This window comes from Macrobrachium nipponense, chromosome 19 (assembly GCF_015104395.2).
Source record: "Macrobrachium nipponense isolate FS-2020 chromosome 19, ASM1510439v2, whole genome shotgun sequence".
NCBI classification, from domain to species: Eukaryota; Metazoa; Arthropoda; class Malacostraca; order Decapoda; family Palaemonidae; genus Macrobrachium; species Macrobrachium nipponense.
Window position 1 is genome coordinate 65,545,470 of NC_061088.1, and position 72,089 is coordinate 65,617,558.

The window sequence follows — 72,089 nt, forward strand, 5'->3', positions numbered from 1 at the left end:
TGCTGACAAGGAGGGAATTGTTTTCAGTTTGTAGTACATTAGTGGGTCATTATCCCATAATTGGATGGTTAAGAGTTGCATGCAACTCAGGAGCACCTTGGGAGGATCCTGTCAGTGAGCAGTCCATGTTGATGATTAAAGAGGTAATTGAGAGAGTAAAGTTAGACAATCCAGTGAGATGAAATTGGTGTGTGCCGGGTGTTAAGTATGCTGTTGTGTGGTGTGATGCCAGCAAAATTGCTATGGGTGTAGTTTTGGAGATAAATGGCAAGGTTGCTGAGGATGCTGCTTGGCTTAGAAAAAAAGGGATGACTTCAACTACATCCATCTTGCTGAACTAGAGGCTGTTTTGAAAGGGGTAAATGTGGCCATTAAAGTGTTGAAAGAAACTGGCAGCTCCTAGCTATTGATGTTACTCATTACAGATATTATTTATCAGTGGTTGACTGTGATCCAGATTGTTTCGCATTATGGAGGAAATATCTGCTGAGTTGAATAATATCTTTTTGGAAAGAGGGCCAGTTGATGAACTATTACTGGATAATAGTACAGCATTTAGGTCACAGTGTTTACGAGATATGTCGTCTCGTTGGAAGATTGTTAGGGTGTTTCGGGCTGCTTATTGACTGGGAGGAAATGGAATAGTTGGAAGGCACCATAAGACCATCAAGGCTATTGTAGAGAGGGGAAAAATTAGTCCTATTGCAGCAGTATTCTGGTATAATAGCACACCAAGGTCCGGACAGGAATAATCATCTGTTCCACAGCATGTGGTGTACAGATATGAGTGGAGATACCCTTCAGTAGTCCCCAAAGGAGCAGATACCAGCCAAGACACGCCCCTTTCAATTAAGATGGGAGAGGTGGTGTGGGTGAAGCCCCAGATGCCTGTTGTACTACTCAGTAGCGTAAAAGGATGGTTACTCATATGAATTCCTTGAACAACATTTCCATTGATGGAACGCCAAGGCATGTGTTGGATGTGCGACCAGTTGTAGTTTCAGCTTCCCCATCTGATGGCTCAAGCGAAGTGTCAAGTGATGATCCAGTCTCAGAAGAATCAGTGGAACATAAGTGAGTGGTCAAAGAGAAACGGGAGAATCAGCATCCACGGAGGAATAGACGACCTCCTGTATGGATGGCTGATTATGTCTCTGATTAAGTTAAGTGTGTGTGTGTATGTGGGCATGTTGTGTGATTAATGTAATTTAGGACTTTTTTGGAAACACTGCCGCAGTTACTTGTGAGTTGGATCGTCTGCACCTAGAGTCGGGACTCGTCAGTCATTTGTTGTGGAGGTAGGGTGTTGTGTCCCAGGGCTCCGTGGTTGAGAGTTTGTGGGGAGGGACCTTTCCCTTTACTTTCCTTGTTTGTTGGTGAGTCGGATCTTGAAGGTCATCCATTGCACGGTCTGAGGGATCTTGCAAGGCGAGTTTAACTACAGGTGCAAGAGTCAAAATGCCAGACACTGAACTTGAAAGTCAATCCCAGGACTCACAGATCCTCTGCATCCCCCTCTCACCTTGAAAAACCGCAATATTTCAGGCGATAAAACTGACATCATTTTCGTGGCAAAATACCGTGTCATGGTTCCTGCGGGCCAACATACACTTCCGTGTAGCCAAGGTCACAGCCTGAGGAAGTGTTCAATAAAATCACCCTGTGACTAGACATATCTTATCTCCCGCTTGTCCACTTAGTATAATGGTGTTAGGCAGCGAAAGATTGTATGTCTTTTCTTACGACTGTTATTCGTAAGCATTGTGGGTTCTACTTCTCTTCTCGTCTACAGGTATCTAGTTGGTTCTTCTTTAGAATAAGGGAGATGACTCAAACGGATGATGTTTAAACTTAACAGCTTTATTTCTTAGCTCCATCACTGGAGTAGAGAGATAGTTTGGTCGGACAACCGATCCGTTGAGTAACTAGAAGAGAACTAACAATACATGAGCATCGTGTCGATAGCGGAACACTAGCTATCTCAGCGATTTACATATAAAATGAATACGTAGTCCGATGGCTCGGAAGTCATGAGTTTCCGCTGCGGGTTAACTGGTCAACCGCTTCCCATGGAAGGTGTTGTGAGCTGTTTATAAACTACATAAATGATGATATGTCCAAATGCAAACCAGGCTACTGCAAGCATTCCACAGCGTGGTCTAGTTTCACATGGTCACGTAGGACACTCCTAATTCACCAATGACCCCTTAGGTCGTGGGTTCTATTTACAGATATGTAATTTATCTGTATTCTTTAATGTAATTTTTACACATATAGATGGAAAAAACAAATACGAAGACCTCCTCAAAAAGTTCATCTTGACACTCCATGCCCGTCCCAGAGAGAGCCCAAAGCGCCCTGGACCTGATGAACCAGCCGCTGGGGGAGGAGTCGCCCAAGGATGCCTGGGACAAACTACAAGGTCTCTTGATGCTACCAGACTGTGGCAAAAACAGAAAAAGAAGGGAGATCAGCCTAGTGTGAGGTGGTGAATGCTGGTAGACACGAGAGCCATACAGTTGGTCTTTCTGCTGCTATGGAACCCAGACCTGCAGAATATCCATCCTGGGTCATAAATACAAGTGGCCCTTCATCATCATGGACGTCAGGTTCCCCCTGCTGGACACCAATTTTCTCGCACAACATGGTCTGCTGGTGGACATCAACCAAAAACGCCTTCTAGACACTGGAACCTGCCACTCCCGCCTGCTCGCTGCCAGCCCAAGAATGCCCGCTGTATGTGTTGCTGCGTCGTCCAAATACAGAGGCCTCCTGCACAAATTCCCAGGCATCTTCAAGCCTGAATTATGACAGGTGCTGGGAACACAGGCCAAGCACAGCATCCACCACCATGGGCCCGCCAACACATGCCAAATTGTGCCGCCCAAGAAGCTCCAGGATGCTAAAAAGCATTTGCAGAAAGGGAAAGGATGGGTATTTGTAAAAAGGCATCGAGCCCTTGGGCCTCCCCCCTCCACATAGTGAAGAAGCCAGACGATGGTTCTTGGAGGCTCTGTGGGGACTACCATCGACTAAACCTGGTAACAACACCTGACCATTACCCCCTGTTAAACATGCAGGACCTGACAAGAGCCCTACAGTGGTCTAAAATCTTTACTAAAATTATCTACTTAAATCTTATTCTCAGGTGCCAGTACATCCTGATGACATCCCGAAGATGGCCATCATCATGCCGTTCGGAGGATACACCTTCTCCTATCCAATCTTCAGCCTCAGGAACGCCAGGCCCCACATTCCAACACCTGATGGAAGGCATCTTGGGGGACCTACCTTTCTGTGTCTGCTACGTGGACAGTATCCTCATCTTCTCTAGATCCCCGGAAGAGCACTTGGGACACTTCCAGGCCGTGCTGAAATGCCTTAAGGAGAATGGATGGATTGTCAGATTCAAGTGTTCCTTCAGTGTAGAGAACATGGACTTCCTGGGACACAAAGTCTCCCCTATGGGCGTCCGCACTATGGCCTCCAAGGTAGATGCAGTAAAAATCTTCCTTGCTCCGAAGACGATCATATCCCTGCAGGAGTTTCTTGGCATGGTCAACTACTACTGACAATTCATGCTGGACATCGCCCGTGTCATGTATCCCCTGACCAAGGTGCTGAAGGGAAAGCCAAAAACACCGGTGTGAGAAAAGCCGCAGCACAGGGCGTTCGAGCAGACGAAGGCAGCCCTCGTCAAAGCCACCACTTTAGCATACCAGGACCCCACCGCCCCCCTGAGACTTGCCACTGATGCCAGTACTGTTGCCTGCAGAGCCATGCTGGAGCAGATAGTATACAGTAGACCTGCTTGCGCTCTTTAGCCACAAATTGAAGCCGTCAAGAGACCCGCTACAGTGCATTCGACAGGGAACTGCTGATAATCTACCAAGACATGTGACACTTCAATTACCTCCTAGATGGTAGCCCTTTCACCATCCTGATAGACCACAAGCCTTTGGTACATGCATTCACGAAGGTGGGAGACGCGTGGTTGGCAAGACAGCAGCAGCACTTGGCCACTATCTCCGAATTCGGGTGCACCATCAGCTATGTCTCCAGAAAGAAGAACCCAGTAGCCGACGCCCTGTTAAGAATTGAAATAAATTCAGTCTCCCTGGGTATTGACAACGAGGACCTGGCAAAGGAACAAGCCACAGACCCTGAAATGCCAGCTTACCACATGGCACTCACTGCACTGAAGTGGGAAGATGTGCCAGTAGGAGAACAGGGATCAACACTTATCTGTGACCCCAGCTCAGGCTGCCCCTGCCCCTGATACACACAGCGCGAAGGAAGCAGGTATTCAACATTATCATGGCCTCTCCCTTCCATCAGGACGCACAACAGAGCACCTGATGACCGAGAAGTTTGTGTGGTACAGGATAAAAAAGGATGTACAGAGATGGTCATAAACTGCATACTGTGCCAAACAAGCAAGATCACCCCGCACATGGAGTCAGGTATCGGAGACTTCCCTCAAGCACAAAGACAGTTCGGGCACATTCAATTGGACGTCGTAGGACCTCTGCCACAATCGGGGGTTGCCAGATACCTCCTAACAGTCATAGACCATTCTACAAATGACTGAAAGCAACGCTGATTGCAGAAGCATCAACAAGCACCTGCGCAGAAGCCATACTATCAACTTGGATAAGCCGTTTTGGTATGCAGGACAACATAACTACAGACAGGGACTCGGCATTCCTGTCAGAACTCTGGGTCTCTCTGGCACACCTGATGGAAACAACACTCCACAGTATGATGGCATACAACCCTGCAGCCAACAGAATGGTGGAAAGGGCCCTCTGTTCATTAAAAGCAGCACTGATGGCATGGTGTAGCTACCAACGAAAATTGGAAGGCGCAGCTGCCTTGAGTCCTGCTAGGATTCCAAACAGCACCAAAAGGGGACGGCAAAAAATCTCCTGCTGAAAAAATCTATGGGGAAGCACTGACAGTACCAGGAGAATTCTTCTCTACAGAAACAGATGACTGAGATACGCCACTAGAAGGCTAAGGGAAATAGCTAAGTAGTTCGCGCCCTGCCGGAAGACTTCCACGGACAGGCCACATAACTACAGCCAAGAAGGCCTGGGAACCTGCACACATGTCTTCCTGAAGAACGACGCCTGCTGCCCATCCATGACCTGACCATACAAAGGCCCATATCATGTTATCGCAAGAAATTCCAAGGCCTACCTGTCAACATCCACGGCCGAGTAAACTGGGTATCCATCGACAGGTTAAAGCCAGCCTTCTTGATGGGTAACGAAACCCAGGAGGAGACCGCCATAGACGTCCGAGAATTCCTCCACAAAACAGGACCTGAAGCGAAGAAATTGACTTCCGAGACAAGGTCGAGGTCATCCCAGGGGCCGGAAGAAGGACAATGCCCAACCGGCAAGCCTGTCTGATGACTCAACAGTCGAGACCAACCCCACAAGCACAAATATCAAAAACTTGGGACGGGTCCTGATACCAACAAAATATCGTGATTAACACTGTACAAATCTTCAAATTAGTCATTATTAATTGTTAATTATTAATAATTGTCTTGGGGGAAGTACTTGTAAAGTCCTTACTTACCCATTAATCACGATTGTGTATCTCATCTAGCAAAGCAGCGAGAACCACATGTATATATTTGTATGTAGAATGTCCTGGCCTTTTTGGCAATATATAATTCATCAATGTATGTCCATTATGTCTTTTGCCATTGTTATTTTGTGGTGGGATCACAAGCAAAGCAAAGCAAGCAACAAGATCTCCCCACATTTACTTTATCAAACACGGCTGATGTTGTGTTTGTATTGTTATGATGTCTTTTTCTTTTTGTAGTTTTGGTTTGTATTTGCTTCTCTTTAGTTTTGTTATATGGGGATACCCTTTATCTATACTGCTCTGTGGTTTCTATTTCTCTTAGGAACTTATGGCTATATGTGTAGAATACTTAACTGTTCTTCTGGACGTCTCGCTGATTTCACATTTAATCTCGTTAAATTCTTTTTCATTTGATTTCTCTTTATCTCAGGAGGCTGTTGACATTATGCGAGTTCGTTTTCCTTTAGAATTCTGGGCAAGTTAAACACCACGTTTCTTTTCTTAATTATTATTGTAACACACACAAATTCACTGTCCTATCACACACAAATGACACAGGGTAAACAGAGTATAAACCGACACAAGTTATGCATCCAGAAGTGAGTTCCTAACCGAACTTTTCTCTTGTTCCAACTGAACTCTAGACCCAGTTCTGATTTCTGGCTCCACCTTTTTTTCTACTGGAGACCACCCTAATTCTTCATAATTGGATAATTTTGTAGGCCTACTACTTCCGGCGACATCTAATGAATCAGGGCATATGCTGTGAGCAGTCGTTACCACCCCCTTGTTATCCTTCTAACAGCTTGCATCATCGATTTTTGTTTTGTCTCTGCGTTTTAATGGTGTCGCATTGCAAACATCCTGGTTTGCATTTCTCTTCTACTTCACTCTCGCCTTCATCTACCAAAACTCTCCTAGTATATTTTCCTAGCTAAAATATTCCCTACATAACTAATCTTACATACTTCTGCCTTTACATGCTTTACACTGACAAATAGTTCCCCCAGCCACACTTTCCCCTTTACGTTACTAATTACGCAGGACAATTGGCTTCATGAGACACATGTACCTACTCACCTTAGCCTCGAGACGCTCAGGGAGAGACGCTGTGCCATCCGCTGGATACAGTTGTCAAAATACAACAACTGCTAAATTCAATACACAAAGACAGACAAGCACCAAAACCATACAAGAACTTGAAAAAAAACTAACTATCAGTACACAAACAAATCCCAACAACTCTAAAACAACACAACAAATCATACAACAACTCAGAAACACAACAACTCACTGCACAAACAACATAAAAGACCAAAAACACACAAACAACCGCCAACACTGTTTCCAACAAACAACTCGCAAATACCAAAGCAAAATCAAATACAAGAGATACTCTTTAACTCAACAACAACCAGACAGACACACCCACAACAACTATACAATACTAAAATCAATCAAATCACACAACAACAACTGACCATCAACAGACTCTGCCTTATCTCTGTCCTCTTCGATTGCTCATCACAGACTCAGTGAGTGACCCCAACGCATCAGCAGACAAATCAGAACGATCACCCAACAAGCAAACCATCGCTAACTATCCACCCACCACTTACGCACTTTTTCCTTCTCTCGATAGCTCGCTTACTCACACTCTTCAGAAAAACACATGCGCACTTACACACTATTATACAGCAACACCAAACACATGAAAACACTTAAATTATCAATTATTCCCGACAACTACGAACAACCCAATGACGCTCTCACTCACTCTCTCGCGCCAATCTCGAAGACGTCAAATGTAAAGCCGGCCATACACGTGCAGTTTTAACTGACAGTTATGACTGTGCAGTTATGACTGACACAGTTTAAACTGACGTCAGTTAAAAATGAAATGCACACATACACACACAGTTCAATCCCTCAGTTTTTACCATGGATTCCGAGAAGTACGATATTGCGCTCTCGATGTATTCTTTGTAATGCTACAAATAAATAGAAAAAATAAAACTAAAAAGCGTAAACAGTGGTGCAAAAAGTGGTTACTGAGGCAAAATCAATGTTCTGATGTTAAATTATTAAAGTAATTAAGTGAAGAACAAATTGATTTTCTCAATTATGCACATGACTGGAACTGTACCAAAAGTTGCTTTCACTTTGTTTACGTGCTATCTCAACAAACTGCACTCACCGCTACCACCTGTAGGAATGAGAAATTGAGAACTGTACAGTTATGAATCCCCCCACACACGCTCAGTTCAGTTACTCCTTTCATTTAAAAATATGGAACATTGCATTTGTCTCAGTTTAACTGTACAGTTTTGTTGAACTGACGAAATGAGCAACTGAGATACCCACACAAGTGCAGTTTTAACTGTCAGTTATAACTGTCAGTTAAAACTGCACGTGTGTGGCGGGCCTAACTACCATATTACTCCTCCATAATTTTATTAACGGCCAAGAAACAAATTCTCCTCTGTCTGTGTGCGGGTAGCAAGGCTCGGGGTTGGGCACTCCGTTTCCGTCCGCACACTGCTATGTATACCATGTGCCCAGGTAATATTGTTACGGGCTGCTCTGTGAGCAAGAGCCCGTGCTGACACAAGGTCAGCTAAATCAAAAACAACAACAACAACATAATACGGGCTGCTCTACGAGCAAGAGCCCGTGCTGGCACAACGCCAGCTTAATCTCAAGCAACAACGTAATAAATCTTTTTGCTACGAGCTGCTCTAGGAGCAAAAGCCCGTGCTGGCACAAGGCCAGTTTAATCTCAAACAACAATAATAAATAATCCTTTACGGGCTGCTCTAGGAGCAAGAGCCAGTGCTGGCATTAGGCCAGCTGAATCTAAAACAACATAATAAATCAGTTAGTAGTACTTAGTTCTGTCTCATTCCGACCTCACACGGCTCGAATTTATGTCTTTCCAGGATAAACTAATTCAGGATAAACTCAAATCAATCTGAAGTGCCGATAGGTTGATTCAGGCCTGCCCCGAGGTGATGGGGATGGGGTCGAACGACACACCCCCAAAATTCTGAAAGTCCATATTTTCTGCAACTATCCTTTTCATTGAACTGTATTTACAAAGTAATAACATCTTTTTTTGAATTTTTTTTATATAATTTTGTTATTAAACATTAAAACCATTATTTAGTGGTAGCAAATACAAGAGTGATAATAGAAATATGATATTGGCAACCATACTTGTAAATGATTTTAAGTAAAATTCTGTTAACCAAGGTCAGTACTTTGAATAACATCTAATCGGGTGGAAGGACATAGACCGCATACCCAATTTTTCTTCTAAATACAACTAAAATAACATTTTCTAGTATTTCATCATGCAATGACATTTATAGAAGAAAAGGTCCAGTTTTGGGAAAACGACCCTACCCCCACGGCCCCCCCACAAAATCCTCTGGGTACGGGCCCATGATTATTTTACCATGAACTGTAAATGTAATCTTTGAAGTATTGGAAATGACCAGCTTATGAAGCCTTCATTCTGATAATATAAACCTTTATGCAAATAGTTAATGTTGGATAAAAAAAGGTACGACAGTTTTATCAAGAGTACGATAACTGTTAACATTGACGACGATATCGATACTACTATTTACAAAACACAAAACAAAACCCGCCCGAGGTGGAAACGACGCGTTATATGCTGTTGTCGTGCAACGTTCTAAGACGAATTCTACGTAGCTGAACTTTGGGAATTTATTTCGTAAGTCGATAACCAAGTTAGTTGTGACAACTAGTATTTCCTTATGAAAATTTGCCAGTGGCTTACTCCGTTACATCGTTCATTTGATAATATGCTTTAATTAAACTTTGTGACTTCGCCTGGCCGATTCCCCATTGTAGCCAAGTGATTCGGATTTCACATGGTGGTAAACTGCCATTGCCTATAGGCTATAGGTTACAGTAAATGTAGTTATTCTTGGCCAGGCTTGTTTAAGGTAGAAGATGGGCTACGACTTCCTAATTTATGACTTTGCACCGGAACATCATCATTTCAGAGCTACTAGTATACTAGGTACCAGGGCAAACTACACTACCTTACCTACTAGGCTAGGTAGCCTAGTAGCCTACCTAGCCTAATGACTGGTTGGTAATTCTAAGCCCTCATTCCGCGGTAAAGTAGACTATGGCAGTTGACGTTTTCCTATGTTATTTTATTCTACTGAACAAGAATTTAAAGTAGGGTAGATCACCACGGCAGGCCAACCAGGCCACCTACAATCAACGCTTGCCACCCTCCAAAAAAGTACATTATAACGCGTCCTGACACCCGAGATGGGCATCAGTCACGACTTCTTGTTGGTGAGAAACGGAGCTAAAGACCTCTACTCTCCTTTCGAAGTAAGTATTTTCTCCAAAGTTAGAAATTAAGGCCAAATTTTAAGATTTAAACAGAGGGTACTGAAAATGGCGTCCACGGCAGTGGAAATCTCACCAAAACGCTTTAGAAATTTTTACTTACAACTAAAAATGTTTCGAAGATTGACGCCATCTCGATGTTTACGGAGTTGCTTGTGTCAACAAACTTTCCATTTCCTGTGATAAATCCGTACACCACTTGTACCCACAGACGCTGGAGCACTTCATACAACAATCGAAACACGATTTCTCACCAACAAACAAGCCAGAGATAAACAGCTGTTTTGGTAGAAGATGACGAAGCGTGCTCTTAGCTAATTTTTAAATAAGTAGTAAAACATCAATATTTTACATATTTATGGTGATTAATTTGAAAATATTCGTTATTGAAAAAGTAACTCGACTCTGACTCAAATTTAAGTAATTATTTTTCTGAATTAGAACGTTCTTTTAAGTTTGTATTATGACGTCACAACATCTTGACTTTCGTACCTATTGTAAATAATTGCTATGCTCAACTGTCTTGCAGAACAGTTTACCAGTTATTCATGCAGATTGTTATCAGCTATTTATGTAATTGTTATAATCGTAATGCGCATATATATCTTTTATTATTTACTTTTTGGATATATGAAGATGTTTTACTGCTGGATTACTGCGAAGTGTGACGCAATCGTTTTCGGTCCCTGGGCCTCTGTCTGTTTTCGCACCATAAGAAATTATGGGGCCGAATTTGCAATGACCAGAAAGTCGTTAAAAGAGGAAAGTTAGCATTGAGGGGCATATGTTTTGACTGAGAAAAATACAAATTTATTCAATAGCTAGCTTGTAAAAAATACTTGGTTATAAAAACTTGATTGACAACTAAGCAGCATGTCTACTATGGGTTTCAGAGACAGTGCAAGCACGTTTTTGGGCAATACCTATTTCTGTAACGAACACTCGTAACAGAACGAGATTTTGCTATAGTGCATTACACCCAGTGCCGTAATTTATAAGGGTATCGTGAATCACTAATCGTAAAGAATAACGACACTTGTCCTTGTACCAAGAGACAAAAACTCCATTATGCAGAAATGGATACGAACACGCGTATAAAACTCCACCTACCCTCTTCCCCCCCCCCCCCCCCCGACCCCCCCCCCCCCCTCCACCTTTTCTTCTTCGTTCCTCCCCTTTCCTTTTCTCTCTCTCTCTCGTCTCCTCTCTTCTCTCTCGCCTTTCCTTTCTCTCTCTCTCTCTCTCTCTCTCATCTCTCTCGCATCTCCTATGTTGCCATTTGGTAGTGTTGACCCTCCAAACTGGGTAGTAAGACTACACACAAAACGTTGAAATTGGTGAAATTAGGCTATGTATTGGAAGTATATATACATAAATATTAAAGCAATTTTATCATTATTGCATTACTATGACAACTAGAATTCATGGAAACAGTTTATAATAATGGAACGGCGTATGTGTGAAGCCTCCACTAACTGTGGCAACGACGTTATTTTGCATTCATTCTTAGCATGCAAACATTAAAGGTTACATTTATTTCTGGCATACGATTATTAATGAAATTCAAAATACTAATATAGACTGAAATCAATGAAAAGTGCTAGCAAAAACAAAAAAGCAAAAAAAAAAAAACTTATATAATTCACTTTTCCGTAGTCGTTCCTCTATGCACTTTTCCGTATTCGTTCCTCCATGGTTTTCGGCAGCCAGATGTACGAAAACGTTAGAAATATTTGATTGTATCTACTTTAGAAATATCTGTAATTTTTCGGGGTAATTTGGTTGCAAAAAAGGGATAATATACATGAATTAAATCAAAATTTTTAAATAACAAAGTAAATTTAAACTAAATAACGAGTAAAGTAAACAGTTTAGGGAATAAAACTTTGCATTGTTCCGATACGTAATACAAACCATCGGTCCTTTAACAATAGGAAGTAGCTAGCGGCAGCTGGAACGGTCGTAAGCTTCGAACAAGGGGAGAACGGTAGTTAACTGCTTGTCCGACAGTCGCGCGGCAACAAATCACTTTTGCTTTCGGCCGCGGGTGTGAAGGACGTGTTCGTCATCGCTCTCTGCCCGCTTCATCGTCGTATGCTTTGTTTATATTGTATTTTCTACTAATGGTTTGTTTGACTTGAAAATGAAACTGTAAGTACACTGTTTTCATTTTCATTACTTAATTATGAACCAACATGGAGCTATCGCCGTAGATGCGATTTCCTCTCTTTTAATGAATTGAACCCTTGAATTATGTCTCGGTGCCGAGGGCGGGCGCGCTCGCGCCGAGTCATGTATTTTGGGCGAAAGTGTGTAATTGAAAAATGTAAGTATACTTTTTTCATTATATTTTTGCCCTGTGCGTTCGTTACCGAGAGCGTGATTGCGCTCGGCACGAGCCTTTTATTTTGTATGATAAAATGCAATGAAGTGGATTCGCAATACAGTATTCTTTTCATTTTCATTTATTTATTTGCATAATTTAATTTGGATCAATTTTCGCTCTTACCCGGGAATTGATCCTTACGATTATTTTCTGTGAAAGTGAAATCGCAAGTGCAGTATTCTGTTTCATTTTCATATATATTTTATGATAGCATCATATTATTTGGATCAAGTTTCCGTTCTTACCCGGGAATTGATCTTTTTCCCCTTTAAGTTCTATGAAGTGAATCGCAAGGGCAGTATTCTGTTTCATTTTCATATTACTTTTCACTGCTGTGCGGGGGTAGGGGAAGCGAAGGTCTGCCAGGAAGTCGTCGGAAAGCTCTCCCGCGACTCCCTTGGTATCCGATTCTTCGTCTTCCTTCCTGCCCCCCGCTCAGCTTCTTCGTTGTATTTTGTATTTGGGGTCTTCCTTGCGTTCGGGGTGGGCATGTCTTCCCCCCGTGCGTGAGGGAACCCCTCTTACTAGTCTATCTTGCTACCGCAGGTGCTACATCCGTGGGAGACGACCTTGGACAGGTATGGACCACCGCGGTGGCAGGGCGTGCCCTAGCATCCCACGGGCTGCTGCAGCGTCTGCGAGGTCTGGGGCGGTCTCCACACTACTACCACGGCCGCTTATGCTGCTCCCCCCCCTCCTGGTCTACACTCCCCATGCTGTGTCGGTGCCGCCGTCTGCCGCTACTAGGGCCGCCGCCGTACCGAGGGGGGTTGCCGCCGCCGCCTGTTTTCTTCGTGTTTGCCTGCCCCAGACTTCCGCTGTTCCAGCAGCACTCGCCCCTGGACCGCCGGCCAGTACCCAGGTTCCGCTGGCTGCCGATGATTCTACGAGGCGATCGCTGGGCCTGCCGTACCTGCTGCTGATGTGATTCCCGCTGTTGCTTGGCTGTCCTTCTGGGTCTACCGCTGCCGCTGTTCCTGCCGCTCCTGAGCTGGTTGCTGTTCCTGTCGCTCCGGGTTCCTGAGCCTGTCCATGCTGGTCCTGCCCACGGTGTGTCTTCCCCAGTCCCAGGTCCTTCCGGACAGGTGCAGTCGGGCCGTGTTGCTTCGGCAATAGCCCCGGCTCCGGCCTGGATGGAGGACCTGACGACTGTCCTGCGTGAGCTGACGAGGAAGAGGAAGAAGAGGAAGCTGTCATCTTCGTCTTCATCGTTTGCTGCTGCCTCTTCCCCTTCGACTTCTAAGGCCCATAAGCCGAAGAAGAAGAAGGCTGCCTTCCCCCCTAAGAAGTCTCCTTCGGGAACTTCTAAGGGCCCGTCCCACCGGGGGGTCCTTCTGCTGGTCCTCCTGCTCCTTCGGGAGCGGAGCCCGTCTCCCCTTCCGTAAGGAAGAGATAGACGGGGACCAGAGGAGTATCGGTTAGCTCTGGTACTTCCTCGCCTGGTGCTAGCGGCGATGCCGCTACGCCAGGTTGGCCGGCTCGGTCTCTCGTTCGCAGAGAGATCCCGAGTGTACGTTCTCCCTCGGGAGACCGTGCAGCCAAGTTTCGGCGCCAGAGTTCGCTCGGCGCCAAGACGCGGCACGGAGCAGAAGGCTAGTGAGAGCTGCTCAGGTGACTCGCCAGGCCAGCGGCCCGCTCTTGCAGCGACCAGGCTGGGTAACCCGGGTTTGGGTTTTTCCCCCCTAAGAAGGCTCCTTCGGGGACCCTTTCTAAAGGGCCCAGTCTCGCTCCGGCGATTCGGGGAGCTCGGCTGCTGGTCCTCCTGCTCCCTCGGGAACAGGGGCCCAAGTCTCTTCTTCTACCAACGGAAAGAAGACAGGGGACCAGAGTGAGGGTACCAGGCTTCGGCTGGCATCTTCCTCGTATGGTTCTAGCGGTTTCTGCCGCTAAACCAGGATCCAGCCTCGGCTTTTCTCGTTAGAGAGAAAGTACCGAGTGGACCGAGGTCTCCCGCGGGAGACCGTCCCAGCCAAAAGTCTTGTACATCCGAGCTCGCTCGCCGTCAAGACCCGAAGCGCGGAGCAGAAGACTGGCGAGAGTAGGTTGCCAGACGACTTCCTCGCCAGGCCAGTGGACGCTCATACTGCAGCGACCAGGCTGGCTGCTCGTGTTGACGTGGACGGTTCGCGACCAGCCAACGGGTTGAGGAGGAGGAAGGGGTCCCCTGGCGGCCAGTTCGCTGGTACCAGCCACGGCTGGTACCAAGCGGCTCGACGCGCCGAGAGGGACAACGCGCCGGTCTTCACCGCGACACCGAGCCTAAGCAGGTCACCTGACGTCCGACTGCCCATCGGGACCGAGGGCGGTAGACGGTAACCAGCAACAGTCTCGCCCTGACGCTAGAGAATCAGCGTCGAACGTTCTCAGCCGAGCCTCTTACGCCCCAGGCGGAGCGTTCAAGGCTAGGCCCATGCTGCCTCGATCGCCACGCCCGGGTTGGACGATCAGCAGCAGCCCTCAAGCCAAGCCGCTTTGGTCCTAGCCATCCCGCGAGCGAATGGGGGGTGGGAGCGTCAGGTCTGCCTCACCTGTTACCTTCAACCTCCTCGGGCTACACCGGGGGTAAGGAGCGAGCGGTACCTATGAGGTGATCAGCGAGAGGTGCGCCGCTCGCGGATCCCGCTATTGAACGCCGTATGGGACCAGCGCACTGGGTTCGAGGACCCGACCAGGACATACGAGCGGGGTTCTTGCCGCTGTTCCTCCTTCTGAAGGAAGGAGGTATTCTCGGGAATCTGTTCTTGCTGAGGGACTAGGACGGTCCCTACCTCCGCAAGACGCGGTTACTCCACCCGAGGATAACCAGAGGAATTTGCAGAAGTACATTTAAAGCTGACTTCCATCAGCATAATGGACCTTGCGGGGAAGGATTGCCGGCCTCCCACCAAGCAGAGTATCCCACGTATTCGCTTGAGTCGTTTTGGGGCCTCCCGAGAGGGAACCCCAAACCGACGGTGGGGGTCTGCGCTGATCGGAGCTTTGCCGATTCTGTCTCGAACCAGAAGTCTAATCGTCTCCGGACAAGGAAGGCTCTATTCAGTTTCTGGCCGGTCCGATCCAGCGACTTCCACCTCCTCTACCTGCGACGCGGCGTTTTCTACGCGGGTCGTTCGGACACCGTATTAATTATCTTCCGGTTCCGGTCCTCCTGAGAGGTTTTCGACCCTCGACGAGGGACTGGAATGAGTCGGAGGAACGGTTTATCGGCTCTCTCCTGTCCAGGTGTCGATCAGCCCCACCCCAGCCGGAAGTTTCACAGTGGCGGCAGGACCCGTTTACCTACAGTGAAGAGTTTACTAATCCTCCGCCGGCGGGAAACGTTTTCTCCAGACGATTCACGTTTTCCCCCCAGACTATGAGAGGCCATCGCCCGCAAGGCGAGTGGCTGCTCCTACTCTTCTCCAACGCTAGTTACCACTGGTAGGGAGGCGAGGCGAAGTATCCCAATTCCTTCCCCATTCCCCCTTCCCTTCTCCCTTACGGCTACGAGGGAAAGGGGAGGGGATCCTACAGAGATTTCTGCTGTAGGAATCCCATGTTTGGGGGAACTGGGCGCTACCGGGGGGACCTTCGGGTCCTACCTTGACGTAAAGCCCCGGTCGTTGAGGAGGGATCCTGCCCCATTCTCTTTAGTATTTTCTACGGGGAATCGAAGGACACCAAAGCCGAATATCGTTTGACGAAGGGGTTCGGGAGGGGGGTTTCGCAGACTGCTTAGAATTCTACGGAATTTCTAGCGCATTCAGAGTGTTCGAAGTTTTTTGAACGATCTTCCAAAACACGTTAGGCGAGACCACGGTACCAAATGTGAGGCGAGACGAGGAATCCCCAACTAATGGTTACTCGATAATCGGGAAGCTCCGCCTTATTTGCTCGAATTCCTGAATTTCTAGCATTGGGAAGAAGACTGCTGCTGAACAGAAAGAAACTATCTATCTCACAGTAAGGCGACCAACCTGGAAATAGAGAAGATCGACGGGCACTATCCAGTTTGGCTTGAAAACTATCGTCTTAGTATTATGTTCACCATTGAAGCTTTTCCTTCGAGGAAGACTTCTCCTTCACTCTCTTTGATAGAGCAATAAGAGAATCGAAGGTGGTCGATCTCCAATCCTTAATTTTGTTTTTTCTGAAGGAAAGAATTTAGGTATGGAGATGGCGTTTTTGTTCAGAATCCTACAAATTACTATATTATTGACCGTATTAACCCGCGCCATGATTCTACGAAGCAGTTGGAATTGTCCAGGGGGTAGGTTGCATATTCCTAGGTTTAATTACGGATTTGCGGACTAGAAGAGTAAAGTATTCTAATTGAACTGGGGGGGGGGCAAAACTCGTGGGGTTGCCTGCAATCTCCCAGGGATTTTCCAGTTTCTAATTTAATATACTTATTGGTTTTGTCACGACAACACCATTTTAACTTGACTTTTATATTTACCGGAAATTCGTTTCGCCTAAATATATTGCTCGAGGCAGATCTTGTTTTATGCTCGGTAGTTCTTCTACCGACCGAACCCATTCCTTTCGTGGAATAATGGATTACCTGGCAACTCAGGAGGTGACGATGTCAGCGAGAGCTCAGGCTCAACTACTGCGTATTGAACTGCCTGATAGCAGCTCAGATCAGCTGGGCCTCCGAGAATGACTACGGTGGCAGTTATTTGTCTCTCTCTTCACCCCTGCTTTGATTGACTACCGTAACCAGTATCTCTGCCAACCCAAAATCATGGACTTAGGTCTCTGGATTAACGGGGATTCTCGCAATAATGAGGACCGGACAATACTGATGCTGGACGCTAGAATTCAATCGGCCCTTCGACATTGCAGAGAATTTTTGCAACAGAGAGATCTCTTGGACTCTTTCATCTTCTTTTGGTTTACCGCACCGGGTAACAGAAGTCTTGTTACAAGTCTCCCCGCTGCATCGCACCTGCTGATAAATGCGAATGATTTTGCATGACATACTGTTCTTTCAAAATATATCTTATTCGTAGGTGTTAACAATTTGTTCATTGTTCAACCCCGAATTAACAAGAATTGTGTCAGAAGACATCGCCTACTCGCCGACCTGACAGCCTCTTACTTCCCAAATTGTTCAGCCCATTAAGAAAGCAGTTCTTCAGGCGGCTTTCCCCTAGTGTTTTCAATTACTGAAGAACGCCCCAGTCTTTCACATTGCAAACTACCGACTTATACACCGGACAGCCAATGAAAATAGCGGTTAGCCAGTTTTCAGTATCCATTTGTAAGCACAGGTTATCGAATCTTGAAGAATCCTTTCTCGTCGATTCGTCTGGTGAAGACGTTAGGTTTGCATTCAATATCTACCTTGCGTCTTCAACGGGTACATAGTGTTGTTTCTCCTTAGCTGAGATTCAACAACCATGAGATGTGGTTTGCCCTATCAGGGACCCATCGGTCTCTAGAAGGCAATTGACCTGTTTCGCCTGTTGGGCACCCATTGCCTTAAGAGAATCATTCACCCTCCTGCCGGCCTATCCGGCATTGGGACAAACCAAATACCATTATTTTGTTTTGGTCTCTCGGCATAACCCTTTAAAGGTGAAGGTCACGTGACTTAACTCGGATTCGTTGTAGGACAACTTGCCTCCCCTACCGAACGCCAGTTAGTCGGCAGCTGTCAGAGCGCCCGAGTCAGTTTACGCAACTTACGCTGTTTGACTTAGTTCCGAGTTGTTACAGAGCAATCATTACTTCGTTTTAATAGCTTGTCACCCAGTACCCATACCATCGACACCCCCCCATGGAGGTGCGGATGTCCTATCCACTACCGGAGAACTTCGCTGGATGGCCATGGGGTGGATAGGAGGATGCGAGGAGCTTAGTGGCAAACGGACAGTAACCAGTAAGGGTACCTGGGGAACATCACCTGAAGTAGAGAAGAGGGATTAGGTCTATGCGACTATTTCCTTTCTTTTCCTCTGAGGGAAAACTGCATGACTCTTCTCCTGCGAAGTCAAGCATCCAGGGCGGATGGGGATCCGTGACGCTCGATATTCGTACCGAACTTCGTTAAGCGAAGACCAGAAACCTCCCTTTCGGTCCCTGACGATTGGTTAGAGTCGTTCACAATACCCTCCGTAATGAGGACTTCAACCGCCTTCGATGCGAAGGAGATGCTGCCTTGTCCTGCAACGAACTTCTCCGTGGCGCAGGTAACTGAAGGCAGGGGTCTTGGTCCAACCAGGACCACATTGCCCTTCCTTCTACCCTTCGGGATATTGCCCCACATGGTCCTTGGATCTTTTTTGCCTTGGGTACCCGTCGGGTGGCTGACTCAACACGGTTGTGTTAGTCGCTAACCCCAGCACCCTAGCAGGCTGGAAAACAGCATTGAGTTCATGGTTGTGACCGGTAAGAATGGATGAGAGTGTGGACTGGTCTCCATCTTCCCATCTTTTTATTCCACCCCTAACCTGTGGGTTAGAGGACCCACGGGGTCCGATTCAACCCTGCTGGAATAAGGACAAGATGGCAGGTGAGCTACTCAAACAGAGCCCCACCATATCCCTTTCACTAGGGATAGGAGCGTATATCCACCACTTGCCTCCAACAAGTGGGGGATGAAGTGGATGCCAGCTTGTTGGACACCCACCCTACTTTATGTTGCATCTTGCAAACAGGAACAAGTTCTTGCTTTGCTGGTACGAAGGAGATACGCTTGGCCTCTCTTTAGTATACTCGGCCCAGAGGTCTGACCATTGGATCCTGCGGTGCACACCCCTGATCAAAGTCGGACAGAGGCTTGGATCCCTCCCTCGCTCTTACGACCATGGGAGGCATTCCAGGGAATGGACGAACAACCCAGTCTGTTCCATCAAAGAACTCAGATTTCCTTCCTCCCACCAAGAAGTTGAGTCTGTTCCTAGTTGTTTGAAAAGGACCGAGGTTGGTTTTATTACGTTATCGGAACAAATGGGAAAACAATCTTTGTCGAAAATTGCATTTTGGTTCCATGGCCACTTACCTGACCAGATATATATATAGCTGTACTTTTCTGAAGTCCGGACAGAATTTCAAAAACTCGCGGGCACAAACGCACGAGTGGGCGGCCAGGTGGTAGTACCCATTCCCGCCGCTGTGGGAAGGCGGTATCAGGTAACCATTCCATTTTTCTATTGCTATTTTTTTTCTGTCGCCGGTCGGTAAACAACTCTTTACAAGACCTACCGCTCAGGATTTTTTTGGATTTTGGCTCGGCTTTAGTAAACATCTGATTGGTTTTTTGGTATTGAATTGGATTGTTGGATTGGCAATGCGCGTGATAGTGGACTCCCATTTTTTGACTTTGGATTGGATTTTCTGTCAAGCGTGATGTCAGGATCAAGGCTTGCTGGAAGGTTTCAGAGTTGTGTTGTGAGACGACGAATTGTAAGGTGAGGCTACGAAAGCATCGGTAGACCCCCACCCCCCAACAGTATGTATGAGTTGTAGGGGCATAATTGTTTGGTGGATAATCGGTTGCAATGAATGTGAAGATTGATCTGACTGAATGAGATTGGGAGAGTATCATGAGTCCCTATCGGCGTAAATTGGAACAACGCGATAGGATCAGGGAGGTCTTCCTCCAGGAGTAGAGGGTTCTACCAAAGGTAAAGGGCTAATAATTCTCCTGTATTAAAACACCTGGTAGAGTTTGCATCTCCTAAACCTGTGTTGCCTTCGGCCGGGCCTGAATCTGTGTCGGGAGAATGCTAATGCTCTCTCTCTTATTTTGGAGTCTCTACGCACTCTGGAGACCAAAGTCAAAGGCCTTGGAAACTGGGCTCTGTTTCAAGTGTGGGTGATCGTTGCCCCCTATGTGGTTTTGTGGAGGGGGGCGTCAGATCGGCCCCAATAATGCCCTATAGGCCTAGACCTCTATCGACTCCCAAGACTAAGGAGACAGGGTATGTCGAAAAGGACCGCAAAGAGGGTTAACGGGGGCTCCCCACCGATCTGGCGGTCCCTTCGGCAGGCCTTGTTGCAAAGTCTCCAGGCTGTTTCAAGGAAGGGGCGCTTACAGGCGAGCATCCTTAAGGGGGACCTGTTTTTTTCGTCCTCCCGAAGCGTCCTCCCCTGCGCAAGGGGTGGAGCGCTCGGAGAGAAGAAGAACTCTAGTCCGCTGAAAAGGACGTTTCGTGTTTGAGGACGCTTCACGTCCTGTATCGCCGCTTTCGTCTGGAGGATGCGTATGAGCTTTTCCTCCTCACGAAAAAGGGGTAAGATCCTCCTCCGATGAGGACGCTGGGTTGTCGTGCCAACAGGCGCATATCCCTGAAGAAGCAGGTAGCTGTACCTGTGAGAAGGAAAGGAGGGCGTCCCCTCGCCCCTCGTCTTCTCGCAGGATTCAGTCCTGCTCCCTACTGATTCGTTCCTTCTCCAAAACGAAGAACATTCCTTTTGTCCCTTCAGGACCCAGCTATCGACGATTATGGCTCAGGAGGAACTCGCCCAGCAGCAGTCGAGCCTAAGCGGTAGGAAGGAAAAATAAAAAAAACAGAAAAAAAAAAAAACAAAAAAGAAAAAGGAAAAAGAACCAAAAAGAAAAAGAACAAGGAGGACGGTGTTGTTTAGGACTTGCCCGTCAAGGACGAAGCATTCTCCTTCCTCCCTCTCCCTCGTTCGTCGCTTTTCGCCGATCGCGTCTCCTTCGGCGATTCCGCCGATTCTAGTTCGTCCATCTAGGAAGACGTTGGCCGTCAGGACCGATTTTGAATGAACAGACGCTCGGCACGAACCGTTTCGACAGGACCGCTCGACAGGTATGCGCCCGACAGGACGCATCGGCAGGACGATTCAGCAGGGACGCTCTTCAGGACCGCTTTTGGGGGACTCCGGCCAAGAAGAAGTCTGTACTTCAAGACGCCTGGTTTTGCAGCGCCACAGGCACGTTATCCGGATAAACATGTCCGTCCCTTTCGTTTAAGAAAACTCTTTAAGGGACGCTCTTCTGGCAAGTGAGGCTGGCCCTCGGGGCTGTCGCTAAGGACGCTTTCGCCGTCAGGGTACGCTTCCCTGCCTACTTCGACGAGTGTGGTAAACGTCACAAAAAGACAGTCCTAGATAAAGGCTTCAATCCAGTAAGAAAATAAGGGGTCTTTGATTAAGGTCAAAACCCGCAAATAACGTAACGGCCCTTCCACCGGAGAGGCGGGTCTCCTCCTTCCGAATTAGAGAAGAAGGAGAGCTGAGTAGTCCGGCTTGGGACTCTGTTGAAGAGGAAACCTTCTGCTGCCTCTTTCAATGCTCAGGTATTATAAAGTTCTCGTGCGGCTGGTTGGCGTTCCCGTCCTTCGAGGAACCAAGTTTCAGCCTGCCATGGCTCCCAAGTCTCCCTCCTTCGCAGGTTTTCAATCCTCTAAGGACTGGTAAGACCTCCGGAGTTTGTTGAGATGAAAACTTCACTCGCCACCTAAACACGGGCGGTTTCAAGAAACTCCAAAGATTGGATGGCAACGAAGGAGAGATCAAGGCAAGACAACTTTCGCATTGCCTCCAGCTACGACCTCAGCGGAAAAGGGGGTATTTGGTAGAAAGAATCAAAGAAGAAGTGGGGGTTAGAAATCCCTTTCTTCAGCACAAGGGAGATTTCTCCAGCTTGGTGGATTATCAGAAGGAGGTCCCCTTTTTATCCACTGCTAAAGTGACCTGGACCCCATACGGAGACGGACCATCATTTGAAGGGTTCTGCTACCGGACTCTTGAAGTTTTCAACTTCCTTGACTGCGGTGCTTGGGAGTTCTGGATCTGCATAATCGAGAAAGCCCAGAATCTCTCAGTATGGGGGAGCTGTTCCCAGCGTGTTAGCATGCTATGGACAAAGAAAGCCAGTCAGGGATGGTTTCTGAGGAGCTTCGTCTCTCATTGTTGGGACGGCCGTTCTTGAAGAAGAGAGCTTTTGCTGTGCACTTTCACCCGGCCTCTTTCAGTTACTCCGAAAGCTCACGAAAGCGGATTTGCTTTTTTCTCCATCTTTCGAACCATCTCTTCCCACCCCCAGGAACTTTTGGTGAAGGACCTTGACAAGCATGTTTGCAAGAGAAGGCAAACGCAGGACCCATCTTAGCCCAGTCCCTCGAGACGTTCGGTCAGTCCCTTCAACTTCTTTCAGCTTTGTTCGACCGCTATGAAGAAGGTTAAGCCCTTTCGGGGTGGGGCTCCCCCCTCGAGAGCAACTCCTCGAGGGAGAGGTTTTCATCGAGGAAGGAGCTTCCTTTAATCAAAAGCCTTCAAGGAGAAGCAAGCATGTCCTTCAGACACCCAGTCTCGGAGCCAGACTGAAGGTTTTAGCGGTAGGAGGCGTGGAGAGAGAGAAGACAACGGACTCTTGGTCCCTCAAGATAGTGGGAGCAGGGGTACAACGATCCCTCCCCTTTTTTAGATCCGTTCCTCCTCTTTCTACGAACTCCCAGAGGAACCTTTCCTCCATCCTATCGGGATGGAGAAGAAAGAAAACAAGTGTTATTTCGATCTTCTTCAACAAATGATCCGAGAAAAGAGCGGTGGAAACAAAGTCGCGGACCTTGGGGTCTCCAGGTTTTATTTTTACATAACAGGATTTTTCCTAGTAACCAAATAAAGCAGTTTCGTCCAGGTTTTGGCGTTTTCCCAGTTCCTAGATTGTAAGCAGGCTCAATATTTTCGTGGGAAAAGACCAAATTCCACGATGAAGGAGGACGGCCCTGCATTCTGTTCTGGGAGTGGGCCTTGAGAACCGGGCGACTGGATGGTGTCCTTAGACTTGCAGGACGCGTACTTTTCAACATCCCCGATCCACCCTCTTTCAAGAAAGTTAAACCTAATGGTTTTGTCTTAGACAAAAAAGTGTGGCAGGTTTCAGAAGCTATGTGTTTCGGCCTGACCACGGCTTCCAATGCGGTGTTCACCGTAGTCATGAAGAAATGTTTGGCGAAGGTGGTCTACGCACCTTCGGGGATAAGAGTTTCCCTGTACCTAGACGAACTGGCCTTATCAGAGCGATCGTCGAGAGAGAAAGTGTATGAAGGACTTTGCAGTTCACTTTAGCCCTAGCAAAAGTCCCTGGGACTTCTTGTCAACCTCGAAAGGTCGCATCTGACCCTCCCCCCGACACAGTCCATCGTGTATCTGGGGATTTCAGATGGATTCAGTGGCTTTTCGAGCGTTTCCGTCCCAGAAACGTCAAGCGGTCTTAGGATTAGAAAAGATACTCGGCCTTCCTTTTAGGGAAAACGAGGACTTGCTCGGCGATGGGGGAATTGGATGGAGTCTGATGCGGAACCATTTCCTCGCTAGAAAGGTTTGGTTTTCCTTGGAAGGAACTGCACCCTCAGGCCCCCATCCAGTGTTTTTTTCCTTGCGGACGAGTGGAAGGCCAAGGACGATCTGTTCCAATGCGATATTGAGGATATCTCTTCAAAATAAAGAGCCCAGCTAAGATGGTGGTTCGAACCCACAGAAGCTACAGGGATGGGCATGTCCCTAAGTCTTGCTGACGCCCCGAACCTAGGGATTTTGTTCTCCGACGCTTCACCATCACGGGCTGGGGGAGCAAACACTAGGAGGGAAGGAAGTGTCCGGATGGGCCCTGGGGATGGGGAACTAGGCTAGCCTGGCACACTACAAATGTCAAAGAGCTTCGCAGCAATCTGTTTTCTGTCTCTGCAGTTCTTCGAAAGGAGCTTGAAGAACAGGATTGGTTTTTCATGGTAAACTCCGACAATACCACAGCCACTCGCTTATTTGAAAACAATCAGGGAGGAACACAACTCCAGAAAAACTTTTGTTTTTTTTCCTGGCGAGGGAGTATTCTCGCTGTGGGCGAAGAAGAAGAAAAAAGGTTACAATCCTGACGAGGTTCATTGCAGGAGTGCAAAAACCGTTTTTTCCCCCCCCCCCCCCCCCCAGGGTCCGGATCTTCTCCAGGTTGTTTTCGTCGGGACCAAATCCTACCGGACTGAGGAAATGAACCTTAAACACAAAGACTGGGTGTCGAGACCTTTGGAGGTTTGTGGAGGGGACGTCCCTCTGGTACGACTTATTCGCGACGTCAAGGTACCAAGAGACTTCCTCTTTATTGCGTCCCCCGGTCCCTGGATCCGGAAAAGGAATCGATTGCTTGTTGGACATATCTGCGGTTGCTTTGGAATTGGGAACTGGGGCTAAGATCTGTACGGCCTTCCCACCATTCAAGATTTTGGGGGGAAGGGGTCAATGAGGAAGTTTGCTGGCCTCAGAAAGGGACGAGGTTGAACCCTGATCGCCTCCGATGTTGGGCCGCGACGGAGAATGGTTCACCAGAGGTCAATAATCTTTCCTTGTAGACTTTCCAAGGACATTGCCCCTGGTAGGAAAGAGCTACTCAAACCAGCCTCACTGGAAGCTTCGAAAGGTTTCCACCAAGAAAACCTCTCCGCTCTGAGTCTGACTGCAGTTCAGACTATCATACGAAAAGTTGGCCAGAAGGAGAGAGGTTTTCGAAATGCAGCTGAGAGAGCCAATCGCAAATGCAAGACGTGCTTCTACAAGAGCCTGTTACCAATCGAAGGTGGGCTGTTCCGTTCATGGCATGGTGGTAAAAATAAAAGGAGGGGAGTTTCCATCTTCCTCGACCTCTGTGAACCAGATAGCTGATTTTCTGCTCTTTCTCAGGAATGTGCAGAAATTAGCAGTCCCTACCATCAAGGGATATAAGTAGCATGTTGTCAGCGGTTTTTAGGCACAGAGGCCTTGACCTTTCTGACAACAAAGACATTCATGATCTTTTAAAATCTTTTGAAACTTCGAAGATTCCTCAAACGAGACCTCCTTCATGGAACCTTGACGTGGTTCTTAAGTTCTTAATGTCAAGTCCTTTCGAACCTCTTCAAGCAGCGTCTCTTCGAAACTTGACAAGGAAGGCTCTTTCCTAACTTCTCTGGCGACGGCTAAGAGGGTTAGTGAAATACAAGCTTTTAGTAATTTAGTGGGATTCAAAGGAGACAATGCTGTCTGCTCTTTGAGCCCAACTTTCTTGGCGAAGAATGAAAATCCTTCTAATCCTTGGCCGAAAACTTTCGAGATCAAGGGTATGTCAAGTCTGGTGGGCCAGAACCAGAGAGAGCCCTGTGCCCTGTCCAGGGCTCTCAAGTTCTATGTACATAGAACCAAAAGAGGTAAGAGGTCCCTCAGGTAATCTCTGGTGCTCTGTGAAGAGACCAGAGTTACCTTTATCTAAGAATGCTGTTGCTTTCTTTCTGAGGGACGTCATTAAAGAGGCTCATTCATCTTTCCAGAAGACTGATTTGAGCCTCTTACGAGTGAAAGCTCACGAAGTTAGAGCTGTCGCTACCTCTCTTGCCTTCCAAAAGAATATGTCAATCAAGGTACATTCTTGATTGCACCTTTTGGAGGAGTAACTCCGTCTTTCGCCTCACATTACCTAAGGGATGTGAGAACGATTTATGATGACTGTAATTCACTGGGCCATACGTTTTCTGCGGACACAGTCTTGGGGTCCGGAAGTAGCTCTTTCCCTATCCCTTAGTTAGGTTTAGGTTAGTTTTATTGTTTGTGTTTTTAGGTTGTGGTGAGTCTTAGTGAAGAATCTCCCATCCTTAGTTAGTTTTAAGGGGTTTGTGGATAGTTGGTCAGGTGGTGGTCAGTTGCTTCGTTGCCCTCATATGTATGGCTCGATGGTCTTGTCACGTTGAGTCACGTACCCGTGACAGATCATCCAGAGCGCACCAGCACTACAGGTCTCCACCTGGCTGGCAACTCTGATTTAAGCAAAAGCAGCCTTAAGTGACAGTAATCACAGAGTCTACTTTGCTAACAGGTGAGGAACCAAGATGTATATCATCTACTTAATTTAAGTTTCCTAAAAAATCCTATTCTGTCTCTTCCCACCATCCGAAGGTGGGATTCAGCTATATATATATCTGTCAGGTAAGTGGCATGAACAAAATGTTATTGTTATTATACAATTAAGTTTGTTCATACTTACCTGGCAGATATATATAATTAAAGTGCCCGCCCTCCTCCCCTCAGGAGACAGGGGCATTAATAAAATATGAATAGAAATTGGGAATGGTTCCTGATATCCGCCTCCCAGCGGCGGGAGGGAATGGGTACTACACCTGGCCGCCCACTGCGTGTGCCGCGAGTTTTGAAATTCTGTCGGACTTCAGAAAATACAGCTATATATATATCTGCCAGGTAAGTATGAACAAACTTAATTGTATAATAACAATAACATTTTTCCTAACTATACAAACCTGAGGTCCTTTACATATAGTCCCTCCTCATGCCACCCCTCACTCTGCGTATTTTGCATGGGCCAAAAGCAAAAGTGATTTGTTTACCTCCCTGTCGGACAAGCAGTTAACTACCGTTCTCCCCTTGTTCGAAGCTTACGACCGTTCCAGCTGCCGCTAGCTACTTCCTATTGTTAAAGGACCTCAGGTTTGTATAGTTAGGAAAAATGCAATTTTCGACAAATTGTCATGTTTCGTCGTCTGTCGTCGTCTGCTGTTCATAACTGTGTTTATGGCGCGAGCACTTAGAAACCAGGAACAGCAACGGGTTTAAAGTGCAATATGGAGTGAACTGAGACCAAAATGTGTATAATAACAATCAAATAAGCACTGTGGAGTTTCAGTTGTGATGGCAGTAAGGATAAAAACCACCGATTACAAGGTAAGAATGAATTCAGTTCAAACCATAACCCCGGGAATAACAAGTTTCATACTTTCACTAATATAGGCAACAAAATGTTGTTTTATTGTGCTGATTACAACTGCAATCTTGAGTAAGATCAATAAACGTTACATATATACGCTAACATTGTTCAAATGAGTGCTGGGAAGGCTGGGGAAAGATGGTGGCCATCACTGATCAGAACCTTCCATGAAAAACGTAGCCGCCATATTGGATTTCAAAACTGCCTTGAAAACATATTTTACGAAGAGCTCCCATGCTTATTTTAGTTCGTCTGGGGCTTTCATATATCACATTATGTTGACGAAACTTCAGTCTTTTAAATGGTATGCTTAGAGTTGCAATTGTATTCTTGTTTCACCAATTAAATATCGAGTGAATAAGACCCGTCCACCGTGATGAAGGTTGGCCTGCCGTGGTGATTTACCCTAATATTTATTCGGACGACTGTAATTAACCCCAGGGGGCCAGTGCTAAACACGGCGAAATACATTGGACGCCCCAATCCCTAGTGGATGTCGTATCCGCGGTTACGTTTCATGCAGGGTAATTCTAAAGAATCTATTTCCGCACGGACTGCAAGGAACGTAACTGCGGATACGGCATCCACTAGGGATTGGGGCGTCCAGAGAATTTCACCGTGTTTAGTACTGGCCCCTGGGTGGTTAATTACAGTCTTCCGAATAATTATTACTTTAAATTCTTGTTCAGTAAGTAAAATAACGTAGGAAAACGTCAACTGCCCTAGTCTACTTTACTGCGGAATGAGGGCTTAAAATTACCGACTGGTTACCTAGCGTAGATTAAGGAAGGCCATATCCTGCCTATTTTGCTATGTAAACCTATCAGTTTATGTGGAAATTAATCTCCCTCATGGTAACTTCATTAGGTACTAGGTGGTAGCTACCTTAGTACCTGTGTGGTAGTAGGCTAGGGGATGAATGTAAAACCAAAAACCTAAGATTAGGGTAAACAACAGTAGTCGATCCATCGTCATCGCGTGGCTTGGCCTTATTCATTCCGTGGTAAAGTAGACTTTGGCAGTTGACGTTTTCCTGTTATTTTACTTACTGAACAAGAATTTAAAGTATAATATTTATTTGGCCGACGGTAGTAATTAAACCGTAATTTACCTTTGAAGACTACATGACGGTACAGGGGTGCGATATACCGACGTACTACAGACTTCAAAGGTAAATAACAGATTACTAGGTAGTAACAGGCGACTGGCAAAATATTACCTTAAACTCTTGTAAAGTAAGTAAAATAACATAGGAAAACGTCAACTGCCACATTTTACTTTGAACACGGAGCGCCTACAGTTTAATTGGCCACAGGTTTCGTCTGCTAGGTACTAATTGGCGGATGATTACAAACAAGATGGTGTCAGTTTGTTTTGGCGCTAGTTTCGAAAACCTGTGTAGTAATTTAAAACCCAAAAATCTATAAAAACGGTAATGGGGGACCCTGTTGGGAACTGGGGTCTTTGGGATGGGGGAGGAGACACTTATGAATGGGTAAAAGTTCCTTAAAACGGTAAGGGGGGACCTATTGGGAAACCGGGGTTTTTGGGTGGGGGAATACACAGACAACGACAATGAACACTAGGAAAATCATGATATAGCTGTGTGGATGACCCTCATACTCTACATTCGTTCCGCGTTCGGTCAGGCTAACTAAACTGTCCCCCCTACTCAGTTTAGTTGGCCAAGGTTATCGCCTGCTAGTTAATCGGTTCATGAGATGAGTGGCCTAGGTAACTAAACTGTCCCCCTACTCAACATTCGTAGACCGAACATATCAGCTATTAGCCTAAGAGAACGTTCAGGCATGAGATGCGCTACCTGGCCAACTGAACTGATCCTAACCAAACGAACCAACCTAACCAGACTTAGGGCGAATGCCCTTTCCTGGCCGGAGGGCTTGGCCCCCCTGGACCCCCCCAGCATAATATGGTAACAGTGATTGCGACCCAACCAAAGGAACCCACCTAACCATACTTAGGGCGCATTCCCTTACCTGGCCAGGGGCTTTGCCCCCCCTGGACCCCCCAGTATGGTATGGAAACAGTGATTGCGACCTAACCAAACGAACCACCCTAACCTATGGCGAGTTCTGTAAGCATGCATTGTAATGCTACCGTTTTAGCGATCATTTCATTAACATGTGCCGTTACTTGTACGTTTGGACATGGCTGGCACCGGTAACTTCTTACGGATATGTAAAGACACTTAATATTTGCTAGAATACATGGATTAAAGTCATGCCCAAGTTCATAGTTGGAACACGTGGACTGCTAGTGACATGAATGTTCGGATACAGTGAGCAGCCCTGACTTCCGCTAGCCAATAAAAACACTGACCTGGTATATATTACCTACTTGGTTTCAACCTTAACAAATGAACATATCTTACAGATACATCGATTAAATTACCTTAATATTGGGAGGCGTCAAATCCATGCTCGGCCCGAGTCCCCCCAGAAATAAAGTCAAGCTTAGAGTTGGAAATCGGAATCATCCAAGTCTTCGGGGAACGCGATTCTTCTTTTCTTTCTGGCTAGGATCGTTCGTCATGGCAAAGAATCACAAGGTCCGGTATAGTAACTGGAATGGCGGCTGCAAATTGCATGTGCACGGGATACAACGTGGAAGCGGACATGATGAATGTTTTTATACATTCAACTTACCTGTCAGATATATACATAGCTATTGACTCCGTCGCGCCGACAGAATTTCGAATTTCGCGCACACGCTACAGGTAGGTCAGGTGATCCACCGCGCCGCCGCTGGGTGGCGGGAATAGGAACCCATTCCCGTTTTCCATCAGATTTTTTCTGTCGGCCATACTGGCAACATCGTTGTTGGTATCTCCGGCTGGATTTCGTTTTTGGATACAATTGATCATCGTTTTGGACCCTTTGGTGACGTATTTGGATAGTTGTACTGGCATACGCTTTTGTGGATCGTTATTTGGATTTTGGCTTGGAATTTTCATCATGATGTCTGATTCTGGAAGTGTGGTGAGAATGTGTGTGAATGAAGGGTGCAAGGTGAGAATGCCGAAAGCTTCGGTTGATCCTCACACTGTATGTAAAAGATCCAGGAAGTATGAATGCTCGATGGATAACACTTGTCAGATGAATGAGAGTTTGAGTGCTGAAGGGGGGTGGCAAGTCTCTAACTTCTTATTTAAGGAAATTAGAGAGAAAGACCGGTTTAAGGTAAGGAAGTCATCTTCCAAAAACCAAGCCTAGCTCTCAATCTTCAAGTGGTTTTGGTGAGTAATATTGTACCCTCCTCTAACATTATGAACGCTCCTTGTAATATTTCAGGTCCTTCTCCGAATGCCAGATCCTAAGGACTCTGCTTCGGAGATAGCAAGCCTTAAAGCTGCGCTTATGAAAATGGAGCGTAAATGGCTGCCATAGAAGGTAAGCAAAGTAGTGCTGTGGAAAGTGATGTGAATTTCCCCAGTGAAGTGGAGGAAGGCGTCTGATTGGCTTCACAACGCTCCCAGGCCTAGACCTCTTTCAAGCTCCCAAGCCCAGAGGAGAAGGAATGTCGAAAGCCTTACGGAGGTTATGGAGGATTCCCACCAAGTCAGACGTCTCTTCGGCAGAATCTGTAACGTCACAGACTGCCATAGAACGCATTAGAAAAAGCGTTCTACGTGAAGTTTTTTCGTCATCGGAGATTCCTCACCTAAAAGAGGATGGAGATCAGCGGATCGTTCTCGTCCCTTGAAGAGGATCTGGGAAGAATCGGGTATAAACTCGAGTCCGGAACATTTTTTTTCGGAGGACTCACCCGACAGAGAATAAGAAAGCAAAGGTTTTGGCTTCTCCCGATAAGTTGTGGGGAATGGAGAAAGAAGGCTCTCCTTCCTCTCGTTTAGACCGAGAGAAGAAACGATGAAGATATTAAAAGATATGCAAGAGTCTATTGCTTCTCTAGTCGGGGTGCTTTCAGAGATCCTCCAAGAAGAAAGGATGTTAATCTTTCCTGTGAAGAATCAAAAAACCCTTACTATCAACCTCCAGAAAAGAAGATTCTTCGGATGAAGGGTCTATTTTCACAGACCCGCGAGTTCGGGGCGCGAGGCGCCAGCCAGGCGTGAAGCGCCAGCCGAGCGCGAAGCGCCAGCCAGGCGCGGAGCGCCGAGTCAGCCGCGAAAGAGCTAACACGTAAGCGCGAGGCTCCAATCAGGCCGCGACGCGGTACCAACCAGGCCCTCCCTTCCGATATCGTCAGGAGACGACTAGGCGCGTAGAAGCTAAGCCAGCCGCGCGTGAGAATTCCTACAAGCAGGAAGAGACATCAAGGCGCGAGGCGCCATCCAGGAGCGTAGCGCCAGCCAGACGAGAAGCGCAGCCAGGCGCGAAGCGCCAGCCAGGCGCGATGCGCCAGACTGCCGAGAAGCGCTAGCCAGGCGCGAGGCGCCAGGGCGGCCGCGGAGAATACACGCGAAGCGCCAGCCAGACGCTACGCGATGGCCTGGCCGCGAAGCCCGCCAGGCGTGAAGCGCGAGGCTCCAGCCGCGCAAGAGGAGCCAGCGAGGCGCGAAGCGCTAGCCGAGCGTGAGGCGCCGGCCGCGCGAGAAGATTCAACCCAAGCGCGAAGCGCCAGTCATGCGCAAGGCGCCAGCTGTTCATGAAGAGCGGCAAGAGCGAGGAAGTTGTAAGGGGTAATAGAAAGATCTTTTCATGTAATGTCTTCGGATAGCGAGTCTCCTACAAGTGAAACCCTAATGTAAGGAAGCAACCTGGTACATCGAAGGTTACGGTTTCAACCTCCATGTCTCAGGATGTTTGGGTGGATAAGAAAAGGGAGAACTCTAGATCTGTCATTCTCTCTCCTTCTAGGAGTATTTCTCCTATAGGGTTGGGAATATGTCTACGACAAAGAATCAATAAGAAAAGCTCGCTCTCCTTCTAGGATGGAGTTGGATGAGGTTCGGAGGAAGAAACCCCGAACAATGAGGGGGTATCTAACTACAAAGTGTTAGCCTCTCTTCTCCTACAAGAATTTGTTTGGAGACTCTCTAAGCCCTGCAGCTCCTCCTTCCCCGAGATCTCTGTTCTCCAGTACGAAGGTTGCTAAATCGTCTTCCGTATTTATAAAATGAAACCACCATATCAATGAAGAATGGTTATTCAATCTTTAAATAATTGGATGAAGGTGAAGAAGGAAGCTCAGAGACAGTTTTTTTGCACTCCCTCCATGTAAGCTCGGATGGTAGAGGGGAATATGGTACAGGACCAGAGAAGCGATGGGGCTTATGCTTCCATCTTCCGCGGAGGCGGGATTTTTTCAAGCTTGGTTGAAGCATCGAGAAGACATGCTTTGAATACAGTCTAAAGCATATTGGAGCATGTCAGAATTGGATCAACACCTCAAGGGACTTTTCCATGTACTAGAAGTTTTTAACTTCTTGGATTGGTCCCTTGGAGTGCTGGCCAAGAAGGCAAATGAACCAGATGCTTTAGAACCTGAAGTTTTACATTGCATTTTATCCTGTATGGATAAGGCGGTTCAGGATGGATCGGGAGAATTGTCATCTCTATTTGGAGCAGGAGTAGTGAAGAAGAGATCATTATTTGGTTCATTTCTAACCAAAGCGGTTTCTCCTTCACAAAGGTCAGCCCTGTTATACGCTCCTCTCTCGGATCACCTTTTCCCTTCGCACTTGGTGAAGGAGATTTCAAAGTCTCTTGCTGAAAGGCAACCCAAGACTTATTAGTACAATCCTCCAAGAATCAAGACCAACAGTACCAGTAGCGAAGAAGACTACTCGTACTCCGGTAGTGCCCTTTCGGAGAGGTTCCACCTCTCGTCCTCCAACGAAAAGGAAGACAGCAGAAAAGCGAGGAAGGTCCTCCTTTAGAATCTTTCAAGAACTCAAAAGTAGGCAGTCTTTCAAGAAATCAAAGTACAGCAGGTCCTCCAAACTCTGTAGGGGCCAGGCTCCTAAACTTCGTAGGGGATGGAAGATAAGGGAAGCCGCCCTTGGACGCTAGCAGTCTTGGGGAAAGGTTACTTATACCTTTTCAGGACAGACCACCTTTGTCGAATTCCCCAAAGGAACTGTCGTCGAAGTACAAGGACCCTGTTCTGAGGGAGACACTTCTTCAGATGGTGATAGGAATGAAGGACAAAGAGGCAATAGAAGAGGTTCAGGATCCTTCCTCTCCGGGGTTTTACAACCGCTGTTTTTAGTTCCAAAGGCATCCGGGGGATGGAGGCCAGTCTTGGACGTGAGCATTCTGAACAAATATGTGGAAAAGAAAAAGTTCTCGATGGAGACTTCTGCCTCGGTACTTTCAGCCCTGCGAAGAGGAGACTGGATGTCTCTCTAGACCTGCAGGATGCATATTTCCACGTTCCTATTCACCCGTCATCAAAGAAGTATCTCAGGTTTGTGATTCAAGGGAAAGTCTACCAGTTCAGGGCCTTGTGCTTCGGCCTCTCCACGGCCCCACAGGTATTTACGTACCTGATGCGGAACGTAGCCAGATGGCTACACCTGGAAGGCATAAGCGTCTCTCTGTACCTAGACGATTGGCTGATAAGAGCAAAATCCCAGGAACAATGTGTTTGGAGGATCTGAAGAAAACATTAGAATTGACAAAGGAATTAGGACTTCTCGTGAATCTCGAGAAATCGCAGATGACCCCCAGTCAGGACATAGTCTATTTGGGGATTCAGATGAATTCTCGGGATTTTCGGGTTTTTCTGTCCCAAGAAAGGATTCTTCGGGGATTCAGAAAGTTACATCCTTCCTAAAGAAAGACAGGAGTTCAGCCAGGGGAGTGGCTGAGCCTTCTAGGGACTCTTTCTTCCCTGGAACAATTTGTATCCCTAGAAGACTTCATCTAAGGCCCTCTACAATTCTTCCTAAAGAAGATCTTGGACTTGGAAGAAGGGCCATCTGTCGGACACGTTGCCGGTAACATTAGAGGTGAAGAACACCTAAAGTGGTGGCTGCTCCCACTCAAAGAGAACAAGGGAGTGTCCCTAGAGGTTCGGAACCCAAAACCAAAATCTTGTTCTCAGACGCTTCAGAAACGGGATGGGGAGCGACTCTAGGGGCAAGAGAAGTCTCTGGCAAATGGAAGAAAGAACAAAGAGATTGGCATATAAATGCCAAAGAGCTATATGCAGTGTTTCTGGCATTAAAATTCTTAGAGTCAGAAGTAAGAAATCAAGTGATTCAAGTCAACGCAGACAACACTACGGCGTTGGCTATATAAAAAAAACAGGGCGGGGGGGACGCACTCGTTTTCCCTATTCGAGATAACGAAGGATCGTTGTCATGGACGGAGGAGAGGAATATTACCCTCCTGACCAGATTTGTGAAAGGGGAAGGGGAAGAAATATCAGAGCAGACAGGCTCAGCAGGACGAAACAAGTTCTCCCCACGGAGTGGACTCTGCACAGCAAGTCTGCCAAAGTCTGTGGAACCTGTGGGGGAGGCCGCAGATAGATTTGTTTTTGCGCGTTTTTGCCTGTCAAAGAGGATAGAGAACTTCTGCTCCTTAGTAGGAAGACCCGAGAGCAATAGCGGTGGATGCCATGCTACTGGAGTGGTCGGGACTCGCCTTACGCTTACCTTCCCTCCATTCAAGTTGCTAGGAGTAGTGATGAAGAAGTTTACTAGCATCAACAGGGACGAGATTTAACTCTCATCGCCCCGTTTTGGCCATCCCCCAAGATTGGTTCACAGAGGTACAGGAATGGACAGTAGACTATCCAAGATCTCTTCCAAACAGGATAGATCTTCTCAGACAACCCCACTTCAAGAGGTTCCATCAAAACCTCCCCGCTCTCGCTCTGACTACCTTTCGACTATCGAAAGTTTGGTCAGAGCGAGAGGCTTTTCAAGCAAGGCTTCGAAAGCAATTGCTAGAGCCGGAGATCGTCAACTATCCGGTCTATCAATCGAAGTGGGATGTATTTAGAAGATGGTGTAGGAAGAATAAGCTGTCCTCCTCCGATACCTCTGTGACCAATATAGCAGATTTTCTGTTATTCCTGAGAGAGGAATCCAATCTGTCCGTAGCTACAATAAAGGGATACCGAAGTATGCTCTCAGCGGTATTTAGAAATAGAGGCTTAAACTTGGCAGAGGATAGAGATTTGCACGATCTCATAAGATCGTTCGAGACGTCAAATCTATATCCTCTACTCCGCCAAGTTGGAATCTGGTGTTGTGCTCAAATTCCTTACATCGGAAAAATTTGAACCTCCCGACCGTGCCTCGTTCAGGGATTAGACGAGAAAGTGTTTGTTTCTCATAGCCTTAGCGACGGCTAAGAGAATAAAGTGAAATCCATGCCCTAGATTCTCGGGTGGGTTTTAAGAAAGATGCAGCCATCTGTTCTTTTCAAACTCTGTTTTTAGCAAAAAATGAGAACCCTTCGAACCATGGCCAAGGAGTTTTGAGGTGAAAAGTCTTTCAAACTTAATGGGAGACGAAATGAAAGAACTTTATGCCGGTTAGAGCTCTTAGGTTCTATCTTAAAAAGAAAGAAAGAGTTAGAAGGCATGTAAACAGATCTATGGTGCGCAGTTCGGGACACGAAAAGACCAATGTTCCAAGAGCGCTAGCGTATTTTTTATGTTAGAAGTTGGTGATTATTATGGAAGCTCATAGCGAGAGGTTGCAGAGGATTCCTTTAAATTATTGACGAGTTCACAAAGGCTCAATGAGGTACAAGGAACAGTGGCAACATCATTATCATTCCAAAAGAATATGTCCATGAAGGACATTATTAATGCGACCTATTGGAGATGCAACTCGGTATTTGCATCCCACTATCTTAGAGATGTTAAAATTACCTACGATAAGTGCTTCTCTCTAGGTCCTTTTGTGTCGGCGGATACAGTGCTGGGACTGAGGACACATACCGATCCTTAAAACTTTTATGAAAAGTCTAATACTTCCATACCATACTGGTGGGATGGGCTCTAACTTTCTTGCCTGACGGCTAGTTGTTGCACAGGCGGCCACGGCCTTGTTTAGGTAAGGAACTTTGAGTTTATCTTACAGGATAGGCTTGGATAAAAACGGTGTCTTTGATTACGGAGATCTCCACTATTTGAGGCAGTTTTTGTTACTATTGGTAAAAGTGCTTGGTGTCGCACAGGCGGCCATAGCCCTTGCTAGTGAGGAACTAGAAATGTGCCTTTTAAACGGAGTAGGATTAAAGACATTGTCTAAATTCGTACAGGGGCCTCTCCTTTTAAGACAGTATCAGGATTTTCTGCTGACAAGTGCTTGGGCTAGCACAGGCGGCTTTTGGGGTTGCTTTTGACAGTATGAGAATGCATAGGTCTTACAAGCGAGGTAGTACAAATTGAAATTAGCCTATATTTGTTTATTTTTATTTTTATTTATTTTTCATAAAGAAATTAGGTGTAAAATTTAAAATTTGTGATTGAGTTTTTGGTTGTTTGCTAGGAGTCCGGGGATGACTTCTTGCAATCTTAGATACAACATTTGGTTAGGTTAAGGTGATCAGGATCGGGATTGTGCTCCTTAGAAAAAAGGTTCTTGTCATATAAGTGGATTGAAACCCTTTGACATAGCCCTTATAGGATCGGCCAAGTAAGTGGATAAGACCCCTTTGGCAGACCTACAAGAACTCTTAGCAATAGATCAATATCTCGCTGAGGCTCTTGAGACTAAGCAGACTCCTGGGCATTAACCATGAAGTCTTCAGTCTACAAACCGGTAGGAACCAAGGGGTTTATGTTATTAAACCTACACGATTGGTGTGTTTTCCTGTTAAATCAGTTATTAGCTGTCTTTACCCTCCTCCAATGGTGTGAATCAGCTATGTATATATCTGACAGGTAAGTTGAATGTATAAAAATGATATTGTTATGATACAATAAAGTTTTATACATACTTACCTGGCAGATATATACAATTAAACTACCCACCCAGCCTCCCCTCAGGAGACAGATGGTGTAGAAAAAATCTGATGGAAAACGGGAATGGGTTCCTATTCCCGCCACCCAGCGGCGGCGCGGTGGATCACCTGACCTACCTGTAGCGTGTGCGCGAAATTCGAAATTCTGTCGGCGCGACGGAGTCAATAGCTATGTATATATCTGCCAGGTAAGTATGTATAAAACTTTATTGTATCATAACAATATCATTTTTATGCTGACACAAAGGGACATACTGGGGTCGAATCATGGTCGGGCAGGGTTGGGTCAGGGAACTACTTACCTCGGCGGAGGGATTAAGGGCCGGGCAGAAGGTGTTGCGCGGCCTGGCCAAGGGTATCGTCACGGTAAAGGTGGTAGAAATGAATGAAAGGGGCCTAGCATATAATCAACAATTAGAATGATTCTTATAAGAACTGATAATAAATATCAGAGCTCCTACAGTTTAGTTGGCCAAGGGAAACGTCTGCTAGGTAATCGGCGGACGAATACAAACAAGATGGCGGCCGTTTGTTTTGGCGAAAGTTTTGTAAGTCTGACTGGTGGAAGCATATTCGGGCAGGGTGACCGTCTGGTCCGTGAACTATTTACCGTGGCGGAGTGATTATGGGCCGGGCAAAAAGGTGTTGCGCTGCCTGGCCAACTAAACTGTAAACTACCAACACTCTTCGAAGTTTTGGTTCGGGGCCAATAAACGTAAACAAACCACCAGATTTGAATTCTGGTAGACCTAGGTGGGATGAGTAACCAACAGGGAGGGTAAAATATACTAGGTTATGACACTAACTTAACCTCACCTAACCTAGAAGAACGTGTTACCTGACTGTACCCCACCTTAAAGGAAGGCAAGCTTAGAAGTGTAACATAGGTAAGGAGTCGGTGATTGAAACAAAAGCTCTCCTTGGTCTCCTATAACATGGCGCATGCGCAGCAGGATTCGGCGTCGTATTAGCAGTAGTAATAGAGTAAACAACCGCATGGACTGGCCCACACACAGACGGTCACGGATGGCCACCCCCCCTTTCCGTCCTTGCACATTGCGAGCGTGTTGCAACCTCCACTGTCCATGCACGTGATGGTAGCGCTCCTTCTTCTCTTAAGCCTATTCGTCGCCGTAAAGATCTGAAGGCGCCTGTCAAGAGGTCGAATGTAGTGAGCACGGTGGTGGTGCAGCCAGAGTGCTTGCCTCTCTAGCTGGTGCTTCCAAGACTTCCACTATAAGGGATTCTCCGTCAATCTCTAGTGCTCGAGTTTCCCCCCCTATCTCACGTACGTACGGCCGCCACGCCCGTGTCTGTTCATGGATGCCAGGAGTCACCTGTTAAGGTAAATGATGTGCCTAATGTTACAGTGGGTCTGTCTCGGAGGCTGACGCTTGGACCCAGCCCAGATAGGTTAGTAGGGGTTTTCAGACTGTTTGACTACTAACCCTTCTGTGAATTTTGGTGAAGAAAATGCGTTAGAAGAGCCTACACATCCTTCTCGTCGTCGGTTGCCGATGCCAGAGCAGGAAGAGGGGGACACGCAGGAGTTTCTGTCTTCCTTTTCGGAAGTTGTTGATCTCATTTGTGGGTTCAACAATTTGGAAAATAGGACTCAGGCTCGGTTATCTTACACTTCTTCTTGCTTGTAAGCCTTGGTGGGAGCTACTCAGGACCCCAAATCATCTCTTCAGCTGCCGTTGTCTGGGCACTTTGTCAGTCTTGCAGAAGGTTAATGCCTCTGTTTCTGACTGGGATGGTTCACTTCGCTCTAGAGGCTCTACCAAACTACTACCCCCACCTCTCACAAGATATAGGAAGTACTATGCTACGAGCTCTGCGTTTTTGTTGTCACACCACCTGAACCCAGACGTCATTCGCCTGAAGCCGAGTTTGACTTTGGAACAGGTGAGGTCAGTGGCTCCGTCCTTATCTCCGCAAGACACCTTAGCTTTGGAATCTACAGTGGCCTCCCTGTTGCAGACGATTTCTTGTGGTGATTGCCAAGATAGCTTCTGACAGGTCCCCTGAAGGGTTGGTGAGTGCAGTCCGGGGGCAAGGCGTTTTCTTATTTGGCTCACCTCAGTGCCAATTTAGTGGCTAATCATCTTCTGGTTAGGAGGGACGCGGCTTTGTCTAGGATGGAGAGGTCGCTCGACACCGAGTCTTTGCTGGCCTTGAGGAACGGTGATCTGTTGGAGTCGCAATTTTTGTTTTCACGGACAGAACTCGAAAATGTGATAGACCGACGTCGGGCTGACACCAAGGACCGACTGGTGCACCAAGCCATGTCTATATCAGTCCCGCCCTCGGAGACGTCTTGCCCCTCCTCCTCCCCCGGTCCAGCAGCAATCGAGGAGATCGTTGCCTGGTAGGCCATCGAGGCCTTCGAGTTTGGCAGGGCCTTCCCGTTCGACACAGTTCAAGTCTCAGGATCAACACCCCTTTCACTCTTGTTCCTTTAAACCAAGAAAGGTCCCCAGGGGCAGAGGTCAAGGGGGCCGTCGGTAGGTTGGGCGCCTCTCCCTCTCCTGTGCCACGGGTTGGGGGGTGCCTGGCCTGGCCATTGGGCCAAGTGGCAGAGTTACGTGACGGAGAAGTGGGTGGTAGATGTCCTTCGGGTGGGATACCTGTTGCCATTCGACTTCTCTCCTCCTCTGTCGGACAAGCTGCAGCTCAGGAAGACGTATCCCCCAGATTCTCTGAAGTTCTTGGCTCTTCGGGAGGAAGTGCAGAAAATGCTGGACAAGGATGCGATAGCGCAAGTAGTGCATCCGTCCCTGGGGTTTTACAGTCACATCATCTTGGTGCCCAAGGCGTCGGGAGGATGGAGGCCTGTGATCGACTTATCCATCTTGAATCGCTTCATCAGGAAGACACGGTTCAAGATGGAGACCTCACGCTCGGTGTTGGCAGCATTGAGGGAAACCTACTTCATGCTGTCGATAGACTTGAAGGACGCATACTTCCAAATTCCTGTTCATCCCACGTCCAGGAAGTTCCTTCGCTTCTCTCTGGCGGACAAGATCTTTGAGTTCAAAGTCTTGTGCTTCGGGTTGACCACAGCCCCTCAAGTATTCACAAGGGTCTTCTCTCTTGTGTCAAGTTGGGCCCATGCTCAGGGGACCCGTTTGCTGAGGTACCTCGACGATTGGTTGGTCTTGGCAGTTTCCAGGGAGAAGCTACTGCAAGACAGGGATCGTCTTCTTCGGTTCTGTCTGGACCTGGACATATTAGTCAACCAGGAAAAGTTGAACCTTGTACCCACTCAAAGGATTCTCTACCTGGGCATGGTCATCGATACGGCAGTGGCAAGAGTTTTCCCGTCGTATCAGAGATTGGAGAAGTTGCGGGCTGTGGCGCGCAACTTCCTATCAAAGTCGCATCAGTCAGCTCATCAGTGACAGGTTCTTCTGGGAGTGCTATCTTCCCTGGAGAAGCTGGTCCCTTATGGGTGTCTTCATCTTCAGTCTCTGCAATGGAGACTGGGGGAATTCTGGTCTCCGGCAGGGGACTCTCCCCTGTTTATGGTCCCACTGTCTTTGGAAGTGAGAAGAGGCCTTCATTGGTGGTTGGACGACCAAAATCTATTGAAGGGCGTCCCTCTGCATTCTCTCCCTCCGGACTTCCTTCTGTTCTCGGACGCCTCCCTCTCAGGTTGGGGCGCGCACTTAGGCGGCCTCATCGCTTCAGGCGTTTGGGGTTTAGAGGACAAGCAGCAGCATATCAACTTCTTGGAGTTGAAGGCGGCTTTCCTGGGTCTGAAGGAGTTTCGGGGGAAGGTATAGGGTCACTGTCGTTCTCATGTCGGACAACACCACGGTGGTAGCCTACGTGAACAAACAGGGAGGCCTAGTTTCTCAGCAACTTCATGCCTTGACTGTCGAGCTTCACCAGTAGGCAATCAGCAGTTAGGTAGAGCTCTCAGCCAGGTTTATCCCAGGGTAACGGAATGTGTTCGCAGACAAACTCAGTCGTCGGGATCAGATCTTAGGCACAGAGTGGTCCCTTCATCAAGTGGTGGCAGACAGGCTTTTCCAGATTTTGGGGAGACCCATGCTGGACCTTTTCGCGACACGCTACAATAGGAAGCTGGAGGTGTTCTGTTCAGTGGTCCCAGATCCCTTGGCTTTGGCAGAAGACGCAATCCAACATCCCTGGGACAACCTGGAAGTGTATGCCTTCCCTCCGTTTTGTTTGATCTGTCAGGTTCTGAACAGGCTGTTGGGTTCATAGGGTCTCAGAATGACTTTGTTAGCCCCTCTGTGGCCTCGGGTGGAATGGTTTCCAGATCTGCTGTCGTTGTTGCCGGAGATTCCGAGGGAGATTCCCCCTTGGCGGCATCTCCTTTGTTAGTCCCATGCAGAAAGGTTCCACCAGTCAGTAGAATCCCTGTCTCTTCACGGTTGGAGGCTATCAACTATCTCCTCCGAGAGAGAGGCTTTTCTCAGAAATCAGCTGGGCACATGTCCAGCAATCTTAGGAAGTCAACCTCTGCAGTTTACCAAGGCAAATGGGCGATCTACTGTGATTGGTGTCGTAAACGGGGTTTTTCTCCACTCACGACCTCTATTCAGTGAATAGCAGACTTTTTAACCTTCCTCAGAGACGAGAAACGTGTGTCCGTGTCTGCTATTAGAGGCTACAGGGCAGCTCTGAGTTTGGTGTTACGCCTGAAGGGTATCGACATCTCTTCCTGGGAACTTTCCCTGCTTGTTAGTTAAGGGGTTTGAGCAGTCGACTTCTAGAGAGCTCAAGACTCCAACGTGGGATGTTTCCTTGGTGCTTAAGAGCTTAACTATGAGTCCATATGAGCCCTTGCGTCGCTCATCTGACAGGAACCTGACGCTCAAGAGTATTGCAATACACCCCCTGAACACCTGAACTGGCCCTGGTCACTTACCAGCCCGAACCATCATTTATTAAAAATTTACCAAATCTTTGGTTAAAATAAACGATCAGTGTTGCCAATCTCCTGGCAAACACCCTCGTTACCTAGTTACCAGCCCACTGCTAGTAGCCCTGCCTCACGGGCCGGTCACACCTGCCCTCTCACGTCAATCACTTATCGTTCGCGGTGGAGTACAGATGTATCCACAGCGAACTCCTTTTTGGTCTTGCCCGGCCTTCATTTGCACCTTTGATTTGATTGATTTGGTGACGAATTACGCATCCCTTTGGATTACGGTTGGATTGCTCTTAATACCTTGTCATTAGACATTGATTCTGCAAAGGAAGAAACAACACAGGCTACGACAACGACTACTGCATCCTCGGCCACGACATCACAGAAAACGACGAGCGGAAGTTCAACAACGTATCGTCTTTGCCAACAATGCAAGAAAAGGATGAGTACCCTATGACACGATAGTCATTCCTTATGCGTAAATTGTAGGCCTGTTCAATATAATGTAAAGACCAGATGTTTGGAATGTCAGGAGTGGTCTTTGGACCAGATGTTAGGGTATCTCAAACATAGGAAAGGTCTCGTATTAAGAAGTAAGTGTAGGCAGGAAGAGACTAACGTAGATAAAGACTTAGAGACAGTGCTCTTTAAGAGACTTGAGAGTAGGCTGACATCGAGTATGACATCTCTGTTACCGATTTTATGTAAAGATTATGTGAGGATAGATCGAGCAATAGTGGGATGACTGAAATTTACTAATCGTTCTTTTCCAGCTCCCCTGCCTGTTCCAGAATCAGCCCTAACCGGTGCTGGGGGTTATGGGGATCCGCAAGCCCACAGGTGGGCAGGATCCGCCGTCCCCCCTGGCGCGGAGCAGGCAGTGTTGGCAGCAGATTCCCCTTCCCTCGATGTGTAAGTTCTCAGGATGATAAAAACTTAGGTCAGATATAGACGAGTAGGGATAATAGGCTACATAGTGTTTAGTTAGGAAGAGAAGTGCAGGCTTCTTTGGTTCGGTTTTCTATTAAAAGTAGTAGTTTTTAGAGGCACAGTGTCCTTAGAGCATCTTTAGGCTTTTTTCCTGCTTCGAGTTCCCCTCCCTTGCATCAGAAAGCTTTTAGGCCATGGTTGGTCTTTCAGATATTGCTCCTTCGTCTTTAAGGTTACTTTCCTCTCTACGTATACGATACGATAATTGTTAATATCAACTAATTCTCCGTTCAATGCATATTGACTTACGCGAATATTCAGTATGGAGAGAAATCGAATAAAATTAACTACGGTTAGCCTAGTGTTCACGATGATATATCGTATGCATATTCAGTAGCCTAGCCTAACCTAAAGTATTCGCTGTACAACATATCGGTAGTTATTTTTATATTGGCTAACGCTGTAGGCTCAAGGCATTCTTGACTTCGGATAATTCAGTACAGGTGTAATTGAAAGCGAACGAGAACCCGATCTGAGGATAATTAATATGAATGTAATCGAACAGAATGAAGATCGGATTCTGTCCGACTAAAGCATTATAATTGTATTATGTGTATCATCATATTAGCGTAGTATAAACACTAAACTCGGCAGTCATTCACGCTGAAATCAGCGGATGACGAATACGGGTTTGCGTCGCCGTATCCATCTCATTCTCTCCTGATTGCCTAAAATGACTAACGCAACAACACTCTCACTTATGCCAAGTTTGTACAAACGTCTTGAAGGATACGTGTGTTCAACTATGTTGACATTTAACATAGTCAATGAGGTATCTATCTTGGGGCATATAATCAGATGTCAGATATAAGGAATTTATATGTATGACGTCTTCATACGTTTAACAGACTATTGCCGTCAGTATTTACATTGCGCTTATGTCAATTACAGTTACAAATTATTACCAGTCGTATTATCAAATTACAATGACAACTGAAATTAATATTAGGCCTAATAGTTAATTTAATTACCTTTAAATATTATTTTATTACTTTTCAATTAAATTACAATTACACTAGCTTGTCAAACAGCACTATTGTAAGGAGGTGTGGTTTAGACAGACAAGGATGCCGGCTAGTCTATTTTTTTTTTTTTTTTCCTGGGCTCCAGATTCAACCATATCACTTGGTCTCGGCTAATGTTTTTGTCCTTAGTTAGCATATTAATGAATATCTGGATACTTAACTTATGGAACGAAGTCATACTGTTCGTCTTACGATGTAATTTAAGACCAAAATTTGACTGATACGTCTCATTGGAAGCTAGTTTTTCCCTTGGGTTAGATGGCGTTAAATTTAGGATTCCGTTCGTTTTTCACTCGTTTTCATAGGTATTACGAACCTTACACTTTATATACGTTATTAATCCTTTGTCTGTGTGAAAACAACAGTAATGAGCTCTTTCATGCATTAGTTAGTTTTCTTTTACCACAGGCTGCGTTGGAATTCATACAAAACCTCAGGACTTCGTGTCCAGGTTGCTGATGCACGTAATTTTGCCTTATTAGCTTCAGCTGCATTTATAACATGAATACAGTAATTACCGTCGCACGCGGATGAATACAATAACGGAGGTTGCTATCGGATTCGATTACTGTCACACGCTGATCAATACATACAATAAAGTGATGTTGTTATAGGAGTCGATCGCATTAGCAACAAGTTCTCGTTCGGTTGTTCATAGCTGTACGGAGTTATACGAGTATATTATCGTAAAGATAATACCCTTTTAACTTAGAGGGTGCAATTTGCGGAGGTGGAGATGTTAGACGATCGTAATTTCTCTCTCTCTCTCTCTCTCTCTCTCTCTCTCTCTCTCTCTCTCTCTCTCTCTCTCTCTCTCTCTCTCTCTCTTTTCCCTGATTTTATATTCTCTCTTTATCCTAGACGATTGTGTTTCTCTCTCTCTCTCTCTCTCTCTCTCTCTCTCTCTCTCTCTCTCTCTCTCTCTCTCTCTCACTTTTCTGATTTCATATTCTCTCCATATTCTCTCATCCTATTTTCCACGCTCTCCTAACACTGGACTCATTGTGCAACAGAGATTTTTCTTCCTTTCACACCTTTTCAAACTTTGTCAATTTCCCTTCAGCGCTGACTGACCTCATAGGTCCCAATACTCGACCTTTGGCCTAAATTCTATTTTTAAACCCAACAATCTTGCTGTCTGAGTTAGTATTAGAGTAGGGAGCGACTATTAGGAATATGTATAAGGTATTCATGATATGATATATCACAAGAAGATTTTAAGTATTAGGACAGATAGGAAAGAACATGTCTAGGTCTATCTGAGGGTATTCTTTCAAGTGCCAACCAGGCAGAGTACAGACAGGCAGGTACAACACTACAAGAGAGGACATCACTACGATCGACGACACCGTCGCAGACGCACCGATGGACATGGTTGTCTCCTCCGTACATGAGAGGCCTAAGGCCACAATGGGAGGTCTTCCGGTTTCCCCTCCATACATGAAGAGGCCCGGAGCCACATTCCAGTCTTCAGATTCCCACCATACATGAGAGGCGAGAGCCACATGGGATGTCTTCAGATTCCCTCCATACATGAGAGGCCGAGAGCCACATGGGAGGTCTTCAGATTCCCTCCATACATGAGAGGCCGAGAGCCACATGGGAGGTCTTCAGTTTTTCCTCTACTCAGGTGAGGCACATAGCCAGCTGAGAGGAAACAGGTTTGTATCCCTCCCGCACTCAATGAGTTTTGACCTTAGGGTAGAGGTGCAGGGAGTTTTTCCCTCCACATATGGGAGGCCTAGAAGGCCACACATGGGAGATTAGCTTGGACGAGTGACAAATGAACTTGAGACTGACTCGCGTACTCAATTATATTGACTGACAACTGGTACAGTGGAGGGCCGGGCAGATTTGATTCCCCACCTCCAAATTAATGTTGTTAATCGGGCTAGTTCAGGTGTTCAGGGGGTGTATTGCAATATGAAGTTTTTATTGTAAAACTAATATTGTAATACCTACCTGAACACCTGAATGATTCCCACCCTCCTCCCCTCTCATACAGAGTTATTGAGTTATGATTGAGTGAGAGGGCAGGTGTGACGCCCGTGAGGCAGGGCTACTAGCAGTGGGCTGGTAACTAGGTAACGAGGGTGTTTGCCAGGAGATTGGCAACACTGATCGTTTATTTTAACCAAAGATTTGGTAAATTTTTAATAAATGATGGTTCGGGCTGGTAAGTGACCAGGGCCAGTTCAGGTGTTCAGGTAGGTATTACAATATTAGTTTTACAATAAAAACTTCATTTTCCTTTTGGCTTTGGCATCTTCCAATCTTCCAAAAGGGTAGGAGAGCTCCACGGTCTGAGTTATGAGGTGAAGCACACCAGGGGTTGGAAGTCTGTGTCCTTCGAATTTGTCCCGGAATTCGTGGCCAAGACCCAAAATCCCTCGCTGCATGATGACAGGTTCGCTTCGTTTTCCATTCCATCACTGACTGACTTCGTGGGTGGTGCTGCTCAAGAGCTTTTTTTGTGCCCTGTCCGGGCCCTGCGTTGCTATCTTAACAGGACTCTGCACCTTAGACCAGGCTGCTGCAGACTTTTTGTCAGTACAGGCCGTACAAAGAAAGAAGTGTCTAAGAATACTATCTCTTTTTGGATACGGGAAGCCAACAGACAGGCATACTTGACTCTTGATGATTCCATCACCACGTCTGTGCAGGCTAGAGCACATGACGTTAAGGGTATTGGTCCCTCTCTGGCTTTCAAAAAGAACTTGGTTGTACATAGAGTGCTGAGCGCTGGTACTTGGTTACGCCAGTCCACGTTCACCTCTTTCTATCTTGAGGATGTTGCCCACAGATCTATGGACACTTTTTTTCCTTGGGTCCTGTGGTGGCTGCCCAACAGATCGTGTAACTCACCGTTGCCCTTGCCTGGGCACATTTGTATCTTACCAAAGATGATTGTGTAGAAGAGAGAATGAGTGAGTTGGCTTGTCTCTTTTTTTTCTTATGTTCCTTTCCTTCTTCCTATGGGTGGGTTGAGTAATAGACACGTCATTTGCTGGACTGATCTGGTATAGCTGAGTAAGGTAGTCATACTGGTAGTTTGTTTGGTTTGTGTTCAAATAGTCAAACACTCATTCAGTAGCATATACTCCACTCTCTAGCTAGGGGGGAGTGAGGAGTGATAACAAATCCTGATGCATTGGTTTGTTATTGAACAGTCAGAATTTCTCTTTTAGTTCCCTACTGCAATGAATCTTCTCATATATCATTGTATGTAACCCAGTTGGCTGAGTTGTTGGATATCAGTTTATCTAACTTCTCACGGGCATTAGTCCCTCGCCTGTAGATTTCACTTTTGGAGTAGGAGTGGTGGGTTGGCCCCCAGCCAGTTTAGGATGTCTGTACCTCCCACAAAGTGTAAGTCTATCCTATTGCTAAGACGGAATGTTTGTTCACGTATGAACAAATGACAAATTTTCTAAGACAATTTGTATTTATCATAGCTACAAACCTGAGGTCTTAACATTTTCCTGCCCACCTTTAGCCACCCCTCTGTCGTCTTATGACATCCTGGGTTGGGAAGGACTAAACATGATAGCGTGGGTGCGTGGTCTTTGACTAGTTTTCACCCGATATATGCATGCGTTGTCAGATCTCACAGATTCCTTGCTTTCTAATCTCCGATTGTTCATCCGGATCCAGCTAGGCGCTCGAAAATTATCAGAATCGTAGCCCACCTCCTCCTTGCTGATCAACATAAGGCATGAACAAACGAGCTTTCTGCTTACAGTCATTTCTATTGTCCCGCTGGTGGGTGAGATGGTCACCTACACAATGGTTTGAAGCATTACCTGCGAAATTTTTTAATTCAAGCTGCCGTAAAAGTGGAACTTATAGCTATGTAATTAGCTTGGTTAGTACTATATATACACAAATTTATTTGATTACAAAAATATCAATTTGTTTTTAAGTTATATTTGTGATCACATGAAAGGGAAATCCATCAACCTTTTCTTGGTCTTTTCACCATTGGAAAAATATGTGTGGTATAGAAAATAGTTATAAATTTCAATAAATTGTGACTTCATGAAACCTGTATACATATACTATTCCAGGTGTACTGTGAGCCATGGGACGTCGTAAGTCAAAGAGAAAGCCGCCTCCAAAGCGAAAAAATATTCAGCCACTCGACACTCAGTTCAATTGCCCATTTTGTAACCATGAAAGGTCATGTGAAGTTGACATGTAAGTACTGTCCATGTATTATGTCATAACTGTATTGCATTGTATCATGGAAGTCGTCTTCCTGTATTTTGTTGTCCTTGGAAGGGTTTGAATGGAAGAGATGCAGTGAAGTTTTTATTTATTATTTTCACATTATATTAATGTTTCTAATTTACTACAGTGACTTCTTTCCTACATGGATACAAACCATTGACTTTTCTGTGGGAGTATCCTCAGCATGACCTGAAAATTGTTGTCGACCTTAGTAACAAAGAAGTAAGCTGGTGGTTAAGGGGGGCCAGAGTAGGGAATACCTATCACTCAGCTGCCATCATTTAGCAGGTTTATTTTCTCAGCCATTATCTAGTGAAGACACCATGTTGAGCTGCTTTTTATTTATGGTGAAGAAACAAGGACATTGATGTTGTGAGGAGTCGAACATTTTTGTAAAGATCGTATGGGTGTTTTGGGTGGTCCCCCCTCCGTAAAAGAAGTATAGTTGGAAGAAGGATGGATAGCATTAGCTGACATCCTCTGGAGAGAGGGGGGAAATATATTTCCTTTCTCATTGACTAGTTCTTTTCCTCCTGCTCTTGCTGTGCCTCTTCTCCTACCCTTGGTTAAGGGGGCCGGCCGGCTAATGCCCTTTTTTAAGGACAGGACTTTGATATTCATACCACTTAATAAGGTGACTTGGGACATCTCCAAACCGCATATGATTTTCGCCTCTGACCTTCGGTTTTGTGACGCCAGGGCGATTTATCCCGAAAATAACCATTTTTCAAATTCTATCTCCTCCCTTGATATTTAATATTAAGACCTGGGATTACTACCATATATAGACCTGATGTAGACCTCCAATCGAATGGAGAGTTTTTTTTCTAAAAGTCATTTTTTTGCTAGATATGAATTTTTCAATATGGTAAAAAAATAAACCCTATAAATCAGGAGAAAAAAATTTATAAAGACAATATTAATAAATAATGATTATTATGAATGTATATTTGTTTTTTGTGTATTAATAAACCAAAACTATTTTATTTATCATAATTTAATCATAAATGATGATCCCTTTGCTCATATATCGCAGCCTGGGGCACTGCTTGAGGCAAGATGGGGCACTCCTTCCTACGCAATTCTCTCTCTCCCCTTCACTAACTCTGCTTATTACAGCGAATTTTCTTCTTCTGTGTGTTAGCGAGATGTTTTCCTTGTATTTTCCTCTTTGGCATGATGAAATTCTTGCCCGAAACAAAGATAAACAAACATAATTGCAAGAGAATGTCAAGAGGTAAAACTCGAAGGCGTACACTTTTTTTACAAAGACAATTTAATAAATCATGATTATTATGAATTTCATATTCCATTTTGGGTATTAAAAACCCAAAACTTTGTTATTTATCATAAATGAAGATCTCTTTGCTCAAAGATCGTAGCCTTAGGCACAGTGTGATGTGTGCTGTCAAGCAAGACTGGGGCGTTACTAAGCAACCCTCCCCTCTCTCTTCACTAACTACGCATATATTTTGATATTCTGTAATAATACTTGAGCGATTTTTCTTCGTCTGTATGTTAGCGAGATGTTTCCCTTGTCTTTTCCTCATTGGCATGATGAAATTCTTGCCGAAACATACATAAACATACTTGAAAGCAGGCGAATGTCAGACGTGAAATGGAACGTGTAGACTACTCGACGTCTGTGATCGCACTAAAAGTTGGTAGCTTGAGGCTTTGAGCCTGAAGTCTCCTTCTCGACTCGGGGAATGTCTACAGATGCCATTTCTCCCAATTTCTTTGACAATAATTATCAAAATTTACGATAATAGAAGAAACATTGCATTTTCTTGTACGGATCAATGTTTTAGGCTTATTGAGTTACGTTAACTAATTATCCTGTAACTACGAAAGTAAGAGGAATTTTGACGAAATATTTCGTGTACGTATTCTCAATTGCCATATGAAGCTCCATGAATTTTTTCATGACTTTGCATTTTTCGCCCTATACCTCCATATATAGAGGTTCCGGCCGGCCCCCTTAAGGGAGGTTAAGTGTATTATGGGGAAAGCCTGCCTTTCCCTTTCTGATGATGAGAAGGGCACTTTGGGTGGTCTCTTCCCCCTAGCATAACCCTGATCCGTTTAGCTTGCTTGCTACCAATTACCATTACACCCATTGATTCTGCAAGTGTTACAGGTACACCATCAATTGTCAACCTGCTGAAGTTATGGCTTTCGTTGAACATCCAAGGAAGTCCCTTTTTTGCAGCATTTCTTGATCATTTAGCTTTGGCAAAGAAATAAGTTCTGTTCTTGATGCGGCTGCATCTTCTGCTAAGGAAGTTGACCTGCTGGGAGTGGTGCTTCTTTCCTCAAACAGTTTTCCTTTGCTTGAGTTTAGCAATGCACACACTTGGAATGGGAAAAGCATAGTCATTGTCCTGCCCTTCCTTCCTATCATCTTGTGACTTCCTCCGATAGGTAGAAACAGTCCTGTAGGACTTCAGTGAGCACTTTTCAGTTTCTTGCTGGCATGGGTATCACTGAGCATGTTCATTATGCAATTTTGGCCAGCAACATTTTGGATATGAGGACAATTGCAGGTTAATCACCTTTGTTTTACCAGAAACACACCCATTGGAGTCAGTGCTACCCACTTGCACAGTATGTACATAGTCCTGGTAATCTGTTTGCATGTGACATGCAGCTCCTTGCTTGCCCTTTGGCGCACCAGCAGCCCTATGGTTGCTTGTGCATAACAATGTTTGAACTCAATCACCAATTTCCTCTTCTAATTCAGGTGTTATGGAGCATAGGGGATCATATGGGTTGGTTGTCTGTGGCCAAGAACCTTATTCTAGGTACAGGCCTTCCATAGATTGGTACCATTCATAGTATACTGTGCCCCTGGGAAGAGGTACCTAAGCAAAGCAGTGCTATTCAGGATCTGATGGGACTGGGTGGCCCCATGCCAGTCTCAACTAGCAGAGTTGGAATGGCAAATGACACTCTTTGGAGTCTGAGGTACACAAATTGGTTACATTAAAAGTATCACAGGTTTTCTTACCCTATCAGTTAACATGTAATGCATAGTAAAATTATGAACGTTCAAACAGGAGCCAAATGGTGTATGTGTTAGCAGGTTTTGCAAGTGAATATGCACCCTTTAGGTATGAGATGAAAATTTATTACAGTAAGTTGCAATGGCAGGAATATGAATTTTTAAGCCCAAGTTTCAATGTAGAGAGAAGTGTAATTTTTTAAGCCCGAAACATTGACTTCATATTTCTTAATGCTCTTTTCACAAGAAGAAACAAGGTTGCTTGTTGTAATGCTCTTTAATATGATATTTATATAATAAAATAAAGTTTTATATATACTTAACAAGTCATTTCATATCTATAAGTTTCTACTTTATGGCAGCTCAAAATTTTAAAATTTGCAGTAGCACTCTTTTGTTTTGGGGGTAGGTAACTAGTCCTGCTCACTTTTGGGACTGATTATATACAACACAGCAGAAGAGCTCAATTTGTTTGTGCCCTATGTCCATAAGCGGGCAGGGCTCCCATCATTTAATTACTTGGTACGTTAACTGGGCGACACGGCTTCCTCGCCCAGAAATAGATTTTTCCTACGTCAAAATCCCTTTTTTGTATATGTTTTGGTGTAGGGATAAACCTGCTCACTACCAGGAGAGAGAGGATAGGGGTCCTCCCAAAAACTACAGGAGGGGAGCGGACTGTATACTTGTGCTCCTTACCACATTTACGAGACGGTGGTGAATCATCTTCCACGATGAACCAGGACTTTTCAGTGTCCTCGAGACACCAGACTTCTATGGTACCCTTTATACACACTGGTGAGAGAGAGAGAGAAAAAAAAAGGAGTACAAACATCCAAAGGCATGCCTTTCCAATGGTTGTCCAGTGAGTCCTGGGATTGGTAATCAGCAGGCTGCTTTGAGTGGCAGCTACTTGTGGGCAAATTGCACCAACCTCCTTTAGACTGCCAGTTTGCTTCCTACCTTGGGCAGGGGAGTTTAGCAGGGACCTTGGTCTAGGAGCATTGGTGGGACAGATAGCCACCTTCTCTACTGCACTTGCACTATAACTATTCACTTTGTCCATAAGGACTTTCAGGGAAGTCCCCAATTTGGGCAGCGGTGTTCACTAAGAGACCAATCATTTGGTTGATCTGTGTTTCGAGACTTGCGATAGCACTAGGTTCTGAAGAGAGGGATTCAGGAATTGGAGAAGGGAAAGTCGGAGGGCTTGTAATAGGTGAAAAAGTAGTCATATGTTTAGAAGGTACAGGAATATTATCATTCTTAGGTGAACTCACCTGACTAGAGACCCTAGACTTGGCTCTAGCAGCCGCTTTCTTGTTCTTGTCATGGAGCTTAGCTAAATGAGTGTCTTAACACCTGCCATTTTCCCTTGTCCCAGACTTTACACTCATCACAAGAAAGCGTCAAAGGGCAAACTTGCCCTTTACACATGCAACACAGGGTGAGTGTCATATTTTGCAGAAGTCAGTCTTGTTTTGTAGCCTTTGCTGTAAAACCTAATACATACTGGATAAACTAGAATCTGACATAATACGAATAAAAAAAGTCACAATCTGTAATAAGTCAAAACTAAGCTAATGTAATTAGTGCCAACAAAACAACTGAAGACATCACCAAACCAGCAAAAAAACACAATCATCCAGTGAACCAAAGTTTTCAAGAACTGCTCCACAATCATGTAATGTCATTGACCAGCAGAAACGAATTGAAATTTTAAAACTTTGAGCTACCTTAAAATAAAAAACCTATAGCTATGTAGTTACCGGGTAAGTTACTTATATAAAAATCAAATATATTTTAACATTGCTTGTTCAGAATTTGATTTTATTACAGTATTTTCATAGTCTTATGTATTTACAGGGACAAGTCTCATAATGTTGGAAGGGTGCACTGTATGATCTGTCTAGAGGATTTCCAGTGCACCATCAACTACCTCTCAGAAGCAGTGGACGTTTACAATGAATGGATCGATGCGTGTGAGAGTGCAAATTAACTTGTGTGGTTGATTCTACTATACGTCTGCAGTGTAGTCCAGTTGATAGCTGAATGTCATTTATATTATGTCTCCTGTTTTTCATAGGTATAAAGCATTGTTTTCATATATTGTACATGTGTTCCAAATCACAAACTATTTTGTGCACATTTTATTTTGTTTGAATATTGATAGGAAGACAAAGCACATTTCATCAAAGATTGCTAGAAAACCAAAGCTACAAATGTGTTAGAAATAATAATGAAAAATTGTAATTCCATTTATTAGGGCATTTTCATTTGTACTGTTTAAAAGACTGCATATAGTTGATATGGATTTTTTTTTTACTTAGGTAAATGAAGGAAAGTTTAAAGTAATAAATTTAGTTATTAAAATTCATACTAGTTTGTAAAATATTCATTGCCCAATAAAATTTGTTTTGTAAATATTGGTATAAACTTAGAAAAACACTGTGACATCAAAGCTGCTCTAGCTACACAAAGAAGTGTTGTGAATATGAAAATGATTCCTCAAAATAATGTTGATAGATGAGGTTGTTACCTCTCCACTCAAGAGATTTCATACTTGCAGATGACTGGGTTATACTGCACCAAGTGTGATTTCATGTTAAGGCCTATATTTACATATTTCTGTTAATGCAGTTAGCAAATGAGTTGAGAATGGCTTTAAAATTTATCGTGATTGTTGTCACCATTAGGGTTCACTTGAAGCAGAAATATGATGATGATCCCTACTCTTTATTTTACCTGACAATACATACTTACATTGAGAATTGAAGTGTTTAGTCATGACTTTAGACAAACTGATGTTTAAAATGGTGTCCAAACTTGGCTGGGGAACTGGAGCAAAATATTCTTAAATAGCATACAGTGCTAACCCCCTTTTTTTTACTCTTCACTTTGTTTGAGATTTTTATGGAACATAATTTTCATGGTTCTGCGGCAACTTTACCAATTTGCAAGTTTTTCTATGGGCTGTATCTCTAAAAATATAATTTATTTGGCTTTTTTATTTTTATTTTTTAATTAGGCTGTGAACTATTAAAATAGGAAGTTATAAGCATTTTAAATTAGGGGGTACATGGTATTTGGCAGTTCTAATCGAGGTGGTAAGGTAATTAACTACCTAATGTTGTTAGAGTGTCACTTTACTTTCAGCCATAATCATGGTTAGATGTGCTTTGCTGCCTTCTACCCTGCCTGCGTTGGTTTCGCCGTATTTGTAACACTGCTGGTTGCCATGCGTATCTGCCCTGGTACCTCTAAGGGTTGCAATGATCTCAACTCCTCCATTAATGTTGATCCTCATTTCCTTTGCACATTGCAGAGGATTTGAGTCTACTCCTGATTCTGTCTGTTCTGAGTGCCATGACTGGTCCTTGGAGCAAAGGTTGAAGTACTTGTTGAGGAAGAAGTATCAGAGGAAGCTCTCCAAGTCATTATCTGAGTGTAATTCGCCCCTGATGACTACCCCGGCGAGCAACCCTTTGGGTGCTTTTGTTCCCCCAAATGAGACTTTCTTGCCTTGCTGCCTCTCTTGCGGGAGTAGCTTTCCCTTCATCGTCCCTGGCTTTGTCAGGAGGAGAATGTCATTGGTCAACTTGGTACCAGGACAAACTCTGTGGTGGTGTTCGCTTGAAGGAGGGAGAACCCTCTCCCTCAGCATGAGCGGAAGTGACCCCCCCCCCATCTACCTGACTGTTTTGAGGTTGGAGGTGGACGAACTCTGAGAGACCTGGCAATCCCTGGGTCTCCAAGGAGTTCCTTCAATGCAAGGGTTGCTGGGTCATCTTTGAGCTGCACAAGTCCCTGCTCCTCCTGTGACCACACCTCTATGGCAGTCACTCTTCAACTGTGACCATGTCCATGAATTATACAAGGCCAATGGGTGTCTCCATACACCCCATCCTGACAACCATTGCTCCTGTTGTGGCTTCTGCAGTGCCTGTTGCTGGCCCCCTGGGTTCCAGTTCCTAACTTCCTACAACTACGGAGAGCAGATTTTCCATGCCCTCTTGAAGAAGGCAAAGAAGAAATCCAGGAAAGTATCATCTTCATCATCATCCTCCTCTTCCAAAGCCCACAAGTGGAGGAAGGAGGGGGTCACTTCTCCCTCCTGGAAAAAGATAAAGAGCTCTTTTGTTAGGTCTCCCCGGTCCTTGTGCTTGGGGACCGAGTCACAAGTCTCATCGAGACTCGCTTATTCAGGAGTCGAGGGTACTCAGTCGCCGAGGCGAGCCAAGCACCCAGCACTTCAGCTCGGGGCTCTGCCTTGAAACGTCGTGCTGTGCCTACCTCTGGTCGAGTCTTTCTGGACTTTCGAACAGAGAGGTCGTTTGCGGAACCTTCGCATTCCATGGAATGCTCGAGCATGCGAACTTCCAAGAAGGCGAGTAGCTCAATCAACCAGTCCACGCAATGGTTCAGGCATGCTTCCCGTCCCCCTTGTGCTACTCGCTCAAGCATCTTTCAAGGGTCCCTTGAAGGTGTTGCATACTCGAGGGTCTGCTCACCAGGAGTGGCGTTGAGGTCCCCCTTACAATTGTCTTTGTCTTGAAGATGATTGGGGAACAGTAGTACCTCAGACTTCGAACATAATCCATTCCAGAAGGCTGTTTGAAATGAAACAAATATTCCAATAAGAAATAAAGGAAATCAGTTTAATTTGTTCGGGCCAACCTGAAAAGTTCCCCTGTTTATATTTTTTCTATTAATGTGTTTATAAGTTTATAAATTAAGAGGGTAAAGTAATAAAACAGTGTTATATGAAGTAAAATTTCTGAAAAATTTTGTTTCCTTGTACGATTTACGAAATGTTAGGTGAAAATGGTGCACGGCCTCCTTGGGGATGGAGGAAGGAGAGACAGGAACCCTTTGAGGAAACCGAAATGGTTGCAGTAGGCAACGGTTGTCTGTGAGAGAAAGTAATGAGCATGTATGATTGTTGACATGTTTACAGATCTTTAGTGCATATAATAGATTATGCCACAATACATCAACTTACTATTGGCAAACTGCAGAATTAAAATAAACATAAGGATTTTGCAAAGGATAGAGTAAATAATTTTTCACAAGGAAGTCGTTTAAACATACAATCAAAGGGACACAGAAGCTGAACGCAGTGCTAGTGTGTTTATTATGGAGCCAAGTTACTTTTAGTGATAAAAAAAATCATAAAAAGCAATTGTCACTATGGCAACAAAAATAAGTGTTTTGGGCAAATTGAGTGTAAGTGAAAGAAATGGGCGAATCATCCCAGCCTAGCTGGTAAGTCACTAGGAATCAGACCCCCCGTCTTCCCTCTCTCTCTATTGTCTTACTTAGCACAGCGAAGACTGGCTCAAGACTTTATTTTTATTATATTATATTATTTTTGTTTATCATTGTCAAATTTATTATTAATAAAATTTTATTTTTTATACTAATACGTAAATTATTTTAGTTAGTATATCTATGAATCATGCAAATTACTTAAAATATATATTAAATTAAGCCCTATGAAATATATGAGAACTGGAATGCATCTCAAAGTTTCAGACAGATTTTTTAGACAAAATAGGTCACTACTGACTAAACTCAGCGCTGCTGAACTTGGTTTTATAATTGCTCTTACAAAAATACAAAACATTCCATGTAATCGAGTGGTGGCAACTTCAACCTTAACCCGTAAACCCCCATGGCCTTTAAAAGAATACTTCCTAGTTTGCCAGCAGTTTCTCCTGCTACCTTGAAGCTCCAGGTTTTCAAAGGATGAAAACAAAAAGTCCGAAGGATATGAGCAGGTGAGTGGCTGTTTATCTCTAATGCATTAGTGATCCCAACCAGTTTTCTTCAATCAGGTAAGGTTCAGCCACCCTGCAAGTCTTGTAGCTGGCTTCTTTGCAGTGTAAGAGATTTCAAGCAAGCAAATGGGAAAGACCAAGACATTCGCATTTATCTTCGGAAGGATTATTCTATCTGATATTGCTGAATGTTTTAGACATTCTTTTCTCTGTTCTTTCTTCTCTTTTGACTCAAGCCATGAGAGATGAGGGGGGAGGTGTGCTACAAGTGAAAGTGGCAAGTATGAAGTGTCTGACAATGACATCCCAGGTGCTGGTGAAGAGCTCTCCCCAGGTGAGATGTAGTACATAATGGATTCACTTTCACCTACCCCCTGACTTGTCAGTTATTCCTGGTATGCATGATAAGTTACACTGCCTGCAGGATTTGGTATTAAGAACATGCCATACTCTTCTGTTGCTGCTACCTGGTGAATTGAGGAGAGTAAGATTCATGGACTGAGTAGTTAAAGAGAAGCAAGTTGTAACTTTTTCCACTGCCTCATTGTCGAATCCATTCATTGTCTTCTGGTCCTCATTCCTCTTATACAAGAGATGAATTCCGAAATATGTACTTTCTTTAGTGTTCATCTAGTCTCAACTGACTGAACATAGTTTAGATATTTTTTATATAGATTTTTGGCATCATGCCAAGCACTGGGGCAACAATGGCCATTCAGTGCTGAAACAGAAATTGACAGTAAAAGGTTTGAAAGGTGTTACAGGAGGAAAACCTCGCAGTTGCACTATGAAACCATTGTAAGAGAGGGTGGACAAGTAAGATGGAAGAGAGAGAATATGAACAGGGGTACAGTAAAAGTAATGAAAGTAGTTGCAGCTAGAGGTTGAAGGGACGCTGCAAAGAACCTTAAGTAATGTCTACAATGTACTAATGACACTATCCCCTATGGGAGACCAGTTTGGAGCGTTTTTCCCTTCACAAGCCTACCTAAGCCATGTCCACCGGTCTGATCTATCATATCCATGTTCATGAGTGCTCACCAGGACCAAATGGTGGGTTACTCTTTTGAGACAGGAGCCTGGTTGTGCTTTGAGGAACAGTTAAGACATAAGGGTCCTTTATTGAAATAGATTCTTCTGGGTACGGATGGTACAGTGAATGCTCAAATCTCATGCGACATGACTCCATAGGATTTCGTTCAAAATTCACTAACTGGCAACTAACATGCTCCATATTTATCTATTGTTTCAATGCGGAAACGCTATTTTTGCATACAATATGGAAATAATATGTTTCATAAGAGTGAAATCTGTCATATATGTCAAAACTAAGAAAATGTCAAGTGTAGCAAATTTCAGAAAAAAACCTTTCGAAATATTTTCAAAACTTTCGTTCACACGTCACTGAAGCATTTGACCAAAATGAAGTCACCTAGCATCAGTTCAATGTTAATTAAAAAAAAACGAAAAAAAAATTTCAAAACATTAATAATATTTCCAAAACCAACATAAAATTTGAAGTAGTCCTACTTGATTGTTTTTACACCTCATTGCTGAAAAAAATGTAAATATGTATATACAAAAGTAGAATGCGCCCACTGATCAACGTGTGAGGGGAGCGTGTGACGTATCATTAGTGTTTGTGCAACAACCACCACTCGGTGTAACATTAAGTAGGTCTACACTGAGTAGCGACAATGAAATTATCTTGAAAACACTTACTTTATATGTTACAGGAATATTTGGATTTTCATACATAATTAATTGTTAAAATTCTTAAATATTTAAAAAAAAATTATGGCATACAAAAGAATAATTGCCTATGCAATTATTCTTTTGTCAAAGCCAAGATATTGTTCCTAGGCCTAGGTGTTATATTTCTTTACTTTACAATTAACAGCCCCATCTCTCTATTGACAATTTCTGGCCAGAAAGCAAATGAGGTTATCTGCACATTCTTGTTCTTCAAGTAACCTTATGAAAGAATAAATTATACACCAGAAGCGAGGAGAAGGACTTTTAAGAAAATATTGTAAACCAGTTGAAAAACAAGTGTTCCATACGCCTTGATATTAATACTTATGATATTTCGATTAAGTCATCTTCTCCATATAATCAAAATCATCATCTTTTATTCCTCATGGAACAGGTAATCTCTACAAATAAAAACATTAGTAACATTACATCTCATAAGTCTTAGATTACTCTTTTAGGCCTATAAATCATTTTGCAACATATAGGCAGCTTAAACGCAGCCTAAAACTTCAACATTCAAAGAAAACTGGTTGTAATTCATATTCCCATTGTATTTGTCAAAAAACATATCTCTACAAATTCAATAATTACAGATTATATCTCAGGAGGCTTACAATATTTTTTTAGGCCTATAAAACATTTTGCAACATGCAAGCAGTTTAAACACAGCCGAAAACTTCAAGTTTCAAAGAAAACTTGTTTGAATTCAAATTCCTACGTTGAAAATGTTGTTATGACTCTTGAGCTTATTAGGTCTACTGTCATAATGCAGCAGACGTAGTTATGTTGACCAGTCCGAGGAGCATGTAAAGTGTGCTTTCATTGATGGCACAGCTAACCTTATCACACAGCACTTTGAACTTCGCAGCGTAAAAAAAGAAAATCGGTTCAAATCACGCAGATTACTAATTATACCAATGCATAAAAGGGATCACATGTATATAACCATAAGGAAAATTGGACTAACTGTGAATTCACACTTTTTGACATGCATGACATTAGAAAAATAAGTATAACACTACTTGGCAACATCACGTAGAGTCTGAGAATCTGGACGATACAAAATGAATCGTCGCATGAGATTTGAGTACCACTGTACTTTTGACTGCTGAAGTTCGCCTATTGACCTCTGCTGAGCAATCATGGTAACAGCCAAACCTATATCTTTTTGGTGGATTCCTTAAGGGAACGTATTGGAGGGAAGGTCGCATTCTGACTATGATGGTCTCTACTTGCCTGCGATATCTTGGATCAGGTTAGGTCTGACCTGAGGTTCTATGTTGTCAATTCAGACAAGCTACTTCCCACCATTGACTATTCCTCCTGAGGTTCTATGTTGTCAATATCAGACAAGCTACTTCCTTACCATTACCTATTCCTCTTCAAGTACTCGTCAAGCCAACGATATAGCTTGTTAAATTTTAGTGTAGTCAACTGGGGTTGGAAGTCTATCACTGACCCATTGGAAGGTAACTTGCGTATTTTTTAGAGAGCCATATATCAGTTCTCCAGGAAGTGACCTAAAAGTGAAGGCCCTGTTCTTTAGACTTCCAACAACACCTCGAACATTCACACAAGTTTTCCTTGGTGTCGAATTGGGCTCATTCACACCTAATACACCCAGTACCAGAGCCCTCAAGAGTTGTAGTTGCTCCAGAACAGATCTTTGTCATAATTTTTGTTTGTTTGTATGGTGCTTTTATGTTGCTGGAATCAGTAGTTATTCAGGAACGGGATCAACGGCTTTACGGGAATTCCGAACCACGTCGAAAGTGACTTCTATCACCAGAAATAAACATCTCTCACTCCTCAATGGAATGACCAAGAATCGTACACCGCGACCACCAAGGTGGAACGCCAACACCAAACCAACCACGACACTGAGGCGCTTTCATGATACAATGGATGGCATTAGTTATGTACAATCAGCAGGCAGAGTACCTAGACAAGCTGATATACATAGCAATCAGTTTTTTGTCGGCTCACTTCAGCAAGCTCTGGTGACAGTGGAGTTCTTGTTGCAACAGGACGAGCCTGCTTCAACACTTGTGAGTCACCTGTGGTTCTACAGATGACCATGTCTTGCAGGAGCCTCCACCAAAGCACACTGTAGCAACAACTAAAACAATATTGTGCAGCTCCAAACATCCCTCCCACTTGGTGCCCTTCAGCTAAAAGGTGAGATAGGACCTTGCTTGGGTGTGGGTGGCATGTACCTCCTACTGGGAGTTAATTCTGAACTCCCCCCCCCCCCCCCACACAAAATATTTCAGTTTTTTGGCAGAACAGCTGAGCTACCAGTGGCATGGTTACATAATTATACTCTTGTTTTTTCCAATTTGTCCATCCGCCTGTGGTGGTCGCTCATGGCAACACTGCGTCCCGTGCTTAAATAGTTACGTACGTTATGTCTAAATTTTAGGTAAATAAAAGGATATCTGGGCGTAGATTTCCAACTGAAAAAGTGTCTTAATAATTTACTGTATGCAAATTACACCGTTAATATTCGAAATAGGATATTATATAAAACCCGGGACACAGTGTTGCCATGCGCTAACACCATAGGCGGATGGACACATGGTAAAAAACAAGAGTATAGTCCATACTTTTTTCGACGGCAGGAACACTTTTAAAGGTTGGAGGAACGCCAGTTTGTTTGTTTGTATGGTGTTTTTACGTTGCATAGAACCAGTGGTTATTCAGCAACTGGACCAACGGCTTTACATGACTTCTGAACCATGTCGAGAGTGCACTTCTATCTCCAGAAGTACACATCTCTCACACCTCGATGGAATGAACTCACGGCCAACGAGGTGGCACGCCAACACCATATAGACCACTCCACTGAGGCGCTTCAGGAACACCAGTGATCAACCTGTTTCTTGAACAGCTAATTGAGACCTAGTAAAGTGAAGAACTTAGAGTGTGCATCTTTAAAGTTCTAAATCTTCAGCTGAAAGCCTTTATGGAAGACCAAAAAGGCTCCGAAGGATATGGATGACCTAGAAGTCTTCAAAAGGAAAACAACCCGCAAAGATAAAACAGAAGTAGGTGTTGAATAAAATGGGGAACTAACCCATGAAACTGATATACTTTAATTCAGATATCGCTGAAAGTATGAATAAATTTGCTCCTCACTTACTTTGGAGATCATAAGATATCACAGCTGCACTAGGCAAACTATTCCATATTTTAGTTGTAGCAAAAATAAAATTCCCAGCAAAGTAGTATTAAATACTAGAAAACAACACATCACAGTAGCAGCCAGCCTAGCGTGGAGAGCAAAAACTCCTAGAGTTAGGTAAATATGAGTGCAAAGGATATTTATCGTGCAGTAAATTTTATGAAACAAACGTATCACAAACTTCATGTACTGTGCTCAGAACGAGGAGGAACCAAAAGAACACTGATAAAAAAGGTCAATCATACAAAGCAGTAGTAATATGTACTGTACATATATGCTTCTCAAAAGTCAATTGCTTATTAAAAGTAACACCTTTCCTGAGGTGGGATTAGGCCCGAACATCCTATTAAAAGATTGCTAAAAATGACGAAAACATTACCTTTACAATCCTTTGGTTATCCCAATTGATTTACCTTGCCTCTGGTAAGGTGTGCTTGTTTAAAAGAACTGCAAGACTAAAACATCATATTTGGAACATCCACTATGACTCGAAACAAAAATTTTTATGAATGTATTCGAAAAGTACTGCAAGCTTGGAATGACAACAGCCGAGACTAATGTTAGCCTTGGGAACTAACTACAAGGATCCTGCAAGCTAACACCTAAGGTGCAGATTATAACAACTTACAGAGTAACATCAATGGTATATGCAATCAATTTAAGTTGTTTTGATTGTATGGTGTTTTTACGTTGCATGGAACCAGTGGTTATTCAGCAACGGGACCAACGGCTTTACGCGACTTCTGAACCACGTCGAGAGTGAACTTCTATCACCAGAAATACACATCTCTCACTCCTCAATGGGATGGCCTGGAATTGAACCCGCGACCAACGAGGTGAGAATCAAACACCAATACAACCACGCTACCGAGGCGCTCAATTCAAGTTGTCCTTTTGTCTATTTCTTTCTGAAGAATTTTATAATGCTTCTGACAACAAAAAACTTGGTTCCCCAACGATGCTAAAATTATAAGGTAATGTACTCAAACTAAAGCTGGGGGGGATCCCTTTACCAACTGACCATGAACACTGGAAATGCTCAACTGGCATCAGAGATATTGTGGACAGGACATTACATGTACTCTCTTTTGCATTGTTTGTATGGTGGTTTTACGTTGCATGTAACCAGTGGTTATTCAGCAACGGGACCAACGGCTTTACGTGACTTCCGAACCACGTCAAGAGTGAACTTCTATCACCAGAAATACACACCTCTCACTCCTCAATGGAATGGCACAGAATTGAACCCGCGACCACCGAGGAGGGATGCCAACACCATACCAACCATGCCACGGAGGCACCTTTTTTTTTTTTTTTTTTTTTTTCAATGTTAAATGTATATAAAACCTTATAATTTACCCTTGACTGGACTGCCTGACTTAGTGGCAACTAATTTTATATTACTAGTGTTTGGAATTCTTATCCTTTTCCAAATTCTCTCATTTTAATAAGGAATTTCAAATATTTTGGCAAAAGTTCATAATTGTACCAAAAACCCTATGCTTTATCAATCAGTTTAAATTCAAATACTGTACAACCTTATTAAAACAACATCAAGCACCGTTGAAACATGAACTCACAAATATGAGAATCAGTTAATTAATTGTAGATTTATGTAGTGACAACTTGCATCTACTCAATAAAATGTTAAGAAATAAAACTAAGCTTCTTCTAATGCATGCATCTCTTTATTGTTCAGTCTTGGCCTTCTTCTTGGTGGCCTTTTTAGCAGCCTTTGCTTTAAGCCTTACGTCCTTGGCCTTCATGGACTTCTTCTTGATGCGGCGGAATGCATCCTTAATTATCTTATTTCTGGTCTGTTTGGCACGGCCAAGCTTATACCGGTCATAATCAGTCATTGTAATTCTCTGGAGAGAGAGAGAAAAAAAGTTAAATGAAAAATATTCTAATGTACAGAGGTTTATAATTTTTCAAAGCCCAAGTAAATACCTTTTAAAGACCATGGAGTGAACACTCCGGGTCAATACAGTACATATTTGACTGCCACCGTTTGCCATAAAACTCATTGTGACCAAATCTTGGTTGGTAACAAATAACTGACAAAATAATTCCCATTAACTTACCACTTCATGCTTCTCAATATTCTTCTGCCACTTGGAAGCAGCAAACCTTTGTGTAATTTGTTTTTTCTCCCACTCTTCCCTCACACCCTTAGACCTCTGGCTACGCTGGAGTTTCAACTGAAATAGAAGAATTTATGCAGTTTTACTTTTAAAAATTACATGAAAAGTATGCAACTTTCTTCACCATTTTGAAAAGATTTGGTTACAAAGACAACTTTCAATCACCTTAAATCACTAAGCGGTCTATGCTGAAAGAAAACGCACCCTTACAGGTAGAATAAAATGTCAAACATCTAGCAAGTTCTCTAGTATTTGAAAGCTTAAAACGTTCATAAATCATCGTCAATGTTAATGTAATTTATTAAAGTAGCATATGTGTTTACAGAAACTGCCAATAATTCCTGTCAGCTTAAGGTAGGTCATTTTCGGGATGGTTAAGCCATTTAATCCAAGAAATAATGAAGGATTATTCTCTTAAGTTTCTACCTTTAATGGGTCACTGGTCACCTAGTTTCAGAAATCTTACACTCCTCTCAGATGGGTTTAATTAGTGAGCCAAGCCATTTCTTTACAAAACAAGCTTGCACACAGGCGAGCATAGAAAACTCTCCAAGACGAGTTCCGCCTAGAGCATCCCAAGAAATAGCTTGGAACGTTTACAAGTACTTCATTGCTTTACACGACATTTCAAAAGCAGTTTTACGTACTACTGAAGCAAAAAACGCTCAAGATCAAAACTGGTGACAAACTTACATGACTTTGATAAGTGTGCATTACGAAGGACAGTGCTGAATTTCTACCCGAGGAAATTCCCACACTTGACTAAATTTTGTTTGCATTTACAGAAAAATATAGGATTCAGTGGATGCAAGGAATCATTATGGAAAATATTAAAACAAATTGGGTTTAGATAAGGAAAGGTGAATGGAAGAAAATTTCTAGTGGAATGAACAGACGTGGTCATGCTCGGACAAAATTTTTACGGACAATGAAAAAAGCTTGAGAGGATGGATTTAAATCCATGATTTATGTCGATGAAACTTAGGTGAATCAAAATTATACCGTCGGCTCTTGTTGGATTGATTCAGAATCCGTAAAAGCCACGAGTCAAACCACTCACTGGTAAAGGAAGTCAACTTATAATTTTGCATGTTGGCTCCCAAGAAGGATTTGTTCTGCATGCAGATTTGATATATGAAGCTAAATATGATAGATATTATCACCAACAGATGAATTCTGCAGTCTGAAAAATGGTTTAAAACCTAGCTTCTTCCCAATATAGGGCCATCTGCCATCAGTGTTGGATAACACTTCTTATCAATCAGTTTGAATTAATAAACCTCCGATTATGTCTGCCAAAGAGGATGAAATTAAAGACTGGCTCATAAAAAATGGCATCAATTTAGGAGATAATCTAAATAAATGTGTACTGATCGAAGAAGTGTTGCCTATAAAAGTTCATAAATCTATCTCTCACATACAAATTCAATGGTATATTTGATGTGGGTTGATACGTATACATTTGGCATTTGAACTATCAAGAGAAGCAGATATAAGCATTTTTAGAGGGGAGTAAAAAAAAAAAGTGCTTTTAATATGGTAATTATTAGTATTTATGGGTAATGCTTTGTATAAACAGGCAAGGTTAGGGTAATAACTGGTGGTCAAGAATGGATTAATCCATTTTCAGTTTTTGCTTATGGGAAAAATTAATTCAGATCTTGACAAAATTGCATCTTGCAGCTTCTTGTGGGAACGAACTAGCACCGAGGTCCAGGGCTCTGCTGTACATTAATTCATTGAAATACCTATGTGAGCCTGTCACAATAGTTGCAGTTTCGGATGCTTTATTGGCTTCTTAATTTCATTTAATGAATAGACAGGAAATATAGTTCTACATTTCTACCATCTTTGTATAATTTGTGAAGCGAAATTTTGTGGTCACTAGACATTGCAAATTTCCGAGATGGGATATCTTCAATCATTTTAATAGGCGATTCCAATACAGATAATTCTGATGTGAAAAATGCTTTGTTAGTTAAGGAAAATAGAGTTGTTGGATGATAAGCTACAAATCCCACGGTTGATGAGGATTTGGAACCACCACGCCCCTTTATATTGTTTATTATAATGTTCTAGATTACATATATGCATTAGCTTTCTAATATCTCAAGTACAATCATGTTTTCAGAGAAAAACGACACCTGCATCTGGTATTCATAGACCTTGAAAAGGCCTATGACAGTGCCAAGGAAAGAAACATGGAGATATTTGAGGGAGAAGATGGTGCCAGAAAAGTAAGTCAGAATCATTCAGATGTACAGGAATGTGTATACTAGAGTGAGCAGCAGTGTTGGAGAGATGGATGGATTTGAGAAAGGAGTTGGATTACACCAGGGGTTGGCACTTAGCCCATTCACCTTCAACATCATGATGGATGTAATGACCAAGGATGTTAGAGAAGCAGTGCCATGGTGCATATTATATGCAGTATATGCAATGACATTGTGCTGTGTTCAGAGGGGAGGTTGGAGAGGTGGAGAGCAGCACTTGAGGAGAGGAATGAGAATAAGCAGATCAAAAACCATGTGTTCCAGTACTACTGAGGATGGTGGAAATAGCATACTGGGTGGGGAAGAAATAAAGAGCGTACAGAAGTTCAAGTACTTGGGGTCCATATTAGAGGATAGTGGTTTGTTTATATGGTGTTTTTCCGTTGCATGAAACTAGTGGTTATTCAGCTACAGGACCAACAGCTTTACATGACTTCCAAACCACGTTGACAGTGAACTTCTATCACTAGAAATACACACCTCTCACACCTCAATGGAATGCCTGGGATTCGAACTTGCGGCCACCAAGGTGGTACACGAACAATATATCGACCACGCCATTGAGGCGCTTTAGAGGATAGTGGAAGCATGGACCAAGAGGCAAGACACTGAATTCAGACAGGATGGAATAACTGGAAGTCTACATGAGGGATCCTCTGACAAGAAGGTTCCTCTGAAATTGAAGGGAAAGTTTCATCGGAAGGTAGTCAGACCAGCAATGTTATATGGAACAGAAACAGCTAGTATGAGGAAAAAGATAAGATGGATGTAGCAGAAATGAGAATCTTGAGATGGTTGTCAGGAGTAACAAGGGGAGATAGGATCAGAAATGAGTATACAAGAGGATCGACAAAGGTAGCTAAAATACAGGAGGGAAGGCTTTGATGGTATGAACACCTGTTACGAAGGGAGGAGCACCACGTTGGAAGACATACCATGGAAATGGAAGTGCAGGGTAGAAGGAAGAAGGGAAGACCAAGACAAGAAAGAGATGGCATGATTGTGCAGGGGAAGATATGTTATGGAAAGATATTAACGAGAACGATGCAAAGGACAGAACTCGATGGAGAAGACTCATTCATAATGGCGACCTCATATAAAAATGGGTTGAAGGTGGGAAGATGATGATGATTTATGCTTGCATGTGACAACAGTACACCCCTGTTCTCACCAAGGATGGGTACCAGACACCCACACCCCGGGCAAATAGCTGCACTCCACGAATAGAGTTTATTTTGATAGTTAAAACACAAAAAACCCTTTAAAAAGGCTAATACCTAAGTATTTTGCCCTAAGGGTGATCCCCTAATCAGGGCTTTAAAAGTATGATAAATAGAAACCTTAAGAAACTAGGAAAAATATGTGAAGTTGAATATAAACAACTTTATGCAGCATGTACTTCACTAAGTATACTGTATGTCTTCCCATAAATCACAAATGAAACATCCTTATTCCAACCTGTTCCTCATAATAATCACCTTTCCTTACAGGAATATATCTTATGAAATTTGGATTTTTTTTTCTTTTACTAATAGATACAAACTCAATATCAATTCCCTAATTACACAAAAAAATACCAAAATAACTAACAAATGAAGGTGGCCTCCATTTCACAAAGGAATTGCACAATTCTTTAGTCCATGCTTGAATGACAATCTACTGCTAAAAGGTCTATGTACCAATTAAATCTGGTAATATTGAAGAATTATTACCACAAGGCTAACCTATTCAATTCTTTCAAAACATTAGGTAAAACCTCAACAATATTGAAACTTCCCTTACTAACTATACCAAGTATTTGAACTGTAATCTACTGATGAAAGGTCTAAGCACCAATTCAACCTGGTGATATTTATACACATCAAGGCTAACTTATCTTATTCCTTCAAAACATTAGGTAAAAATACAACAAAAATCAAACCTCCCTTTCTAACTATAACCAACATAAGCCTTACCAAGTACTTAGTCAGGTACATTTCAGAAAACTTGAAAGGCTGGCGAGGGACTCCTGAGCATGGTCCATCAATAAGGGCCTGAAAATAAAATAAGTTAAAAACAAGATTGTAAGGGAACCAATAAGTCTGTATATAAACATTATCAGCAATTCTAAGTTAAAAACAAGATTGTAAGAATAATGATAATAGTCGGTATATAACTATATCAGCAAATCAACAAAACTTATGCTTTCTGTTAGGATTTTCTTCACATACATACATATTCACACTTGGAAAAGTTAGATTTCTTTTTGTAACAGCAATACTGCTGATGACATTTGCATTATTACTCCCATGAAATATTCTATGATGCAAACCATCTCCAGAAAATAATCACTATAATAATAATAAAGACTGGTTTGGCTTTGCTTTCAATATGAAATAAAAATAAAAACGAACAAGTAAGTGATCTTATGCCATCCAGTGCATTGAATTGACAAGAACACCCTTCAATGATCCATTTCAATAAAGCAAGATACACTAAACTTATACTACTTTATCCCTTTATGTCTTCAAACCCAAAAATATATTGGTAGTTTGAACTGCATTACTTAATACAGGGGCACAAGCCAGGTTACGAGACCTAATAAAACTAATTTTTCTAGCAAGAGAATAATTATACCAATATTACTGGTGTGATGGGATGACATAAAGAACAAATGCATGAAACAAAGACCCTTCTTGTGCAGTTTTCTCAGTTTACAGTAAAAATATTAAAATACATTCATTCAGCTTTCATGTGATACAGGTCCCCTCTGACAAACAAAAGGGTATCTGCCTTCACAAACCAAAGAATACTGCATATACATAATTATATATATAAGGGGTTCATTTATTTCTCAAAACCATATAAAACTATACTGCTTTGCTCTAAAACTTCTCAGATCTATCTCATTGTTCTACCGTTAAATAATTTACATTCATCACTTACCCTGTTGCCATCAATGACATCCACAATGACAGCCAATTTGCCTTTGAAGCGGCCATAGTTAAGAAAGACCACCCGGCCTATCTGCACAAACTTTCTGAAAGTCTGGGGAATAAGAAAAAAAAATTTGTATAAGTCAGTATATTACCTTAAGGTTAATTAGAATAAGGAACTATTAAACATAATTTTAGTAGTCTGAAAGATTACCTAAATTGACTTGATGTGCAATCACTTCCAAAACTACCAGAAATCACAAATTTTAAAACTTCTATTTTTTCTAGATACACAACCTTAAATTTTTATGTAGATATATACTTTTAGCACAGGAGGGTTTAAGTTGAGGCTTGGTAACGAGATACCGTTCGAAATAAAAGGCAGGTGGGGAGGGTATTACCACTACCTCACCTGACCATAAACCCCCACCTTTTTCCTTGACAAACCCAATGCAGGCATGGTCATATGGAGACTTATACCTTACTTGTGATGTTTTGTTCCACATACGACCTGCACCACCCTGATCCCACCATTACCCCAAATAGGAGTCTGTGCCTCAGGCAAAATGCTGGAGGAATGGTCAATCACCACCTGGAAATCCCAGTTGTCTGGTCAAACGCATGAGCAGTGGAAGGCTGTTTCCTACGACAGCCAAAATACAATTTGAGAGGATATGGCCCTGAGCCAGAGGTTCCACCACATATAATTAAACATAGGCCCAGGGTAGTTAGGTCTTCCTATTTAGAGAATGGGAATTCAATGCAGTGGGTAGTAATGTAATTACCTATATTACTACCTAAGGATGAAAAATAATGCTCTATGGTAACCTTGTTCAAGAGGAAAGAGAAAACAGTCAGACTGAAGCCTTTGGACAAATGTTCAACAACTTGTTCAGCATCCACCACCAGTCCAGGGAAAAAGGAATTCCAAGGCCCTGTGGGAAGACCCGAAGGAAGAAAGATATAAATGTGGTCCTAATGAGACCGAATCTATCTTCCAGTCCGACATATTCTTCGGAGTGTGATAAAAGCACCAAGCCACTGGCACGGTTTGCTCTCTGAGAAAGTGTACATATGACATATCTAACTGCAGAGGAATTCCTCAAGCTTGTAGGAAGACATGTTGTTGGACTCTTCTGCATTTGGGAAAGGTATCGACTCAATGAAGGGTGTCAAACCTCTGTTGGTACAGCAACACACCAATAGGACAAAGTAATGACTGATCTGGATCAACCAATACAAAGTCCAAAGCACAGATCATGAAGGATTCGAACTCGTCAATAATGACGAATAGCTGCGCATCCGAGACGCAGTCATGACATGACACCCGCCTTTTGAAGAGTGATGTAGAGAACGAACCATACAAATCATCTATCTTCTTCGCCAATAAGAGACGAGATGCAGCCTTGAAAAACAAAAATGGCTGACGATGATTATTGCGAGGTATATTCACGTGAGACGAGTCAAATGCCTTCTCGAGACCAAGGACCTGTCTCACCTGATTATTATTGTGAGGTATGTTCACGTGAGACGAGTCAAATGCCTTCTCGAGACCAAGGACCTGTCTCACCAATAGTTTTAATCTCAACAAGGAGAAACAATACTGCTTAGTGAATGACTAAGTTGAATGTGGACCTACGTCTCCACAGTTGAATAAGAGTGAAGTGAGCTCACTATTCTGTTCACCGAAAATGTCCTGTCGATGACAGCAACCAGTGAAGATGGCTCCAATCCCTGGTATATTACAGAGGACTGAAGTAGTTATTCCACTATTTCATTGCTGCTTGTGAAAACATAGGGATTGTACTGCCTGAAGAACGGCTTCTTGTGGGTTGGATCAGGGAGGAACTCTTCCATTTACCCTGGAAGCACAGCAAGTTGGGCAGGGAACAGACAAAGTCTTCGGTCACGTATTCAATTTCAACATGGGGTGAACAAAGAATTATTGCTTACTTTACGAATTAGAAAAAAAAGTACATTAGAACATAACTCAAATTGTCTGAAGAAAATCATATGAAGTCTACTGCAGCGGCCAATATGTCAGGCGCATTTGAGTAGAAGACTTCTGTTATATTGTGGTGGTAAAAAGAAAGATGATGATATGAGTCTAATGAGACATAACTGTCTAAAAATTCTTGAAATGGCAAATGTGAAGGACGAGACATGAACCTTATGTGAGAATTCCAAGCCTACCAGAGATTAAAGTCTGTGATGGCCACTGGGCAGATTCAAATTAATACTCTTGCAAGAACTGGTGCTCGGCAACAAGAAGCCAAGCACTTGGCGAAAGCCAACAAAACCAAGGGATCCAGACGCTAGGCAAGACTCCCGATAATACCTGCTGCCAGTGTGTTTGGAAATCACAGTAAACCAAATCACTGAGAAGTCAGAAATTCCAAGGAATTCAAGCACTCATTACCAAGATTCCCGGGTAATGTAATAACAATTATCAGGAATTCTCGTCTCTCCCGAGCGTTTACAAATCATAGAAGACAAAATACACACAGTGCTAGAAATTCCAAAGAATTTATGCGCTTAGTGAGACCCCATGAATTTCGTCAAACGATCATTGGGGAGGGGCCCCTCCTAAACTCCTGTAGAGCTCGAGGAGGAACAGGCATAAAAACTAGTCCTATACATGAGCATTCAAAACTGGAATGAAAATACGATTCAACAGATATGCACTCGAGGCACCCAAAACACAAGAACCATACGGGACTGCAAATTGAAATCTGTCCAAAGGACAGAAAGCCAGGGAGAACAGTCTCCAGGTGTTCGAATTCAAAGAATCTCAACAGCAGATGTCGAGACTGTGTGAGGTGTGTCTGCCATTGACAGAAGATCCTTGCTCAACAACATGGATGTATCCGGTGGGTCCCTAAG

The 72,089-nt window shown here is 43.9% G+C and overlaps 2 protein-coding genes across 2 annotated transcripts in view; one reads left to right on the forward strand and one right to left on the reverse strand.

Annotated features, from left to right (window-relative positions):
- Positions 1-9,188: 9,188 nt before the first annotated feature.
- Positions 9,189-53,579, forward strand: LOC135217709 (transcription elongation factor 1 homolog). Its single transcript, XM_064253701.1, has 3 exons — positions 9,189-9,343; positions 47,989-48,118; positions 53,022-53,579. Exons 2-3 carry the CDS (start codon positions 48,003-48,005, stop codon positions 53,152-53,154), a joined length of 249 nt encoding a protein of 82 aa, XP_064109771.1. The 5' UTR covers positions 9,189-9,343; positions 47,989-48,002; the 3' UTR covers positions 53,155-53,579.
- A 9,961-nt stretch (positions 53,580-63,540) lies between these two features.
- The window catches only part of LOC135217720 (large ribosomal subunit protein eL14-like), a 41,841-nt gene continuing 33,292 nt past the window's right edge, over positions 63,541-72,089 (reverse strand). The window contains exons 2-5 of the mRNA XM_064253714.1: positions 69,217-69,318; positions 68,247-68,324; positions 63,959-64,075; positions 63,541-63,742 (exon numbers count right to left, since the gene is read on the reverse strand). Of these exons, the coding sequence (XP_064109784.1) occupies positions 63,563-63,742; positions 63,959-64,075; positions 68,247-68,324; positions 69,217-69,318 (477 nt within the window). The 3' untranslated portion in view covers positions 63,541-63,562. The remainder of the gene's footprint in view (positions 63,743-63,958; positions 64,076-68,246; positions 68,325-69,216; positions 69,319-72,089) is intronic.

Bases quoted from the DNA above. Each gene is read 5' to 3' on its own strand.
- LOC135217709 (XM_064253701.1), top strand. From the start codon at position 48,003: ATGGGACGTCGTAAGTCAAAGAGAAAGCCGCCTCCAAAGCGAAAAAAT. The intron at 48,119-53,021 runs GTAAGTACTGTC...ATGTATTTACAG, and splicing joins AGGTCATGTGAAGTTGACAT to GGACAAGTCTCATAATGTTG.